The following is a 72,089-nucleotide window of genomic DNA, read 5'->3' as shown; positions in this document are numbered from 1 at the left end:
TTGAATCCCTCTTCCAGACCATTTACTCCTTTTAATGCATTTCTTGTCCTTGGTCACTGCCTTATCTTTTCACCATCCTATACCAGTGTAAAATCCCACTCCAGTCTTCAGGATCCTTCTCTACTGTCCTTCTACCAATAATCTTAGGAATTTATTCTGCCCCTACATCACAGAAAAAAAAAGTCATACTCCTGCACAGACAAAATTATCTATGAGTTTGAAGCAGGTGCTGCAATTACCACTTCACTGATCTCAGGTTTAGTTAAATTCCTTTGATTGGCATGCAGGTGGCCTCTTTCTCTATTCACTCCCCCAGCTCTACCCCTTTCTAAATATAGACACTCAACACAGAAGCTGATCGCCAAGCGCAGAGCAATCATTTACCTGTTAAATGCATTGAAAAAAAGTTGTTCTGTCTTGTTAAAAATTCTAAATATAGGCTGTAATATTCAACAAATATTAAATGTGTGGTATAAACAAAGTATTACCTGAGGCACATTCATAAGTAATATCTTTATCTCTCACAATAGCTCATGTCATTTCTTCCTTACATCTTCCCAATTGTGAAGATGGTGACTTTCTCTTACATAACAGAGAAGGGAAGAATATGTTTGACACTCGTGATAAACTGGAGTGTTTCTTGGTGTTCTGTGATCATTTTACTAACAAATAAACAAATACAGCAGCCAAGATATGAGACAGGCACAGTAACTGAAAACTCAGAGCCTTCAAGAATGGGAGTCTGGGTCGCCCCACCAGGTGAGTCACCTAGAGCAGTAGAGTCACCATTGAGCTAGTAGAATACGTGGCAGAGGAGGTGGAGGGTGAATCAGTTACAGTCTTGAGATCAACTACAACATGAAGAGCTCTAGTTTGTCCTATGATCCCTTTCTTTATAAGTTTACCAGGAAACATTAATCAGAACTCTGGAGGAGCTGTTTCCTGATAGGCAAATTTACTATGAATGGCTTGAGAGGTAACTTGTTAGTGGATACTCGGGCATTATACCTAGATCCTATCTTCAGGAACAACACATCCATCTTGTGACCTTTGGGAAGATGGGCTACTGGCAGATGACAGCAATTTCTTCACTGGTGATTACTTCTGACTTCAAGGTCACATACTTCCTAGGCAGCATCTGGCCAATGACTGGCAAATATCCAGCTTCCCTGATTCCATTTAAGACTATAATAGGCTTTCCTGGCAGAATCTGATGAGGCCTCAGTTTAAACTGCATTGAAGGTAACTTTTCCACCTGCCGGCAGTCTGCCTTCCTTCACTTCCTTACAAAGTTTGTCCCAAGCATTCTTCTCCTGCCTGCAATTTCACTCTGCACTGCATGCGACTCTGTCTCAGACTCTGTTTCCAGAGAACCTAATCTAAGTCAATTTACTATGAGAACATACAGAATTAGAAGACACATATTCATTTTCCCTTTATGTATTTCAAATCAGGTTTTTAAATTCAGATTTTATAAAACCTTAATTTGTGCATGTTGTTCAAAAAGCCAGTTTTTATTGTTCTTCAATTCTTTCTCCACTGAGTAGCTCGTTAATTAGGTTTTCTCTAGAAGTGTCTGGAACCTCTTTATTATTCCAGGGAATCAGTGAAAAATAACCATTTCCAAAATTATCACATCATCGTCCAGTTTGGAAAGTACAGAAAAATAATTAAAAAAAAGATAGTGAATTTCATGGAGTTTGAACATTGGGGAATGTTACAGATTTATTCATAAATGAACATGTTTTATAGCTTATGTCCATTAGTAATTATGAGGCTGGGGATGTTTCTAGTCGCTTTAAATTCTGTTCTATACATGCTCCTACGTAAGTTCACTTCCCTCAAATAAGAATTGCTTTTTCTTCTTTTGCAGTCAGATTTCACCGAAGTTAGTAAGTGAGCATTAGCCTGGAAGTCAGAAAACTTGGTTTCAATCTCAGCTTCATTGATTCATATCTCAGGCAAATGTGTACTTCTTCAAACCTCTAAGTTTGTAAGATTGGCATCGTGATCTCTGCTTTTCAAGTTCACTATTCAGATTAAAAGAGTTTCTAATGTGAAACTGACATATAGCAGGTCCTCAATAAATACTGGTTTACTCTCTGCTTTTCTAAATACTTTCAAAAATGTTATATAAAAGGCTGCCAACAAGAAAAATGCTAGCCACTCAGTTTTTGTGGACATCTGTAACATACATAAATGCTGTTAACAACAGTATATGTGGAGTCTCTTCACTCTATAAATTAATAACAAGTAAAATATTTAGTTTTTATGGCCTAGGGTATTTTACCATTAGGTATGTGACTGGTTTAGCAATTTCGTGAGGTTTAGCAAAGATTTCTTGGTTCTATTTACATAGCAAAAATGAAAAGTATTTTCAGGGAGCCTCCAGCTAAAGAATATCAGAGGTCCACTGAGGCCTGCTTCCAAGATTTGGTTATCTTTGATAGGTTTCCCAAAATATTTGGATTAAACAAGTATTTGTTTCACCCTTTTGAATAATGAGGCAAACTATAAATTCAGTAACATGGGAAGCTAGTAAGTAAAAATGCAAAAAAAGGAGGTTTCTTCTTTCTTCTGAGTCTCAATAGGAAAATTAGATGTATCTTATAAGAAGTGTTTTTGATCTAGTTTTTACATCTCACTGTGTTTACTATGAACTTAGGTTAGGGTAAATTCAGTAACTTCCACTTCCACCCTTCTATTTAGGTTCCTGTACCTGTCACCTGAATTATTACATTTGCTTCCTGAACTAACCCCCACAGCATCTTGTCTCTATCTTATTCAATCTATATTGACGCCATCTACACCATTACAAAATTACTTTTCTTATGGCCATGTTTTTTATATGTTCAAAATCCTTTAATTACTCTACTTTGCCTTTAACAAATGTCTAAATTTTCATCAAGCATACCTGCTATGTATTAAACAAAACCCAAACTTTATCATCTCTACAATGTTTATCTTTTTTTTTTTTTTTTTTTTTTTTTTTTTGAAACGGAGTCTTGCTCTGTCGCCCAGGCTGGAGTGCAGTGGCCGGATCTCAGCTCACTGCAAGCTCCACCTCCCGGGTTCACGCCATTCTCCTGCCTCATTCCCCCGAGTAACTGGGACTACAGGCGCCCGCCACCTCACCTGGCTAGTTTTTTGTATTTTTTTAGTAGAGACGAGGTTTCACCGTGTTAGCCAGGATGGTTTTGATCTCCTGACCTCGTGATCCGCCCATCTCGGCCTCCCAAAGTGCTGGGATTACAGGCTTGAGCCACCGCGCCCGGCCCAATGTTTATCCTTATTCACACTTTTGCTTCTTATTAAGTGATGCTTCACCTTGTACATCCCTTCCTCTTGAAATTCAGTCATCCAAGTGATACTTCATATGCCTTCTCCTTCATCAAGCTTTGTCTGATTTCAATGGAAAAACACAGGCTTTGGTACCTCTGTGAACCTTAACAAGTTACTGTGTAGATGTGGGTTTCAGTTATCTGTTATTCTTAAGACTATTCATTCTTGATGGGAACAATATCACCCCTAAGGGAATGAAATTGGTTCCTAGAAGGCAGAAATCCTAGATACTACAATGATCTCTGGATCTTAAAAACTCTGCAAAATCTGATTCCTTAGAATTTAATTTCTCTCATTAGGAATAATATAAATTTGAGTGTTTTTGTTTCCTCTTCAGCAGGGCAATGCTGAAAAAGATAAAGTTGAGAAGCACTGCCCTACACCATAGACATATTTTGTGCAGATAATTGCACAAATTAATCATGAATCAATATCTCCTCTATGGAGTCCAAACGTTATATTTAGCATATAGTAAATCACTAACAATTGTTAGTAGAATTGAATAGAAACTGTAATATTCAAATTAAAGTGGCAAATTGCATTACATAGCATAATTTTTCTACTTCTTAAAGGCAATAACATTTCTATTCTTTTTTTCAGTATTAATGTTTATTTTTTCTCCTCAGTAGAGTAAATCAAATACTAAAGTATTAGCATATAAAAGAATCTTAATAATGTTCTATAATGAAGGCCAGGCAACTTGCTTATTGCAATGGACTCATCACAATGATCATATGAACCATGGTGAACGATATGCAACTATTGTATAGTAAGCTGGAGTAACCATACATGACCTATAGTTTCACATAATTCACAATATTCTCTTGATGTTTACTTTAGTTTAATCAAAGCTGAGGTATCAGAATTTGGAGTGAAGAGATTTAAATCTCTTTACAGCTCAGTTATTCCAAAACAAGTTTAATTAAAAATTGTTATTGAGAGAAAAACTATAAAGTTTTTTTAACCTATTTTTTAATATTTGGAAGAATCTTTCAAGGTTTGCTGTCCCCTCTACCACCCTTCCCTTATGCTTTATTCATGGTCCCTCTGTCTTGTTAATTATGCTCTTAATTTTCCTTAGTAATGGTTTTGACATTACCATAATGTTAAATATATTGTATAATATTTTTCCAATATGAAGTACTTCAAAGTACAAAAATGATCACATGTATATATTGTTGTACTTCTTTCCAATCCTTTTGTATACATGTAAATGTTAAATAATTTATAAAAGCACATCGTAGTGTGGATTTTGTTGCTAACAGTAGAGAAACTTTCAGCATATCAATACTCAAGTGATTTGGGTTGAACCCAGAACCGTCTTCAGGGAAATGATTACAGAACTCTTCCATGTATACTGAAAGGAGATTGAAGCACATTGTAAAATAAATGTATGTCACAGTCAAGAACTAGAAAAAAACATACTATTTAAGGATAAAATGAGCTGTATATTATGGCTGGGCATGGTGGCTCATGCCTATAATCCCAGCACTTTGGGAGGCCAAGGTGGGCAGATCACCTGAGGTCAGGAGTTCGAGACTAGCCAGGCCAACATGGCGAAACCCCGTCTCCACTACAAATACAAAAATTAGCCAGGGGTGGTGGCAGGTGCCTGCAATCCCAGCTACTTGGGAGGGTGAGGCAGGAGGATCGCTTGAACCCGGGAGGTGGAGGTTGCAGTGAGCCAAGACCACGCCATTGCACTCCAGCCTGGGCAACAAGAGCAAAACTACATCTCACAAAAAAAAAAAAAAAAAAAAAAAAAAAAAAAAAAAAAAAAAAGGAGCTCTATATTGAGATACTGTAAACAAGGAAGGTATTCATGTATTTATTTGAAAAACAGTTTTTGAAATCTTAGTACATGTCTTAAGTTGAAGAAAAAGATAAATAAGAGACAGGATTTATTATCTCAAAGAGCTCAGTGTCAAGTGGAAGAGAAAAGCAGGTAAATGAAGCATTTCAGTTTAATAGAGTAGGAGGTATGACAGAAGTGCAAGGTTTTAGTGACAGAGAGGTAACTATATGGCTTAGTGTAAAGTGAATGGACTTAAAGCCAAGTTACTTGATATCTCTAAACAACACTGGAACATTGAATGTTTAATTTATTTGTGCTAGGAAACTCTTAGACAAAAATCCCTTTTATAAGACTGAAATAAAATTGTCATATATGTAATAATGTTTTCCTCTGTTTTAGGGAAAAATATGTAAATTAAAATGCCTTGTAATATTTCTCAGTAAGGTGAATTTGAACATAACATTAAATACTTGCATAATTTAAAAAAAAAACTAAAATTCAAACATCTTGTCAGCTTGTCATTCAGTATTTGTTTAACATGCCAAGTAAAACTGCATCCAATGAAGACTGAAATTTGGATATTACCACTGCCTGCTCTATATTCTACAGAAATAATAAGAAGGGCCAGTCATCTCATTCTCCTTTTGAAGTAGTTACATATATAATATCTAGTAAAATGCTCTATGCCTATGCTCCTTTCTCCGAAAAATTCATGCCCAGCTATCCTTAGTCCTAGGAAAAAATAATTTAGCTCATAAGCAGAATGGTGGAAGCCTTGTGGTCATTTCTGAGGTTTGTTAACATTGATCTGTGTAGGAAACAAAGGAACAACATAATATTTCTCTTACAACTCTCCTGGTTCCTTGGTGTCCTGAAATTTCACATGTAACTCTTCTTTTAAAAGAACTAAATAATGGACCCTGGCCCAGCCTACAGAAAGGCACTGGTGAATTTTGACAATTAACAAATGAGTTTTTCTGCAGTTTCTTCTATAACACACATGATGTGCTGGATTTAGACAATCACTAAGAATCTTACCAGCTCTAGAATTCCATAATTCTAATAAAACCATCTAGGAGTGGGAGTCGCTCTAAAATATGGAAAATAAAGTAGATTATGCATGTATCTCTATGGATCATCAAATCAATTTTTGTATTCATTGCTATCAAATTTATTATCATGGATAACCCAGAAGAATCACTCAATCTCTGTGTTTGCTTCTAAACTATCCAACGAGATTATTTTTTCTGTGAAACTACTTGTGATTTGTAATTCCCATGGTAATTTTCTTTCTAAAATCTTTCCACACTCCCCTCAGCCACTGTCATTTGTGATTCAATTACTGCACATCTTTCTCACATATATTTTTGGAAAAATTAAAGACGGAAACAATCCTACATTATTATGAGTGAAAAGTGTCAACACATTTTTTCATGTGGATGTCATATCTGTGATACAAGAATATCATGCTTTTCGCTCTAAAAAATGACAGATGGTTGACTGTGAATGATATTAGTGTCAAGTCATTTAAAGAGGAAATGGCCACTTCTGTGAAATTGAAAGAAGAAAACAGTGACCTCTTCATACTCATCACATAGGTATCATTCTCTGTTTAAGCTGCCATTTATTTCAGATCTTTGCTCCTCAAGTCAGGAAGGTGAAGATAGTTATAACTGAGCATAACCCCACCACCTAGTAGCTATAGAATAGAAGTGGGTAAGGTAAATCTGGCTTCCCGGTTCCTATAGGATCTACCTAGGTACCATGAAAATAGCATCCAATAGAAAGGAGTGCTCGGGACCTCAACCCTATCACTATGATCTGAATGCATCAAATCCAAAATTCATGTCTTGCCAATGGGATAGTGATAAGAGGTGGTACCTTCAAGAGGTGATTAAGACGTGAGGGCTACTCCTTCATAAATGGAATTAAGGTCCTTAAAAATTCTCAGTCAGCATTTATCAAGCTTTCTTTTGTGCTTTTATGTCAATGAAGATGCAACAAGAAGGCCCTCACCAGAAGCTGGTGCCTAGATCTTTGACTTCCCAGCCTTCAGGACTATAAGAAAGAAATTTCTGTTATTTATTTATTTATTTATTTATTTATTTATTTATTTATTTACTTTGAAACAGGGTCTTGCTCTGTCACCCACACTGGAGTGTAGTGGCATGATCACAGTTCACTACAAATTTGACTTCCATGGCTCAAGTGATCCTCCCACCTCGGCATCCCAAGTAGTTGGAACCACAGGCACATGCCACCGTGCCCAGCTCATCTTTTATTTTTTCCAGAGACAAGGTCTTTCTATGTTTCCAAGGTCGGCTGCTCTTTGGAAACAGCCCAGTCTCAGGTATTTTGCTATGGCAGCACAACTGAACTAAGACATCTGCCAAGACAAAAGTTCCAAATTATTGGGTTTTCCCTCTTAATAATACCAACTTGTACCTAAAGTTGCTTGTGCTCTGAACATTTTTAGCTTTACATTTCTTTGGCTTCATCTTACATTTGCACAATACTGCTCCTAGTTGCAACCATAGCCTTTCACTTAGGTATGCTTTTGCACTCCAATGCTTTTGGGTCATTGCCTGCCTACTACATTTTTGTCCACTGTCCATCTCAGTCTTTAAAAGGTGGTACCATACTACTATACTCTTATCTTCACTATACAGATATGGTGATGTAAGACGCTTACAACCATTTCTTTCTTTTTGATAAAGACTGTGGCTGCTGGCTCCATCATCTTCCTCCCCACCACATTCTTTTAACAAATTACAGAGATGTCAATCTACAAGTAGGTAACTCATACACCACTTGGCCTCTCAATTCTTTATCTTCCCATTCCTCACGTTATTTTCCTTTATGCCTCCTCAGCCTCTTGCCATCATCACACACCTGGACCTCATATCACTAGAGAGGCTACTGTTGTCATGCCATAGTTACACGACTCCAACTCTATGATCACAGCTTCCCTGTCGCGGGATGTCTATCACAATTCTTCACCGTCATATCATGCAAACACACCAACTCTAGTCTTTTCTTTTTGGTATGAAACAATCCCTCCTATTTTTCATTCCCTCCAGAACCAGCAAAAGTTCTATTGTATTCCATCCCTTGAAAATATCTTCTGTTTCTTTTCCCTGTTGTTCCTTCAGAAATTAAAAGAGCTAACTTTGTTTGGCCAAGACTTCTTACCAGATCGAACTCTTACTATTTTTAAAATTATCATCACAAGGTAAATTGTAAAGAATCTTTGTTCACTGTGTCACCTGGGAGTCAATTTTTAACCCACATAAGCTGCAATCCCTTGCACTAAAAAACTGAGACTCATACTACTTTTTGAAATTTATATAAAAATTAGGTGATTAAACAGAAAATAAATGGTATACTAATATACATATTTATTTTTGACCTAAGTACAAGAAGTACCAACTAAGAAAATCAAATTTTTAGGTGTCTGTGTAACTGTGTTTCTGTATTTTGTTTTGTTTTGATCTTAGTTTTGGTTTATGACTATCTTCCTTTTGTCCTGAAATACTACTGCTTGAGACTTATTGTATAATGAGATGTGTAATTTTATGTGTTAACTTGGTATGCTATGGTGTTCAGTAGTTTGCTCAAACAACAGCCAGAAAATATTGTGATGGCTTTTTCCAATATGCTGAACATTTAAACCAGTAGACTTTTTATAAAAAGCAGTTTACTCTTTATAATGTGGATGAACCTTAGACAATCAGACAGAGGCCTTAAAAGAAAAGACTAAAGTTTCCTAAAGAAGGAATTTAGCCTGAGGAAGACTACAATGTAGAAACCCTGTCTGGGTTTTCAGTATTCCATTCTGCTTCGTGAGATTTGCACTTGCCTATCCCCCAAGTCACATGAGCCAATTTCTTAAAATAATTTTTTCTTCTTTGCTACCTCTTTTTATCTCACTGTCTGCATCTCTCTCTGTATTTCTCTTTTTATTTTTCTCTCTGTTGCTGTAGAGAACCCTGATTAACCCACAAGGGCAAAAAGTAAGATGAGACTCCAAGGCAGTGAAAGCCTGTCTTGTCTGGATACAGACGCTGAGAGAGGGAACAGAGTACACAGACGGTGCCTAACTTAGGATGGTTTGACTTATAATTTTTCTACTTTGTAATGGTGCAAAAGCAGCACACATTTAGTATGCTCCTCGACTTATGATGAGGTTATGCCTAGATAAACATATCATAAGTTAAAGTATCATGAGTTGAAGTGCACTTTTGATTTAACGATATTTTTAACTTTTGATGGGTTTACTGGGATGTAACTCCTTTGTAAATTGAGGAGCATCAGTATTCTGAAGTCATCCTGGTGTAGTTTCAGCCTTCAGATATTCCCAGCTTGGTAATGAGATAGCATTCTGTAAGTGAAGTTAGCCTTGAAAATCTTAGAAACACAAGAATTGGAGAAAGAAGGAAGGGATTGGCAAATAAGTAAGTGTCAAAATGCATAAGTTAGCTAAATAAATACATAAATGGTGTAAAGATTCCTATAAAAATTATAGTGGAGGACCTAGCATTTTTAATAAAGATATTCCTGGAAAGATGGGACTTAATTTGGTCATTTGTATATATCCTATCAGTTGTTTAATCACTCTTGTTTTAAGACAGCACCAAACTATCCAGAAGTCTAATTCGTTTGAAAATTAAGAACAGTGACATAAGTTTTCTTTAGTAATTTATTGTCACAGCTTGTCTATTTGCTTTTCTATAATAGTTCATTAAACATTATATTACATTCTTTGATCTACTAATTTCAGAGTCAAATTTATATATTTATTATGTCAAAGAAAAATTTCACTTCTACTACAGTAAGAAAAGAATGAAAATTTAATTAAGGTTTCAGAAGTTGTTTGATAATTCTTACCAGATGATATTGTACTGTTTCAAGCAATAACAAGGCAAATAATATTGAGTTCTGAATTTAGGGGATTGAGAATACATTGACTAGCATGTGTAAAAAAATATTTTCTCACTGAAAAAAATTGGTCAATATTTTAAATGAATAGACCCTCTCAGTTGCCCTGGAATTGAGATATTTTTCCTACTGAGTAGCAAGTAGAGCAAAGTTTAGAAATAAGAAATTATTTTTAAGAAATAGAATAACCACATGCTAAAATATTAACAATATATAAATATTGCATAGCTTCACTTCTAAATGTATTTCTATGGTATTATACTATAGCTGAAAGTTTACATTGAAATCTTTTCTCTCAAACTCCATTAACAAAAATTGCTGCTGTGACCACTTTATAGAACTCTCGTGAGGATAAAATGAGATTATAGATGTGAAAGCATTATGTAAGTTGTGAAATTTAGATGTTGGCAGTAAAATAAAAAGAGGGAAAAGAAAATATTGACAGATAAATGCATCCCAACAAACATTTTAAAGAAGACATTAGCGGTAAATTTACAGGATAAAAGTGGCAAAATGCTCTCGAGTACATCAAGTGTGGAAGAGGGAATATAGGGAACATGTTACTCATAATCTCAGCTGAAGAGTCTAAGTTAGTACAGCCATGCTGGAGGGCATATGATACCAGTTAGGCTTATGTCATGATTCGGTAATTGCATTGCTTACCACCTATGCAGGGACACAGTCATTCCTCTGCAGAAGGGATCATACACAAATGTGTTCATTTTGGTACTGTTGGTAAGCACATAAAAAGTAGAAACAATTTACCCAAAGGCTGTACATTACTGTCCCTATATTCTAAGCAAATCTCTCAAGAATTTTCACTAATTCAGCATAAAAAATAGATACACCAAATAAAGACAATTCCTTTCCCTTCTCCTTACCAAGTTACAACCACCCTATTAAAGATGATAAATTAAGCATACTAATTACTAATACCAATGGAACTTAAATTAGGATATTTCAGATAAGGCAAAAATCTTTAACCTTTAAATAAAAACATGCAGATGCCTATTTTAAGACTGAGGTTTCAATAATAAATGTAATAGCAAGTAATTCTAATTTGTGGATTCAAAATATCAAGACACAAAACTGCTTGTTGTAAAAATCTGAAAACAAAACATAAAAGAGATTTCATCAATAAACAGCTAAATTAACTGTGGCATATCAAAAGAATATAATAAAGCACTTACAAATGACGAGACAGATCTACACATACGGACATGCTAAATTTCTCAACATGTTTTTGAGAAGAAAATAAAAAACAAAGTTGTCCAATGAAAAATATATGTAATATATAATTTATGTAAAAATTACAAAAACAAAACCATGTACTTTCCTTGTGTGTCTGTGTTTGTGTGCATGCATGTGTCTGAAAAACATGATGTGCTATGGTAGTAGTAGAGGTTATCTTTGAGGTTAGGGACTATATTTTTTATGTGCATCTTGGTCTCTGAAAGAGGTCCACATTCAGATCACTATTGCAGGTTGGGTTCTTTGGAACACACTGAGACCCAGTATCCCCGGACATGTGAGAAAGCTGATGAGAAGGCTCAGATGATCCCTCCTGTGGCACACATAGGAAGTTCAAGCTATACAGGAGAACCTCTATTCCAGTTACACCCGCTAACCACCATAAAACCCTACTCAGCCTGCTTATCTTGCTCTTTTGAGTCATTTTCGATTCTGCTCTGCTCTTTCTAGAAAACTTAATTATCATTAACCTCTTCATAACCTCCAGGTGCATGAGTGCTATCATTGGTCTCAAAATCCAGACCAAATGTGGTGACTGGGGGGCTCCTCCTTCGTCTACAGTGTCACTACAACGATCTAATGAAAACATTGACAAAATATTGAAACAGACACTTCACACACACACACACAAATGGCCAATAAATACATGTAAAAGTTTTCAACATCCTGAGTTATCAAGGAAATGTAAATTTAAAACCACTGTACGATAACCCTACATACCCAACTGAATAGCTAAAATAAAATAAAAAAAGCAAAAATTCAGGAGGCAGTAGGACAACTAAAACATTCATATATTGCTAGTAGGAATTAAAATGTTACTACCACTTTGGATATCTGTTGGGTAATTTCTTATAAAGTTTGTCATACATACGTTCTATGACCAGAAATTTAACTATGAAGTATTTACACGAGATAATTGGAAACATAAGATCACAAAAATATTCATATGTGAATATGTTACAGCTGCTTTATCCACAATAGCCCCAAATTAGAAACAACCCAATTTGTTTGCCTATTGGAAAAAATATAAATTGTTGTATGGTAATGCAATTAAATACTATTCATCAGTAAGTATGAGAAACTGTTAAAACATGCAACAACAGAGATGAATCTGAAAAACATAATGTGAAGTAAAAGAAGTAAGACAAAAACAAGTATGAAAATCCCCTGCTCAGTTTAGCTACCACAGAAAACAGAGCAGCCTCAGCTAATGCCCTTTTGGGTCCACACTATATCTGAACCAAGACAATGAATGCTTCCGTGGACTGTCCCCAGCCCTGACTAAGCATGGTATGGTACTCATGCTGGCCCATTTCTGCAAAACACAGGATCCTCTAACAGGTCACTTTGCCCTGGGGAAATTTAATGTGCTTAGATCTATTTTTCTTGGAATATTTGCAAACGTACTATAGTAGGAGACTCTTTCTACCCAACATTTCTTATTTTGTCTTCCTCTTCACATTCATCATACCTGCATTACAGTCTGAAGGCTTTCCATGTGTTCTCTGCATCATTCTCAATAAATAGTTGCCATGTGTTAGAATGGCTTTTATCAAAAAGATGGAAGTGTTAGAGAGGATGTGAAGAAGTGGAAACACATGAAAACTGTTGGTGGAAATACAAATTAGCACAGCCATTATGGGAAACGGAACGGAGCTTCCCCTAAAAATTAGAAATGGGGCTGGCATATGATCCAGTAATCCCACTACTGGGTATAGATCCAAAGGAAATAAAGTCAGGATGTTGAGGAGATATCTGCACTCTCATGCTCATAGCAGCACTATGCACAATGACCAACATATGGAATCAACCCAACTGTATATTGACAGATGAATGGACTAAAAAAATAAGGTGCATACACACAATTGGTACTATTCAGCCGGAAAAAAGAAAATTCTGTCATTTGTGACAACATGAATCATGAATAAGTCTGGAGAGCATTTTGGATTTCCTAGAACACAAAGTACCAACTAGCTATCACATCTGTCTATCTACTACTTTGGACTTTATCAAAAGTAAAAACTTCTGCTCATAAACAACTCTGTGAAAAAATGAAAAGATAAATAAAAGAGTAGGAGAATGTACACAAAATACCTATATCTAATAAAAAAACCTCATACCCCAAATATATAAAGGATGCCTATAGATAATCATACAAACATAAACAAACCATTTAAATAAAGGTAAAAATGAAACATTACAAAGTTCAAAAAAGAAAAACATGAAAGTTACTTAACAAATGAAAATTAACTCATCATTAATCTTCAGGAAATTGCAATTTAAAACTGCAATGAGATATCACTCTACACACATCGAATCATTAAAATTTAAAGAGCCAGAAACACCAAATGTGGAAAGGATGTGGAATAACTGGAATTCATACATTGCTGATAGGTGTTAAAAAGATTATAGCCATTTTGGGAAATGGTGTGGCAGTTTCTTTCTACATAATTTATATGTCGAGCCTATAATCCAGCAATTTCACCTCAAGTTATTTACTTCTATCACCCCACAAAATACAAACATATATCTTAGATAAGACTTAAACAAGAAGGTTCATGGAAAGTGTATTAGTCCTTTTTCACACTGCTATAAAGATACTACCTGACACTGGGTAATTTATTACCAAAAGAGGTTTGATTGATTTAAAGTTCCACATGGCTGGAGAGGCCTCAGGAACCTTAAAATTATGGTGGAAGGCAAAGAGCAAGTAAGGGACATCTTAATATGGTGGCAGGAGAGAAAGAGAGAGCACAGGGGAAACTGCCAGTTTTAAAACCATCAGATCTCTGGAGAACTCACTCTAATGAGAACAGCGTGGGGGAAACCTTCCCCATGATTCAATCATCTTCCATTCGGTCCCCTTCCTTGACACCTGGGGATTACAGCTCGAGATGAGATTTGAGTGGGGACACACAGTCAAACCATATCAGAAGAATTATTCATAAATAGCCCAGAATGAAAGCAACCTAAATGCTTATTAACAGAATACATAAACTAGTTTTAATACACGTAAATAATGATATGTTACTTAGCAATTCTAAAGAGTAAACTGTTGAGGAAAGCAACAAAATAAATGATCTCAAAAATATTGCTAAAATTTAAAAGTCAGGCCAAAAAAAAAATACATATATATATATACTGAATGATCACACTCATATATAATTCAAGAATAGGTTAAACTAGTCTACGATGATCAAAATCCAGACAATAATTGCCTTGGGATAAGGAGGAAACACTCTGCGATTAGAGTTATATTCTTTATCTTAACTAGTGTGGTGGTTACATGAACGTATGCATTTGTCAAGATTCATCAAAGGGTATGCTTAAGATCTGTGTATTTTCTTACACGTAAATTATACTTCAGTTATTGTCTCCAAACTAAGTATCCAAACAAAAGCTAGAAAACTGCATGTGTAAAATACGATTAAATTAACAGAAGGAAGAAGAAGGAGAAAAATAAAGAATGTAAAGATTTAAGATAAAGGAGAAAACAAAATGAAAACCAAGAGGTTTGATGGAAAGTGGAGGGAATTATGGAGTAAGAATCACATTATAATAAAATTGAAAAGGATATTAGAAAAGAGAAATTGAAAAAAAAATTTAGATGAGAAAGGATAAATGAAAGTTTCAACATAAGGGTTTGAAAAAATGATAATTTTATTTACTCTCAAGAGAGAACCATGAAAGCTAGGAGAAAATTAATTCCCTGCTGAGTGACCATTTTATTCCATCTATTGATCACAGCATGTATATTATTCTTTCCTCCCGGGACTTTTAAAAACCTGTTTGCCTTCTACTTCTTACATAATCTGAATCCTAAAGCACAAATACAAATGCATTACAGTGTAATTTAAACTACAGTTCTGTAAAGACTCCCAACACAGATGAAACGTTTTTCCAACCTTTAACCCTTGTATAGATCTTAAATCTATTAAATAGAGGCAAGAAATACCTTAAGTAGAAATGAAGAATAAAAAGGGTATTGGTGTTTATAGGAAATTTATTCTGCAAAAAATAAAACTCCGTTAGGCAATTTACATGAGCTAACTCAGTTAACCCTTTTGATGTTCTTAGAGTTTCTTGATAGAAAAAAACCTCTGTGTTGAACATGCATTACTGATTGGAATCACTGACTCAGAAAAACAGATTATAAAATAGACATTTTATAAGCTGGTTTATAGCTTGAAATTGGCCACGAGGGAAGTATTTACACCAGAAGAATCAGCACACACTACAAATTGTGAATTTTTGTTTTCTCCTCAGAGAGCTGGTCTACCAGCACAGCACTGTTTATATTCTTGTTCTTTGTAACAAATTAATTTTATTAAATTATTATGTGTCTTCCCCCATTAATATGTTCTCTCCATGATAAATACCGCCTACATTTTATTTTATTTTGCATTTTATTTCGAGACACAGTGCATAGCAATGAAAGCACAGGCTTGAATAGTACATTTTTGTAGTTTACTGATAAAGATATTAAAGCACATGGGTTACATAACTTATCAAAATTCACAGAGCGAGGAAGTAACACAACCATAAGGCAAATTTATCTTACTAGAAAACTCTATTCTACCCACTGACTACATGATCCTTCCAAAAAGGTAGCTGTCACAAATAGTTTAAACAAAGAAACAGATTCAAACATATTATTTGATATAAGCATTTAAAGCAAATAATATGCCATCTGAATAGTTTTAATCAATCCAGATGTAATATTGATATCATTTTTATCATGAAGGTATAAAATGGCTATTTTATATACCAATCAATAGTTATAAAGAACTCCCGGACATATCGAATGATAACGAGATTTTATTTTTTAATAGTATAATGCCTAAAAAGTTGGACTCTGGTCTCTAATAAAATTCCAATCCCAAGTGTGACTACTTCCTGACTTACCAGTCTATCTCACGTTGAAAAAGTTACTCATTTTCTCTAAGCCTCAGTTTTCTCTTCTTGAAATCTCTAGTAACTAAATAAGAAAATTTCATAAAGTACTTAGCCTGAACTAGATAACGTAGAGTGAATAAATAGTAGAAGTTATTTTGAAATAGTAAATACATTTTAATTATGAATTCTTGTTTTAAAGTAATATGCATCCACATAACTTGCAAAAATTAGCTTTTATGTCCTCAATTAGAGGTAAAGTGAATTATGTCTGTGGAAATAACTTAAAATGTTGCCATCTGATATAGTGGAGATGAATTTGGGGTGCACTTTAATTAGCATGATGAAAGTGTCACCAGAAAGGCATTTTCTCTGGAAAATGATGTATAAAAAGATGAAATGATATAGAAAAAGAGAAGGTCTTCTTGGACCTTGATGAACAGGGATGTGCACATAAGTGTTTAGTACTTTGGTTTAGGTAGAATCTGCTGGACCCAAACATCACACCAACCTCCGGGAGGGGGTGGAGGGGCAGCTGCAATTGTTTATCAAGACAAAATATCCCTTGAGACCATCACTTTGCACTAATTGTATAATCAATAAATAGCTCTCTGATGATCCATTCTGCTTCCAAGATATCTCTTAGTAGGAAAACCTAATAGCTCTCCTTATAATGTTAGAATTTATCATAAATTAAATTTTCTTATATCAGTTTATTTATCAGTCTCTTCTGAATATGCATAGTTCCTGACGGAATATATATTGACAAAAGAGCAAATTTTCCTACAAAGCAGAAAAGTAGATTTACACAATAGATATTCATTCTAAGCAGTGCTTGTTTGAGGGCCCCTTGCCCCAGGAACCAGCAAGATTTCCTCCCAGAAATTTCTGTGTAGCCATATCGATATGCACAAAGACTTAGAAATGTGAAAGGTGTAGATATTTATAGACAACAATCATCATTATGTCCTTTGGGTCCCCCATCAAAAGTGTGAAGAAAATAGAAAACGCACACTATTCCAAATTTACATTTGAAAAAACTAAGGACCACAAAAAGGCAATGAGTTGCTCAAAGAACACAGCTAGTAGGAGTTAAAGCCTTGACAGAAAATAAGGACTTTCTCTCTTGAGTTAAAGCTAAGCCCACAGCAGATTCTACCTCTATAGATAACAATTAAGAAGTAAAACAAAATAATGAATCTTCAATTGCTAATGAAGTTTTCTAAGTAGAGACCTAGAGAGATAAATATCACAGTCCACTTTTTTAATGGACTGAGATATACCCAATATGGGTGATATGGTTTGGATCTCTGTCCTCACCCAAAGCTCAAGTCCAATTATAACCCCCAATGTTGGAGGTGGGAACTGGTGGGAGGGGATTAAATCATGGGGCAGTTTTTCGTGGTTTAGCACTCCCCCACCTTGGTAATGTATACTGACTGAGTTCCTGTGAGACTGGTTGTTTAAAAGTGTGTAGCATCTTTCTACTCTCTCTGTTCCTCTTGCTCCAGTCATGTGAAGTGCTGGCTCCCCCTTTGCCTTCTGCCATAATTGTAAGCTTCCTGCAGCCTCCCCCAAAGCCAAGCAGATGCTGCCACGCTTTCTGTACAACCTGTGGAACCATGAACTAATTCAACCTCTTTTCTATATAAATTACCCAGTCTCAAGCATTTCCTTATAGCAGTGTGACAATGGATTAACACAAGGGCGATAAAAGCAAACACACATTTTTCTCCTTTCTTAACATATCATTTTTATATAACTTTTATATTGCATTATATATCTATAAAATACTTAATCATCATTACATAGTTAATAATTAATGACTTGGTTATTGAAAATTTCAAGTGGATATCTTAGTTGCATTGCATCACTCAATAAAATTATTTTTTCCTAAAGTGAGCCTATCTAGGACTAGTAAAATAAATAGGAAGATATTTGTTAAAACTTGCGCCATAAACAGACTGCATTAAAGGAATGTTTTTAGGCTAAATGATATGATGCCAGTACGTATTTATTTTTTAAATCACCGCAGTTATATTCTCTAGTACATATAAATGCATTTAAACAGAATCAAGTAAAAAAAAATGCATGAGAACTTCCCAAGTGTGAATTCATTTATGTAACTCCAAATGCAGTTTTTTTATTGAGCCTTTTTCTTTCACAGAAACCTCATTAATTATAGTCACCAATAGTATATTTTTTATTTATCATTTTTATTTTTATTTGAGACTGAGTCTAGCTCCGTAGCTGGGCTGGAGTACAAAGGCACGATTTCAACTCACTGCAACCTCCGCCTCCTGGGTTCAAGCAATTCTCCTGCCTCAGCCTCTAGAGTAGCTGGGATTACAAGTGCACAGCACCGCGCTCAGCTAATTTTTGTATTTTTGGTAGAGATGGGGTTTCACCATGTTGGCCAGGATGGTCTCGATCTCCTGACCTCATGATCCACCCGCCTCGGCCTTCCCAAGTGCTAGGATTACAGGCGTGAGCTATCGTGCCTGCCAGTATTTCTTTTTTTAAAAAAGAATTTAAAATTATGTATATGCATTTATTAAATCTTCACATTTTTAGCAAGATTATTTTGGCTAAAACTTTTAATTATCCCTGGGAAAGTGAATTTGACTCCAATCTAACAGCATTAAATACAGATGACAATACTGCCCTTACAGTCACAATGGCTGTACAGAAAAGATATGCTCATCACTGCTTGACTGATTTTGACTTGACATTTTGACAGCCACAGTGGCTCCGTAGTTGATTGTCATATGAATAAAATGGCCTTAAGATAATCACATAATTTTAAAATGTAGAGATGTATTTGAGACATTTTGGAATAAGCACCTTTTTGCTTTTTTTTTTAATGAGCGCACACATAAAGAACTGGAGGTGAATTATGAAATTCCAGAATTGTAGCAATTTTAAACGGCATGTGATCTTATCCGTTTCCTTGCTTACAAAATAGAGATAGAAATGGAAATGCACTTCAAAGCCTTTTAGGAGTCTCAAAGGGGATTGTAAGCAGGAATAAGCCTAGTCCCATACCTAACCCAGTCATGCATTTGTTCATAAAGCACACATGATAGTGTTGGGAAAACGCCAATGAAGGAACCTGAAGCCATTTTCAAGGAGCATGAAATACTGTTATGTATCTATTCTCCTGAGCTATACTTCCTTACCTCCCCTAAAATCATACATCACATATCGCTTAAGTGCTAATGATGCTCAAATTTGTGCTCTATTCTAGACATTGCTTTGGGCTCTAACATCAATTATTCATCTTTTTGCTGCCCACACCTCCACCTTCATCTGCAAACATCTTCCATCTATGGGCACCAAGCATTACTTGTTTGCAAACCGTTAAATAAATTCTTTCCTATCTGTCTTCTCTCTCTGTCACACCAAAGGGATGACAGAGTCACATATGAATGCTTACACCAATAACCATTCATTTTTCAAAGAAGACAGTTCAGTTATTCTGAACACCCCCAAGTTCTTTAATGTTAATAAACCGAGCACAAATACCCTCCAAAATGCCTCAAATGCGTCCCTTTGCTATTATTATTTTTAGTTCCATTGTTATAGTCATCTCATTTCTTCACAGGATTATCGATATAATCAGTGAATTTACATTCCCAGGTTTTCCCGCTACAATCTATTAGATGGGCCTCAAAATTACTTAAACGGAAAAGGAATTTATCCATTCATTTAACTGAAAAAGTGTCCTAGGAATAGGCGGAGCCTGCAGTGAGCCGAGATTGCGCCACTGCACTCCAGCCTGGGCGGCAGAGCGAGACTCAGTCTCAAAAAAATAAATAAATAAAATAAAATAAAATAAAAATAAAAGTGTCTCAGGAATAGCTAGATCCACAATGATCTAACAGGGTCTAGTGTATGTAAACTTCCTTCAGACAGACAACTTGGGATCCAACCCCTGGCAGTTCCAGCTTCCCATAGTCCTAACTTTGCAGCTGTTGTGAAGAGAGCTTTGTTCTGTTGGTAGCTACAAGATATACAAGAAATAGATACTAATTGTCTCTTATTTGATCACTGGGCCCAGTGAGTTAGTGCATTACAGATATTTCAACCTGAGTCAGTTATTTATCACTCAGAATAAGGTGAGGAAATACATGGTGATCAATAGCTCCAGCATAACCGGTAAGAATGGAGCATGGCTTCCCTGAAATTAAGAATGCTGAAACAACAAAAATAACTTACGTATTCTAGGAGACAATACTGTTGTTCTCACTGGTAGCTCTAACATAGTACTATGGTTTATATGCCTTCTGTTTCCCTGTTGTGCCTGTAGATGAAAGGGCAAACTTATTTGTATGGCAGAAATTCTACAACCTCATCTCATTGTTCTTTCAAGTGTTTTTTTTTTTTCTATAGCCACTGCTTTTCTCCTACTATACTTTTAAAATCTCAGATGATGAGTTCTTCCCCAGAAAAAAAAAAAAAAATCACACACACACACACACACAGACACACAACCATTTTACAATGCGTTTCTCTTCATCGAGGTTTTGCTTATTGTATCTGCTGATTTCTCTGTTTGGAATGCCACTTCTTTCTGACATTTCTGTCACTGTGGAGAACTCATAACTATTTGTCAGGGTTCAAGGATAATCTTACTCTTTTTGTATTAGTTTAGGAAAATTAATGAATTCCCTTATTAGCATTGCATACTGTTATTAGTCAGGGTTCTCTAGAGGGACACAACTAATAGGATATATGTGTATACGAAGGGCAGTTTATTAAGGAGAATTGACACACAATCACAAGGTGATGTCTCACAATAGGCCATATCTGAGGAGCAAGGAAGCCAGTGTGAGTCCCAAACCCTCAAAAGTAGGGAAGCCAATAGTGTGGCATTCAGCCACGAGATCCCCTGGCATACCACTGGTGTGTGAGTCCAAGAGTCCAAAAGCTGAAGAACTTGGAGTCTGATGTTCAAGGGCCAGAGGTACCCAGCATGGGAGAGAGAGGAAGGCTGGAAAACTCAGCAAGTCAGCTCCTCCTACCTTCTTCTACCTCCTTTATTCTAGCCCTACTGGCAGTTGATTAGATGGTGCCCACATTGAGGGTGGGTCTGCCTCTCTCACTCCACTGATTCAAATGTTACTCTCCTTTAGCAACACCTTCACAGACACACCCAGGAACAATACGTTGCATTCTTCAATCCAGTCAAGTTGACACTGAATACTAACCAACACACATATGCTGTATGTACACCTTGATTAGAGCATGATTACTAGTACTGCTTGTATAGTTAATAAGAAGGCTGACAAATAAAAGTATAGTCTAAAACCCACCAACATCGATGGGAATCATCTCTCTACTATCTGTGACACTGGGCAAGTTATTCACCACTTGGAGCCTTTCTTTCCTTATTTATTTAATTTTAGTGTTAATAATAATACCTACATATCTATCTGTCAAGGTGACTCAATACAAACGGTATATACTCTGTTTTTGGTTTCTGATCTCTCTGCTTCCTTGGAATTCCTCTGACTTCAGTATCCAATTTTTTCTTTAGTTTCCTTTGCAGTTTTCCCACTCTTTGATTCAACCTCAAGGTGCTTTAAAGCCCTCAAAGTTTGGCCCTAAATATTCTTTCTCCTATCTACATTTGCTCACTATAAGATTTAACTAGAGGTCATGATTTTCAAGACCACTATATAATGATGACACACAATTATTTCACTTCTCATTGAGCTCCAGATTTGTGTATACAAGGAGATTTTAGATATGCATGCCAAATTCATAAATTCCAAACCAAAACCCCCTTACTCTTCATAACCAACCCATCAGTAAGTTCTATAGTCTAAACATTCTAACGGATTCTACATCAACAAATTTTTACTATCTCCAACACTACCAATTTGTCCAAACCATCATCATTTTCCATTAGGGACTCCCAGAAATAAAATCTTAATTGCTTTTCCTAGTTCCTCACTATCTCTTTCAGAATCCTTCCCCCTACATAATAGTCAGATTGAATTTATAAAGCATAATTATATTTTCCTCACTCTCTTGCTTAAAACCTTCTAATAACCTCCTATTATACTCTGAATAGCACCCAATTGCTTGCCATGCATGATCGGCAGCTGTCTAGTTTTCTATCTCCCTGTGCAGCAAAACACTCAAGCTGAATTCCTTATCATGTTTAAAGAAATAGTAGAAAATGACAGTGTTTAAAAAACAATCTGCTCAGTTTTGAATCCCAGCTCTGCCACATACTAATGTTGGCAGTTTACTTGATACTTCTCCGCCTCAGTTTCCTTACATGTGAAATGAGAATGAAAATGATGTTACCTACTGCATAGGGTTATCATGATGATTAAATTAGTTAGTGTACATTAGATGTCAATATCAGTTCCTGGCACATGGTAAATGGCACAAAAAATTAGTATTATTATTTGTCAGTTTTCTAGCTCATTGTCTTTTGCACTAGAATGTAAACTCTCCCAAATAGGGAATTTTTTTGTTTGGTGCTATTTTCTCAATATGTAGATATGGGTCTATCCCATAGAAAAAGTTCAAGACACGTTTGTGGATATATTAGCAGAAGAATAATACATGCAACTTGCCTGAAATATATGCAGTATATATTCAGTACATTAACTATTTTTTCTTTTAACTTCAGTTTCTCCACCAGTGTGAATTTATTAGTCCAGGAGAGAAGCAAATTACCTTAAAAGGCACATATATTATGATCTAGAATCTGTGCTAAGCATGTTATACAAATTATTCTGCTTATTTCTCGTTAACAACCATTTGAGGTAAATGTATGCCCATTGTTTATAGATTAGGAAACCAATACTGGGTGAGATTACAGGACTCTTATTAGGTTATGGGATTAGCAAGTGGTACAAGCAAGTCTTTAGGGTTTCAAAGCTATTTTTCTCTTTTCTCATCATGCTACAATTTCAGTTTATTCATCCTTATATATTTATTCTGAATACAATGAATATCATAAAGTAAACTCATCATGAATGTTGGTAGAATTATTTGCACATAGAAAGCCCTGAACAGATAGATGTTGCTGAAAGAAACATTCTAGAATTAAAGTTGCAGAGATAGTTTTGTATATGAAATAATCATTTCATGAGTTTGATTATTATTCTTATCTATGCAAGTGATAAAACTTCTTTTAGGCATTCTGAGATAAATATCAAATGTATTTTTGTACCATGGAGATATCACAAGCTCATATCAAAGTTATTCTAATACCGTGCTGCCCTGCTTTTATCTTCATGGCTCAATTATTGAAATTATTATTACAAATTTAAGACAATTCCATTTTAACTGATCTGGGAGTTTGTGGGTCTGTTTTTGTTGTTGTTGTTGTTTTGTTTTTTTTGTTATATCTAAATACCTAAATCTTAGTCACTGGAATTCATTTTCTCTGCCCAATGTGATTAAAGCATCGTCAAAGGTACTTCAATTCTGATATACTTTTCTTTTGATTATACTTATCTTTGCCGATCTTCTCTTATAAAGCTGCTTCTCTTATAAAGTAGCAAAGATTTCTTTTTACTTACTATAAGATTTTGGGAAAAGAATAATGAGGCTTACATGAATCCCACAAAATAGATCTTTATTTAATTTACAAATTATTTGAAAATCTTCTTAAAATACATTCTCTGTATTTTTTTGAATTTCAAAAATCAAAATGCATACATTTAATAGGAAATGTGACAAAAACAGAATAATACTTAAATGGAAAAATATTTTAACTGCCTTTTTGCCAGAAATTTCAGACAACATGATGACTATTTTAATGCATGTGCGATAATTGCTGCTATATATGGCATAATTGCACGGTTATAAGAATTGTTAATATTTCTGTTGATGGGAATTTTCATGCATAGTTGAAAAAAGACGATTCATATCTGACACCTCAAAATGAAAAGCAAATTTTATTTAAATGTCAAAATTGAGCAATGAGGAGGCAGAGGGGCATGAGTTTGGAAACAATTGCATTTTTAAATTCAGCGGTAAAAGGGACAGCTTCTCTCTAAGCTTTCTTCAGAACATCTTTCAACTTTTGGAGTCTCAGAATGTCCCTGTTTCTCAGCTTCCATAAGTGAAAACAATTCCTAATATATTATGGCGTTCATGAGGACTTAATGAGGAGCATTCTCTATATTAATGGTATTTCATATTTCTTTCATGTTTTAAAAGTTGCGGTAAAACACATACAATTTTCCACTTTTTACACTTTAAGTGTATAGTCGTTGTCACTGACTGCAATTACAGTGTCGCGCAAACATCTCCACTATCATTTTCCAAAACTTCTTAAAAATAGACATCAGGACATTTCACACTCTGCTTGATAGTCTCCAATATATTCCTAATGTATCTAAAATACAATAGAATCTCTTTAACTTGGCCTGTGATGGCCTTCTAATAGGTTCCTACCTGCCTTCTGGAATGATTTCTTTTTTATTACTCCACCCTTCTTCCCCATACTCACTGGGCTCCAGCCACCACGGCCCTGCTGTCTTTACATTCTCCAGTCTTGGAATCTGCAATATGTTTCACCCACTCTACTTATGCCCGCTTTTTCTCTGCCTTCAACTCTCAACTCTCATTCCCCAGAGAGCTCACTAAAAGCTTTACCTGTCCCAGGTTTTAGATAAGGAAACTAAGGTTTAAACAAGCCGAATAATTTCCCCAAGCCATCCCTACTTTCGGCACAGCAACTTTCAATGAAGAATATATATAATGTTCAAAAAATCTACATCTTCATCATTCTTGACTAATTATTTCTGGTCTCAACAAATGATGCACACCCTTTCCTATATAAACGAGTCACTGTCCCCCACCTGTACTCTGCTTTCTCTATTCTACTGTCTTCCAGGAGAGGCTTCAGTATCAATGAACCCTAATTTAAAATTTATTTTTGATTTTTTTCCTTGAGTTTGGTTCTTTTATTTCTATCCCTCTGAAAATTTCTCCTCTCTCATGATATTTTGTCCAGCATACCTACATCTATGCATGTTTAACTTCCTTCTGGCACTGAGCACATTGAACCATTTTCAGTGGTTTATGAACCAAGGCACCTCAAACACCTTCCCTACCTCAGCCCAGCACACCAACACATGAATGTCCTACAGCAAGCAAAGGATCATAAACTGCTGATCTGCCTCTTGAATCTGTTCCCCCATTAGTGAGAACAATATTTCATGCATATTGTTATTTAATTTGTGCTGTTGTCTTTACCATTAGTATTTTGTATCTTTAAATGAAATCGAAATGCCTTATGGAAGCTTTGCCCTCTGAGGTTACCTCTGGTCATACCACTCTCTGCTATTTTTAAGTCAAGTTTTTAAACTTGCATGTTAGCAGTTTGTTGTCTGAAGCCGTTAGAGAAAGCCTCTTGGGAACAGTGATTATGTCATCTCATTCAGTGTTGCCTGGGAAACTCCTCAGGTTTACTTAGTTAGATTTAGGGCTTATTCAGCTGCTAACTGACCGTAAGGATTGTCAAGACAATAGAATACTTTCAGACAAAATGCTGAATAGGCACAAGGCTGACCTTATTCTCTTAGTGCCCCACCTCCAAGAATACCCAGCCTTGACCTGAAAATCACTGGACTGTCTGACAAACAAGCAATCAAAGATATAATGCCTGGCATGGCAGTGGCCTCCAGGACCTAGTTCCATCCTACAACTTGAGTACACTCTGATGTGTTGATTCACCCCACTGGCTTATGGACTATTAAACATAAAATTTTACTCTAATTAGTATATGTCTAAGATTTTATATCTGTAAATGAAGGTATGGATGTAACACAAGCACAGAACATGCACACACACACACAATTAGTGTCAAAATGTTGCCTCAACTTGAGAACTAATTTAAACTCAGTTTCTACTTTAATTTTTTATTTTCTTTATACTCTCTTGCCTACCTTCATTTCACCTTTTGTCATCCATGTAAATCTCTGTCTTGCAAGCATACTTTCCTGTGATTTAAAGAGACTCTCACACGCTGTTGAAATTACAGACAATACGCAGAGCACGTGTATGTAAAATTGCAGTGTAAAATACCCAGTCCTTAGACCCCCAGATATATACTATCTCATGAAGAGTATGTGGCAGGCATTATGCTAGACTTTTTGCATAGCTTATTTTAAAATCTTGCAACAGTGCTGCAAGATAAGAGATGCAAAGTCACGTTGAACTTAAGAAAGTTAAGTGCTGGGGAAGAATTCAAATCTGGCTCTTTATGATTTCAAAAGCATGTACTTTAATCACTCTGCTGACTAGTTCTCAAGGCAGAACATTTGTAAGCAGGAAATATAGAATCATCCATCATCATCATCATCATCATCATCATCATCCCATCTACAGTGTCCTTGGCCCAAGGGCATGAATGTCATTATCATTTTAAGTATGCCCTGGCTGAAACATATATAATTTTTACACATATTTATTATATATATTTATTATTCACATCTTAATAGGCTATGGGAACTATGCCATGTCTTTCTCTTATATTTCCTACTGACTTTAAGTGACTCAAATAGTTCTCACTTCCATATGTCCAGGTGTTTGAGTCAGAGAAGGTGATAATTCCCTAATCCTGGTAGCCATTAGTAAGCACTCATAGTGTTTGTTTTCCACTGTATTCATCCATTTGCATCACTGTAAAGGAATGTCTGAGACTGGGTAATTTATAAAAAATGAGATTTACTTTGGCTCACGGTTCTGCAGGCTGTACAGGCAGCATGACACCAGCATCTGCTCCTGGTTGGTCTCAGGAAGCTTCAATCACATCATAAGGTGAAGGGGACCAAACCTGGTCACATGGCAAGAGACAGAGCAAGAGAGAGTAAGAGAGGAGGTGCCAGGATCTTTAAACAAACAGATTTCCCAAGAACTCAGAGGGAGGGTTTGCTCATTATCATGGGAAAGGCACCAAGCATTCATGAGGAACCCATCTCCATAAGCAAAACATCTCCCACCAGGCCCCATCTCCAACACTGGGGATCACATTTCAGCACGAGATTTGGAAAGGACAGATATGCAAACCGTACCACCCATTCAATTTAAATGTATTTCAGATGTATTATCCAGGTAGCTGTATCAAAATCTCTAGGCTGGAAGATTAGAGGAACTCCTTTTCCCACACATAAAATGAGATTTCCATGGATTTGTAAGACTATGACCCTTACTGCAACTTTTTGTAACTGGCAATTAGATAACTCCCCTTTTGCAAGTGGTTCTACAGAGGTATAAGGCAGCGAGCAAGTCATTTAGTTTGGAATTCTGAAGTATAGGAAGCTCAAAATTGAGTTGAAATCAAGATTGGATGAGATTTGAAAGTTATCCTAAAGAGTATGGTTTTCATCTCTGTCATGAGGACTTTAATTCCATGCAAATAATAGAAAACCAGCAGAGGGTGGCATTTCCAGAATGATGAGGCAATGAGCTTTGACATTCATTTTTTTTCATAAAATAATTTATAACACTGGCAAGAACTCATGAAAATCAACTTCTCTAAAGCTATTAATATTAATAAAGTCTTTAAACAAGCTAGAAGCATTTATGAAGACAAACAGTTTAATCTGGGCAAGAATAGTAAGTTTTATTGTGTTGAAACTTATGCTATTCCTATCTTTTTCCCCTTATCTCTGAAGTAACCTTGAAAACCAGCAGTCTCACGGCCATAATGCCTATGAAATCAGGAGACTAGTAACTACTAGAGGGGATAAGAGATTTCTAACTTCCAAAAGATCTCTCTCACCAGATAATTATTACTACTTAACTTGTCTGACAACTTAATGAAAAAAAAAACAAACACAAACACAAAAACAAAACAAACAAACAAAGAAGGAAAAATTTGCAGGGCTTGTCATTATTTGACCTGACAAAGTGCTTACTCAGTGGGAAATGTCCTATACCCAGGATGTCTGTTAAAATCACTCAGTGACAACTGTTTAATAATGCAGCTACCTGAAGTGCCAATGTCAGCTGTGATAACAAGAGGCTGTACAAAAAATTATCTATGTATCTATGTATCTATGTATGTATCTATGTATGTATGTATCTATCTATCTATCTATCTATCTATGTATCTCCATCAGGAGGCTTTGAAAGTCTCCATTATATTTCTGAAGATCCAGAAGACCATACACATGGGAAAAAAAAAACTAATTTATGAGATTTTCTAAACTTGAAGCCTTATGGAGACAAAATAAAGGCTCGGGAAAAGTTGTAAACTTCTAGAATGCTAATAGCATGCCACAACACACAGAAAATCACTGCAAAAGAATAGAAGATTTGTTCAAAACATTTAATGAAATATATGCATAATTATCAACAGATGAATAAGGCAATAAAACAGAGATTACTATGGCTGCACATAAAAGGGAATTCAAACTTTACAGAAATAGTTTAGAAAAGACACTAAAGGAATAAACAACATCAACAACAACAAAACAGTAACAACAACAAAAGATCTGAGTATGTTTGTCAGATTGCTGTATTTGTCACATTTATTATTTTAAATGTACAGTTTACAACAAAAGAAAGAAACATGAAAAAAGTTAGTAATATTACTCAGTTTGACATTATCTGACATTATCCAGAAAGAAAAATGAATGGAGACAAAATGAACAAAGTCTCAAATACTTGTGAAACAACATGAAACATATCACTATACAAATAAGTCCAAGATGTAGTGGAAAGAGAAAGAGACAAGAGCAAAAATAATATTTGAAGAAGTAATGAGCAACAATTTTCCAATTTAATGACATATATAAACATTAACCTTCGCATGCAAGAAGTTCCATGAATCAAAGCCAATGAATTCAAAGAGATCCACACTTAGACATGCCACACTCAAAATGTTGAAACCCAAAAACTCAGAGAGGAACTTGAAGGCAGCAAGAGAAAAATGACATCACATATAAGCATCTTTAAATAAAATTAACAACTGACTTCTCATCAAAACCCATGAAGGCCAGAAGACAGTGCTAAACAAAAAAGAATGTCAACCTAGAATTCTCTATTCAGTAAAACAATTTTTCAAATACGGGGGAGAAATTAGGTTAGTATCTGAAAAAGAAAAGCAGAGTTTGTTGCTAAGAGACTTGACTTGCAAGAAACAGTAAAAATCCTTCATGCCAAATGAAAGAACACTAGACTGAAATTGAAATCCCTACTAAGAAAATAAGACCATGGGTAATGTTAACTATATGAAAAAATATAAAAGACAATCTAAATATATATTTGGTTATACAGTTTTTTTCTGTTGTAATTTAAAAGATAACTACATAAACTAATAATTAAAACAATTCTTAATAAAGTTACAATGACAAATGTGTAATTTCTGTGGCAATAAGAGCACAGGAAAGGAAAAGAAGCTAAACTGGAACAAAGTTTTTTTGTATCCTATTGAAATTAAATTTATATTAATCCAAACTAGTTTATTTCAGTCAAGATGTTGGTATAATCCCCAGGGCAACAATACTAGCAAAATAACAAAAGAATAGAGTAAAAGAAACAAAAAGACAAGAACAGTGGTTTTGTTTTATTTAATAAAAAAGATGACATCAATGGAAAATTAAAGGAACAGAAAATTTATGTAAGACATACAGAAAACAGAAAAAAGAACAGATATAATTCCTCCCTGGTGTTATTTTTAATTATTAATATTATATAAACATAAATAAATTAAACACTACAATCCAAAAGCAAAGATTGGCAGAATATTAAAATAAAAATGATCCAACTCTATATTTTAACAAGAATAACACTTCAAAGATAAAAAGTGATTGAAGATAAAGAGATAAAAAATATTGACCATACTAAGAGTAACCAAGATAGAATGAAGGTGACTGAACAAATGTAAGACAAAATAAAATACATTTAAGCTCAAATTATTATTACAGATTTAAAAAGGATATTTTATAATAGAAAGGTCAAACCATCATAAAAAAATTTATATACTCACCTAGCAACAGAACTATAAAATGGAGAGCAACAATACTGAAAAAATTAAATGAAAAAACAATAATGCAATAACATTTTAAAAATTGAATACTCAGTTTTTAATAATATATAGAATTGTACAGAAAATTAACAAACTAATAGAAAGTTGAACAACATTATAAACCACATAGGTCCCACAGACATCTGTAAACGCTTCACGAAACAACAACAGAGCCCACATTCTTCTAAAGTATACATGGTAAATGTTCCAGGATATCCCATAGTCAAAGCCATAAAGTAAACCTCAGTACATTTATAAACAGATTGGAATTACACAAAGCATGCTTTAGTATCATAACGGAATTAAATTAGAAAATATTAACCAAAGGAAATTTTGGGAATTCAAAAATATGTGAAAATGTAAAAGCCTATTCAGAATTAACATCAGAAAATAAATTACAAAGGAAATAAAATAATTCGTGAGATGAATGACAGCAAAGTACACCATACTGAATCTATAGGATATAGCTAATGAAGAGTTTTAAAATAATTTCTTAGCCCTAAACACGTAAGTATAAAATAAGAAGAAAGATCACAAGTAAATAACCTAACCTTTCACAATTGAAAACTAGAAATAGAAGAACAAACTAAATCTAAATCAAGGGGAAGGCTGAAAATTACAAATATTAGAACAATAATAAATTATGCAGAAAACAAAAAAATAATAGCAATAGCAAAACCAAATTTGACTCTATAAAAAGATTTCAAATACATTAGTAAACATTTGTGTGGTACCAGAATATAAATAGATACATATATCAATAAAATAGAATTGGCATTCCAAAAATAAGCCTTTATATTTATGGTCAGTTGACTTCAACTGTGGAGTAACAACATTTCTATGAAAAAAATATTATTTTCAATAAATGGTCCTGTCTATTAATTATCCACATGAAAAAGCATAAATTTGGACCCTATGTTATACTATATGTAAAAATTATCACAAAATGTATCAAAGGCCTACATGTAAGAGCAAAAACTATAAAAGTTTTAGAAGAAAACATATAAATATGTGTTACTTTTGTTGGACAACAGTTTTTGAGATAAAGCATCAAAAGGACAAGTGACAAAATAAAACTTAAATAAATGGAGTTTCATCAAAATTAAGATAACACCCCTTATATATCAAAGAACATCATCAAAACCTCAAATGACAACTCACAGAATAAGGCAAAATATTTACAAGACATATCTTGGATAAGAGACTTGTATCCAAAATAGCATTGTTTTAAAAAATATTTTACGATCAGAATAAAAAGAGAACTAATGTAATTTAAAAATGGGCAAATTTACAGGGAAAAAACCAAAAGACCTCATTAAAAAGTTGGCAAAGGACATGAACAGATACGTCTCAAACAAACAAACAAAACACACATTTGGTCAAAAAACATGAAAAAAAAGCTCTACATCACTGATCATTAGAGTAATGCAAATCAAAACCACAATCAGATACCATCTGACACCAGTCAGAATGGCAATTATTAAAAAGTCAAGAAACAACAGATGCTGGCAGTTGAGAATAAATAGGAACGCTTTTACACTGTTGGTGGGAACATAAATTAGTTCAATCATTGTGGAAGACAGTGTGGTGATTCCGAAAAGATTTAGAACCAGAAACACCATTTGACCCAGCAATCCCATTGCTGGGTATATACGCCCCCCCAAAATATAAATCATCCTATTATAAAGATACATGCATTTGTATGTTCATTACAGCACTATTCACAATAGCAAAACAGGAAATCAGCCCAAATGTCCATCAGTGATAGACTGGATAAACAAAATATGGTACATATACACCAGGGAATATTATACAACCATAGAAAGGAAAGAGATCATGTCCTTTGCAGGGACATAGATGAAGCAGGAAGCCATTATCATCAGCAAACTAATGCAGAAACAGAAAACCAAACACCACATGCTCTCACTTGTAAGTGGAAGTTGAACAATGAGAACACATGGACACAACGGGTGGGGAACAGCACACACTGGGGCTTGTCAGGGGATACCAGTCAGGGGAGAGCATTAGCAAAAAGATGTATATTAGGCTTAATACCTAGGTGATGGGTTGATAGGTGTGACAAACCACCATGGCACATGTTTACTTATTGTATTAGTCAGGGTTCTCTAGAGGGACAGAGCTAATAGGATATATATATATATATATATATATATATTCTATCATATATATATTCTATTTTATATATTAGGGTTTTTTAGAGGGACAGAATAGGATATATATATATTCTATATATAGAGAGAGAAAGAACAGATATATCTTATTCTATATATAGAATATATATAGATATATAGAGAGAAGACATATAGATATATGGAATATATATAGATATATAGAATATCTTATTCGATATCTAGAATATATATATCCTATATATATATCCTATCCTAATAGGATATTCTAGATATACATCCTAATAGGATATATATATTCTATATATAGTATATTCTCTCTTTATATAAGTATCATATATATGATATATATATGATACTTATATCATATATATATAAAGGGGAGTTTATTAAGTATTAAGTCACATGATCCCAAGGTCCTACAACAGGCTGTCTGCAAGCTGAGGAGTAAGGAGGACCAGTCCAAGTCCTAGAACTGAAGAACTTAGAGTCCAATGTTTGAGGGCAGGAAGCATCCACATGGGTGAAAGATGTAGGCTGAGCAGTTAGGCCAGTCTTGTCAATTCACATTTTTCCTGCCTGCTTGTATTCTAGCCACACTGGCAGTTGGAAGCACAATCGAATAATGTCTCTCCAAATAAGATTATGACACAAAGCCAGAGAGTTGAAATAACCCTAAGGTAGGACCATAAAGGTATATTGTTGGCCTTACCAGCTGAAGGTAAATTGCTTCTGGTAGGCCTTATGGACAGGAATAGAGAAAAAGGCATTTGCCAAGTCAATGTCTGCATACCAGGTCCCAGGAGATGTGTTAATTTGCTCAGGCAATGAAACCACATTTGGTACACCAGCTGCAACTGGAGTAATGACTTGGTTAAGCTTACGATAATCCACTGTCATTCTCCAAGATCCATCTGTCTTCTGCACAGTCCAAATGGGAGAGCTGAACAAGGATGTGGTAGAAATCACCACTCCTCGGTCTTTCAAGTCCTTGATGGTGGCACTTATCTCCACAATCCCTCCAGGGATGTGATATTGTTTTTGATGGACTATTTTTCTAGGTAGACGCAGCTCTAATGACTTCCATTTGGCCTTTCCCACCATACTAGCCCTCACCCTACCAGTCAGTGAGCCAATGTAGGGGTTCTGCCAGCTGCAAAGTATGTCTATGCCAATCATGCATTCTGGCACTGGGGACATGACCACAGGATGAGTCCAGGGACCCACTAGACCCACTGTAAGTCAGACCAGAGCTAAAACTTCATTAATTACCTGACCTCCATAAGCCCGTACTTTAACTGGAGGACCACAATCATGCTTTGGGTCCCCTGGATCAAAGTCAGCTCAGAGCCAAGGTCCAGTAGTCCCTGAAATATCTGATAATTTCACTTTCCCAATGCACAGTTACCCTGATAAAAGACTGGAGGTCTCCTTGGGGAATGACGGAAGAAAGATTAACAGCATAAATTTTTCGTAATGTAGTGGGGTCCTTCCTGAAGGAGACCTCGCCTCCTCTTTATTCAAGGGGTTCTGGGTCTGTAAACTGGTTCAAGTCTGGAAATTGATTGAGGGGCCATGATTCTCTGTTTTTATAATTCAAATTAGCCTTTTGTCCATTAGACCTAAAAGTTTTCTGCTTGTATAAATTAAGCAGGAATGCAGTAGTTTTCCTATCAATTTCACTTCTAGGAATACTGATTAGCCAATGTCAGAGCTCTACATGAGTCAGACTATTCTGATTGCTGCTTTGCCTCTGCTATCCATTATGGTAGCTACACCCACCTTGCCTTTGATGGTTAAGTGCCTCCTCTTGGCCCCTGCCACCTTGGGATCCAATTATTTCCACTGCATTTCAATTTGGTATTTGAGTGACTGTGGCTCCCACTGTTAGATCTGACATATAAAGAAGAGCAATTACAGGGCTCTTCAAAGATACAGGTGCTGCCCTCACAAATCTATTTTGCAAGGCATCGGTCAAGGGTCTATCTTCTGAACCCTCCCAGCTGGGATGAGTAGGTCTAAAGTGACTAATCCACCCCACCATCCCAATCTCCCTAAGCCTTTGGATCTCTTCCTCTGCATTAAACCCAGGGAGATCAGGCATATCCAGCTCACTCACAGTGGGCCATCTTTTATAGTCCATATTTCAGTTAACCAAACAAACAAATAATTAGCTCCTTTTTTAACTCCCTGAACTGCAACATTAAATGCAGAGTCCCTGCTTAGCAGACCCAAATCCATAAATTCAGGTCCGATCCAACTCTATATTCCTTCCACCATTATCCCACACCATTAATATCCATTCCCGTGCCATTCTCCAGATTTCTATGTATATAAATTAGAAAACTTAAGCAATTATTTTTGAGTGTAGCACACCTCTTCATGGGTCTCACTCTCAACCTCACCTCTAGGGGCCTACTGGGACTTTAGTCTAGTTATAGGTCTAGAAACAAACAGGGTGTTAGGGGTAGTTCCTGAGGGTAATCAACATTATCTTGCCTGGCATCTGCCTCAGGGGAGGCCACAACTGTTGCCTCAGGCAGCACAGGATTTATCTCCTCAGACAAAGGTGGAAAGGCTGATGGCAGCATGGGTTGAGGAGGGGATGTTGCCACTATTAGAGTAGGGGAGGCTGTTTCCTCTGGCAAAAAGTTTCATCAGAGTTTAAAAACTTAGTGTCCTCAGCTTCATCAGGGTCCTCCCACACGTCTGCATTTCAAGTTGCAGGGTCCTATTATTTTCCAATCAATGCCCTCACTTTAACAGCAGACACTTGTCAAAGCTGTGCATGCACCTTTCGTTGTAGTCAGCCACTCGCATGATAAGAGCTTGTGTCTGTTTTTCCACAATTTCAGCTCTTTTTCTATAGGAGATAAGACTCCCACTGAGGGCAATCTTAGCAGATGTGAAGCTCAGTGTCTCTCCTGAAGCCAGGAGATATAATCCCTAAGTGTATTATTTTCTTTCATCAATATGTTCACTGAACTTAGGAGCCACCAACCAGCTTCATTATGTTCCTTGGTTCTCCATACATGGTCAACGGTATTATGTGTAGAGTCACTGAACTCCTTGCCTCTCACGAGTGGTAAATCAGGAGTGTCAAAAGCATTTATTTTGCATAACTCTCTAAACAGTTCTGGCCAAGGACTATCAGTGTTCTCCATATTATTGGAAGTAGAGTCCTTAGAAATTTTAGGTCTAATCATATTAAGCATCCAACTCTGAGAACCCCAAAACCAACGAAAGAACTCCATCTTTACTCTCATGGTCACAAGGTCCCACAATAGGCTGTGTGCAAGCTGAAGAGTAAGGAGAGCCAGTCTGAGTTCCAAAACTGAAGAACTTGGAGTCTGATGTTCAAGGGCAGGAAGCATCCAGCATGGGAGAAAGATGTAGGCTGAGAGGCTACGCCAGTCATGTCAGTTAACATTTTTCCTGCCTGTTTATATTATAGGCATGCTGGCGGCTGATTAGATTGTACCCACCCAGGTTAAGGGTACCTTTCCCAGCTCATTGACTCAAATGTTAATCTCCTTTGGCAACACCTTCAATCAACACTTTTTCAGTACATCAAGTTCACACTCACTATTAACCATGTAATAAACCTGCACATCCTGCACATGTATCCCAGAATGTAAAAAAATAATAATTTAAAAATGGACAAAGAGCTTGAATAGACATCTCTACAAAGATAACAAAGGCTTAATAAGCACACAAAAAAAGACACTCAAAATCATAACTCATTAGGGAAATTCAAATCAAAACACAATGAGATACACTTTCACATCCACTAGGATGGTAAATTTTTAAAAAGCAGACCATGACAAGCATTCATGAGAATGTGGAGAAAATGAAATGTAAAAGGATGCAATCACTTTGGCAGTTCTCAAAATCTTAGATGTAAGAATTATCATGTGACCTAGTAATTCCACTCCTAGATACATACCCAAAATAATAGAAGATATATATCAAACAAAAACTTGTACCTTAATTTTTACAATGGCATTATTCATAATAACCAAAAAGTAGAAGCAATCCAAATGTCTATCACCTGATAAATGGCAAAGGATGTGTTCTATATCCATACAGTGGAATATTATTTAGCCATAAAAGAGAATGTGGTATTGATTTATGCTGCAACATGGATGAATTCTGCAAACAGAACACTAAGGAAAAGAAGCAAGATACATAGGGACACACATCATGTGATTCCATTTAATGAGATGACTAGAACATACAAATTCAATGAAGCAGAAATATACTAGTGGTTGACAGGGTCTTGGGAAAGTGAAGGATAGTCAACGAATGCTATGGATATGGTTTTCTTTTTGATGTTATGAAAATGTTCTCGAATTATATAGTAGGGATGGTTGCATAACTATGAATATAATGAAAACACTGAATAATACACTTTGAAATGATGAATACTCTGATATGTAAATTATATCTCAATTAATACTAATACATGGCGCTACAATGTTGAATAGCTGAGATTCAACCACAGGCTTCCTGTAATCATGTATCCAAAATATACAAAGATACAATTTGATGCTCTGCATCAAGGGCATTGTATTGATATTAGAGTAAATGTAGAATTAGCTGGTACATATTATATTTTTACAGTAATAATATTGGCCACTTACTACATGCCAGGCAATTTGTTAAGTGTTTTATGTGCTTTACCTACAGAAACTAGATTAGTGGTTGCAGGCAAGGCTGATGACAGTGTTAGTGAGATGGGAATGGGAAATCAACACTAACAGATATGGTTTTTTTGGTGAGAAAAGCTATTGAAATATTCTTGAATTAGAAAACATTCATTCACAACTCTGTGAATATATTACAAATCACTAGATTGTATACTTTCAATGGTAAAATTGTATAATATATGGATATTTCTATAAAACTTTTTTTAAAAAAAGAGTAAAAATGGAAGCTTTTGGTGAAAGAAATAGTCATTTTGACAGTCATTAATAGTAATTGTAATAACATTAAGAATAGTTCATGTTTAATAAGGTTTCAATATGTCCCAGACATTATGCTAAGGGCTTTATCATACTTGCCATTGTGCGACCTCATGGAACTAGGTATCGTCATTAACATTTTTGGTATCTTTAGTGTACAGATGACACAAATTTCATGTTTGAATCATTCATCTCTTTCTGATAACAACTAGACAGTGCTAGTGCCATAATCCATATTCCAGTGAAAACTACAGAACTAGAGCTTTCAATCTTCTACTACATGCCTCTATACTACTGAGATTACCTTGCTATGTTACTGCTATTCCATCCCAACGCACTTGTCACCCAGTAAGATTAAACGCTGAGTAGCATTTTTCTGCATTACCACCTTCCATTTCTTCCCATCAACAAACACAACTTCCAGTGTTTTTCCTGGGAACTCTCTCATTGGCTCAGTTTTCTGTGGTTTCTCATCAATTGCCGATGATTTTGATATGCATCTTCCTTATGATTTGATGGAAGTACCTTGACCAGAAAAATCAAACAGCTAATTGAGTGAATGCCAAGCAGAGAAAGCCTGTGGTGGAGCTTGCATCAGTGGGAGAGCTCTTACTTGGCTCCTCATTTGGAACTAAACTGTTAACATCTAAAATGTGGGGGATAGACATGTGTCCTGGAGAAGGAGACACTCCTCTTGTTTCATATTTCCATGTAAATGTACATCATTTAATGTAACATTTTTGTCTGGTTTTGCCTATTCACTCATTCTTTTCCAGAAGATTAGATCCCATATGACCTAGTTATCTAGATGACATGGGAGCTCCAATTGAGATTGCACAGGTTTTCTATTTTTCATCTCCTTCTCTCTCTGGTATCTACTAGCTAGGAAAGTACACGCTTCTACTGTAAAACATGGGGCAAACTTATTGTTAAAAGCTGTTTCCCTTTTGCAGTGTGAGGGACTGGTGTTAATGAGATTGGGAGTGAGAAACAGTGCTGAGATTATCTAGCTTTGTCTGTGGCTCGGTGTGAAAGTCTTTCTAAATGTGAATGTCGCAAGGCTGGTTAACATACCTACGCCCTCTTCTCCATCACCATCTCTGTCAGCAACAAGCTGCCATATTGATTACTGTCTGCCTGACTCCCTCTTTTCAACAACTGGTTTTTAACTCACTCAAAGGAAAATGTTTGTTTTTTATTGGTCCTCCAAACAGGATCTAAAGGAAGGAGAGTACAGGGCAGATGTCATATCAGTAGATTCAAATCTAGGCATTAAATTAAAGAGGGTAGATATTTTCCAGGATGATATATAACCCTGTCTGCTCACCAGAGATGGATTCAGGACTAATATTTTAACTAAGCTGTACAGGGCCACTAAGTTCTATTGGAGCTGAAATTGAGTTTTGATTATTAGTTGCAATATTCCAGATGCCTAGCACATTACCTGGCCCATAGTAGATATCTAAATATGTTATAAAATTAATAAATGAAGGCTTCTTAGGTGTTACATATGTGATATACATGTGTATACACATATGTGTGCAATATATGTATGTATATACATATTATTTTATAAATATTTTATTTTTAGAAATATAAACATTATGCAAATTGCATGTTATGTATTACATGTAAGAAATTACATGTAAGTTACATAATTTACATTTTATATTGAATTTATATATTATTATATCTTTATATATGTTATTAACTATATGTATGCATAGTCCTGAAGGACCCAGCAGGGGTGGATGCTACACAAATGGATAGCTATATGCCATGTCAAAATTTGATGATTTTTGATTCTGTTCATACCTTTTTAAAAATTACATTCCACTGAAACATGTATGTGTTTATATGTTAAGCATAATTTCATTGTTTCATTACACAAACATGATTTGTAATACGGTCCTAGTTTTATACATGAAGCTAGAGTTTTGTGGTTTTAATTTTAAAGGAACACCTTAATTCCACTCCTCAGGAAAGAAGGATATTGAGAAAATTAATTTTCAGAACTTAAATTTAAAAAAAACCAAGAATTTTGGTGAAGAATTTAGCCCACTAATGAGATCAGTCAAGAAGCTATTTGATTTGTGTAATGGTTGTGAAATGGAAAAGTGAAAAATTTTGAAATTTGAAACTTTAATCAAGAATTCAACTGAGACAATTTTTTTTCATTAGAAGTTACATGACTGTTTCTAGAGGAAATTTAGAAGAAGAATTTTAGAAGGGAAAGGCTGCATCTGTGAAGTCAGTTGGAATGCAGAGGTGAAACCTTTTTATTTCTCATAGACCTAATGTCTAACACTGTATGTTCCCTTAGGCTAATCATAAAAGCTAAGACATTTATTTAAGCTCACTTTACTGATTCTCAGTCCAGCATATTTCAAAGGGTGACTGTATCAATAGAATTTTGTTGAATATACTTAAAGATAATTTACCTACACTGAACTGATTTTATTCCTAATGTGTGAAAATGAAACTGGTCTGACTCATTCTCAGGCTATTCTCTGCTTAGACAGAGCAAGTAAACACACTCAAACATAAATCTGATCATATAATTTTCTATCCTAGAGTCTTTCAACGACTCCTTATGACCTATAAAATGAAACACATACTTTGAAATAAGGCAAAAAAAAAAAGAAAAAAAAAAAAGAACTTCCACTGTCTTTCCTTGCCTGTTCTCCAATATGATCCATTGCACTGTTTCCCAGCTATCTCAAACACATCACACTTAGCATGTGCCTTAGTGTCTTGGCAAAGGCTATCTTCTCTTCCAGGAATGGCCTACTATTTTTTTCCATGACATACCTGTTGATTCTTGGCACTCTTCTACACATTTATAAAGACCCAGAAAAACATCTTTCTTTCAAGACTTCTCTGACCACCAAAATTTTTCATCTCTTCCCCTTTTCTGCCAAGACTGAAGCTATTCTGAGTTTATTAAAAGTTCTTTCCCTTCATTTACTAGCACTATGGCCTTAGGTGAATTACTTGACTTCCGTAAGGTTCAGTTCCATTAACTATGAACTAATAAGGTTAATAGTAATACTTATCCTTAGAGTGTGTTGGGACCATTTATTGATATGATGAAGATAAATTTCTTAGCACTCACTGTCCCTGGGACATGGAAAACTCAATGAATGTTTACGTTATTATCATTACTATCATTATTGTTCTACTCCTATTTTCTCTTCCTCTATTCCTAGAAGAACTTAAGGTCCTAAGTCAAGAGAAACATTTAAGCCAGTGACTGCAACTTTGCAGTGAGTTTATCATACTCAGATAACTGAGAGAATAGGCTTTTATACAGACTCAGCCCCGGGCTATTTTCAGACAGCTTTGCTGTTAAATGGTACAGAAAACACCGCGTGTTTGGCAGTTGCGTATGTTAACATCAGCATGGATTTTAACTCAATGTCAAGAGAAAAACACGCTCTATCTATGCCATACTCAGAAGCTCTTGGACTTTGACTCACTTTTCCCATTTTATACTAAACTCAAATTCTGGTCCTCCAGGCCTTATTCTTTTCTGTGTCAAAAACTTTTTTTACATACCTTCTTTCAATGTGGAGCTCTTGAATTTGGTTGCCGCTCCTTCTCCACTTACCATTTATTTATTTTCCATGTGACTTTTTGTTTCATAAAGAAATGCCTGAGTAATCAGGTGCTGTTCTTATGCTAACACTTCTGGGCAGAGTGCATATGCAGTTCAGTCATTACTTAAACTTCACTCTCCTTAGTGAAACACCCACCATATTCTTGGCTCATCTCTCTTGTGGTTACAACAAGGAAAATGTTTCACAATTGTAAAGCTTTTGTTTTTGGTCCAACTCTGCATACCATTGTACATGGTTTTATATCAAGAAACTTTCACAACATTGCTGTGCATTACAAATAACCACAAGAAATTAGTAGCATAACAAAATCAAGCATTTATTGCTCAAGTATCTGGATGGTCATCCAGGTGATGCCTCCACTGGGGCTGGGATTATCCACATGTCTGACAGTAAACTGTTTTCAAAGTCATATGGCAAAGAACACAATTACAGCACAAGATGAAGAATTTGGCCCACTAATAAGATCTCAATCTGTCATGAAACTTGTTTACATATAAAATCTTCCCTTAATTTAACCCTTACTTTTTTCATTTCAATAACATGTTGATCCTATGTATGTCTCTGCATGTGAGATAGGTCTCCTGAATACAGCAGACTGATGGGTCTTGACTCTTTATCCAGTTTGCCAGTCTGTGTCTTTTAATTGGAGCATTTAGTCCATTTACATTTAAGGTTAAGATTGTTATGTGTGAACTTGATCCTGCCATTATGATATTAACTGGTTATTTTGCTCGTTAGTTGATGCAGTTTCTTCCTAGCCTTGATGGTCTTTACATTTTGGCATGTTTTTGCAATGGCTGGTACCGGTTGTTCCTTTCCTTGTTTAGTGCTTCCTTCAGGGTCTCTTGTAAGGCAGGCCTAGTGGTGACAAAATCTCTAAGCATTTGCTTATCTGTAAAGGATTTTATTTCTCCTTCACTTATGAAACTTAGTTTGGCTGGATATAAAATTCTGGGTTTAAAATTCTTTTCTTTAAGAATGTTGAATATTGGCCCCCACTCTCTTCTGGCTTGAAGAGTTTCTGCCAAGAGATCTGCTGTTAGTCTGATGGGCTTCCCTTTGTGGGTAACCCGACCTTTCTCTCTGGCTGCCCTTAAGATTTTTTCCTTCATTTCAACTTTGGTGAATCTGGCAATTATGTGTCTTGGAGTTGCTCTTCTCGAGGAGTATCTTTGTGGCGTTCTCTGTATTTCCTGGATCTGAATGTTGGCCTGCCCTACTAGGTTGGGGAAGTTCTCCTGGATGATATCCTGAAGAGTGTTTTCCAACTTGGTTCCATTTTCCCCCTCACTTTCAGGCACCCCAATCAGACGTAGATTTGGTCTTTTTACATAATCCCATACTTCTTGCAGGTTTTGTTCATTTCTTTTTCTTCTTTTTTCTTTTGGTTTCTCTTCTCGCTTCATTTCATTCATTTGATCCTCAATCGCTGACATTCTTTCTTCCAGTTGATCGAGTCGGTTACTGAAGCTTGTGCATTTGTCACGTATTTCTCGTGTCATGGTTTTCGTCTCTTTCATTTCGTTTATGAGCTTCTCTGCATTAATTACTCTAGCCATCAATTCTTCCACTTTTTTTTCAAGATTTTTAGTTTCTTTGCGCTGGGTACGTAATTCCTCCTTTAGCTCTGAGAAATTTGATGGACTGAAGCCTTCTTCTCTCATCTCGTCGAAGTCATTCTCCGTCCACCTTTGATCCGTTGCTGGCGATGAGCTGCGCTCCTTTGCCGGGGGAGATGCGCTCTTATTTTTTGAATTACCAGCTTTTCTGCCCTGCTTTTTCCCCATCTTTGTGGTTTTATCTGCCTCTGGTCTTTGATGATGGTGATGTACTGATGGGGTTTTGGTGTAGGTGTCCTTCCTGTTTGATAGTTTTCCTTCTAACAGTCAGGACCCTCAGCTGTAGGTCTGTTGGAGATTGCTTGAGGTCCACTCCAGACCCTGTTTGCCTGGGTATCAGCAGCAGAGGTTGCAGAAGATAGAATATTTCTGAACAGCGAGTGTACCTGTCTGATTCTTGCTTTGGAAGCTTCCTCTCAGGGGTGTACTCCACCCTGTGAGGTGTGGGGTGTCAGACTGCCCCTAGTGGGGGATGTCTCCCAGTTAGGCTACTCAGGGGTCAGGGACCCACTTGAGCAGGGAGTCTGTCCCTTCTCAGATCTCAACCTCCATGTTGGGAGATCCACTGCTCTCTTCAAAGCTGTCAGACAGAGTCGTTTGCGTCTGCAGAGCTTTCTAAAACACCAAAAGCAACGGCAGCAAAAGCCAAAATTGACAAATGGGATCTCATTAAACTAAAGAGCTTCTGCACAGCAAAAGAAACTACCATCAGAGTGAACAGGCAACCTACAGAATGGGAGAAAATTTTTGCAATCTACTCATCTGACAAAGGGCTAATATCCAGAACCTACAAAGAACTCAAACAAATTTACAAGAAAAAAACAAACAACCCCATCCAAAAGTGGGCAAAGGATATGAACAGACATTTCTCAAAAGAAGACATTCATACAGCCAACAGACACATGAAAAAATGCTCATCATCACTGGCCATCAGAGAAATGCAAATCAAAACCACAATGAGATACCATCTCACACCAGTTAGAATGGCGATCATTCAAAAGTCAGGAAACAACAGGTGCTGGAGAGGATGTGGAGAAATAGGAACACTTTTACACTGTTGGTGGGACTGTAAACTAGTTCAACCATTATGGAAAACAGTATGGCGATTGCTCAAGGATCTAGAACTAGATGTACCATATGACCCAGCCATCCCATTACTGGGTATATACCCAAAGGATTATAAATTATGCTGCTATAAAGACACATGCACACGTATGTTTATTGCAGCACTATTCACAATAGCAAAGACTTGGAATCAACCCAAATGTCCATCAGTGACAGATTGGATTAAGAAAATGTGGCACATATACACCATGGAATACTATGCAGCCATAAAAAAGGATGAGTTTGTGTCCTTTGTAGGGACACGGATGCAGGTGGAAACCATCATTCTTAGCAAACTATCACAAGAACAGAAAACCAAACACCGCATGTTCTCACTCGTAGGTGGGAACTGAACAATGAGATCACTTGGACTCGGGAAGGGGAACATCACACACCGGGGCCTATCATGGGGAGGGGGGAGGGGGGAGGGATTGCATCGGGAGTTATACCTGATGTAAATGACGAGTTGATGGGTGCAGCACACCAACATGGCACAAGTATACATATGTAACAAACCTGCACGTTGTGCACATGTACCCTACAACTTAAAGTATAATAATAATAAATAAATTAAAAAATAAAAATAAAAAAATAATAACATGTTGATATCTTTTCTACCTGTAAATATGCACTATGATAAACGCTACAATATTACTTACTGCCTGTTGAATGGCAAGTGGTAATCAGAATGAAATACACACACATACTAACACATATATGTCTAGTCATACACATGGACAGAAAAGTCATTAAGGAACTAATTCAATTAAACAGAAAGCATGTAAGGCAAGCTAAGCCCTGAAGATGATATGGTTATACATTATGGAGAAAGATTTAGGGAAAGATAGAGATCCATAACTAGAAGAGAGTCAAAGAGCTGAAACATATTGTAGTTCCCGAAAAGAATGAAATGCTCAAAACCTGATGAGGACAATTCAAAAGTGCACAAAAGGTAACTTGAGAGGGTTTCCAATCGTCAGTAAGGTACAAGTTGAGCCAAATGATGATGATGATGATGATGATGATGATGGGATATAGCCCTAGAAAATATTACAATCCTTGAGTCTATGCTATGATACATGAATAATTGAAAAAACAAATATATGGAGGATAGGGAAAGCTCTTCTTCATTGGATAATTCCAAACAATAAATATAAAAGAATTGAGGAAAATAGGAAAACACTACTTGGAAAATTTTAAAGTAATACACTTTTAGGCAAAAATCATTAATGAATACTAAATTTAATGGATGAATGCATGATGGTGCATGGGAAATTTACATGTCTAAAAGTAATGCCCATAAAACATTTACTAATTACAAAAGGGAAAACAATAACATTATAGTCGAAAAGTCTGAAAACACCACTGTAATTAAGTGATCAAAGTTAATATCACCACAACCTAACATTGTCTGTTCATTAAGATTGACACGTAATTTATGAGGTGTTGCTATCAAAAACATATAATCTGAATTTTAAAATAAGGAGATATTCCATGAATTGAGAGAAATTCTACCAAATGTCTTGCCAGTAGACTTTAAAAGTGTTGAAGTAATAAAAAACAAAGAAATACTGAGAACTATTGGAATTTAAGGGGTTTAAGGGTGTAGTTGAACTAGCTGCAGGATCCTGTGTTGGATCCAGACCAGAAATAGAGTATCAGTGGGATTGTTGGCAAGATTTGCACAAAATTTATAGAGTAGATTATAGTAATGCAGCAATGTTAATTTTTCATTATTTAAAAAAGTCACTACGCTATGCATATGTAAGAACATTTGAAAAATTTGAATGCCAGGGTTTCTCAATGGCAGCACTGTAAAGATTTTGACTGTGTAACTATCTTGGTTGTGAAGCGATGCTACGTGTGTTTCAGGATGTTTAGCAGCATCCCAGACCTCTACCCAGTTATATATCAATAGTAACAACATTTCTAAGTTAAGTTGTGACAACCAAAGATGAATTCACACATTACCTTAAGGGGTTGAAGGCACAAAATCATCCTCAGTTGAGAATCATTGGAATAAGAAATTCTGTGTATTATTTTTGTAACTCTTTTATAAGACTGAAATTATCTTAAAGTGAAAATTTCCAAAATTTGTAAAAATGACTAGCACAGTACCAGAAGGTTACTGAGCACTAACTATGTAATAGCTCTTTTAAAATCCAATGAATAAACCTCTGTGAAAATTTATACATATTTGGAAAGCCCATATTTCTATTATTTATTTTTATTTATTTATTTTGGAGACATGTCTCACTCTGTTGCCCAGACTGGAGGGCAGTGCTGTGCTCAGAGCTCCTTGCAGCCTCAAACTCCCAGGCTCAGGTGATCCTCCTGCCTCAGCCCTCTGAATAGCTGGGACCACAGGTGTATGCCACAACAACAGGCTCAGGCTAATTTTTTTTTTTTTTTTTTTTTTTTTTGTAGAGATGGGGTTTCACTATGTCACCCAGGCTGGTCTCGAACTTCTGGGCTCAAGTAATATACCCACTTCCACTTCCCAAAGTGCTGGGATTCCAGGCATGATCTTACATATCCAGCTGGAAAACCTACATTTCAGTGAGAACTTCAACAGCTCTAGCCAATTAATCAAAAATTTATTGCAATACTCTTTAAGTTCAAAAATCTGCTGGGTTTTGACATCTTCAACTCTAAATTTGTCCTCTCAGCATCCAAACAATGCTACTGTATGTGGCAGGTCAATTCTGCCTTATTCTTTTGGGCTTTTTCAGAATACAAACTTTTTCTATTTGGGTTAATTTCATACTTAGAATCTCACCAAAACCTCATTATTTGTTTGCTTTCTTTTTGTTTTTTTTTGTTTGTTTGTTTGTTTTCAGGGATCAGCTCTGCTGAATGCTAGATATGATGATAATGGGAAAATCTGTAATATAGTTTCACAGAATTTTAAAATTCAATGTGACTAAAAGAAAATGGAAACAAAATACAGATAAACACAAGGCCTGTTCTTCTTAGATGTGACATTTCCTTGACAGTTCAGATTCCAACTTTGAGTCTCCCCTTGCTATTCATGTTGTTCAGAACTGACGGTTAGTCAATGACAATGAAGAAAATCTACAATGAAAGACAACTCTAGCAATTTAAATTTTAATTTAAAGACAAACAGAAGAGAGGGAAATCAGAGGACAGGACAGCAAATGTAAATGAGAACAGAGCAAGGAATCGATCTGCAGCACAAGAGAAAGATAGAGAAACAGAACAGCAGTGATAGAGATTAAGTTCAATAACATGACAGGTTAAGAGAGTAAGAACAAAACAGAGAAAGGGAACACGAGAGGGACAAAGAAAGAGAGAAAGAGATACGGAGTGAAAAACAGACAGAAAAGCAAGAGGTAAAATCTACAATGAAAGACAACTCTAGCAATTTAAATTTTAATTTGCTTTGAAATTCTGAGCTTTAAATGGCGACTAATGTGCATCCAGGAGAGTGTGTCCAGCATAATAAGAAATTAGGAAACAACAAATTATGAAAACAATTAGAGGAGCTAGAAAATCTTAAGTAAAATTGAGAAAACCTAACAGGGATATATAGTATTTTTCAAATATTCACAGGGTTCTATTTTAAGGGCATGGCAAATGAAGTCAGTCTTTCCTTGCTGTTATAGTTCTAGGTAATAATGGGTGGCTGATGGATGATTATGAGGATACACATAAGGTTTTCTAGTATTTGGATTGTTCAGTGATAGACTAAGCCATGCCATGACTTCCTGAGCTTTCCATTACTTGGCAACATTCATGCTGCCAAATTCTAGAAAAAGGCTTTTTAAAAATTTTGTAATAGCAATAGGACTAGGATCTCATATAATTTATTATCCAAGCCATTACACCTTTGAATGTAAAAAAAAAAAACAGTGTCATTTATTTATGATTACTTCTACATAATACACTTAAGTTCATATTCTTCTGGGCAAACTGGAATAGGTAGACATCCTGAAGAGGACGAGTTGACTTCTGAAAATACTCCCATTACTCCAATCTTATGGCCCCCCTGATTTTGCCTTCCTTGACTGGTCATTTTACTGGAACCTTTCTCAGCCCTTAGATACTAGAGCAGTAATCAATTCTCCCTATTTATTACTATGAATAAAAATTAGTACAACAATTAGAGGATAGTGTAAATGAATTGTTTTCTGAATTTTTTTCTTCATTCATTGATTCAAGAAATAATGGCTGAATATGTCTTATGTTCCAGCCCTTATGCTCAATACTGGGGAGTGAATGGTGAAAATGAGAGAAGAGATTCTTATTATATTGATGTCTACATTCAAGGAAATGATAATCATGACTAATACTTATGATCTTGACTGAAGTAATGATGTCCTCTAAAGACCATTAGTTTTATTCTGTCTTAGCTAAACACTCAATTGAAACAAATTTATTGATCTTTCAGTATATTTTATCTCTTGCATTAGGCTCTCCAACATCTTTGTTCAAATAAAATCCACATACACAATATTACTCCATGGAAAATAAGTATTATTAACTCAATTTTAGAGATGAGTAAACTTAATTTTCTAGAGACTGAATGACTGCTTAGGAGCTCAAAAGTGGTTTGAAACAGAAGGGATTTCATAAATCGGTTTTTCTCTTTCTCCTCCAGTGTGACCTCTGTTAAACTACAATTGTATCTTATAAAAACAAGTGTGCCTATTTAGGAACCTTTACTCCTCAAATTATAAAAGCGATATACAATTTGGATTTTAGCAAATTCTCTTTCATTTTGAAAAAAACACTACAATTTTCTTTATCTCTAGAGCAATATACTTGGCTATTTATATAAACACATTTCTGGAGCAATACAGAGGAAGATCACTGTGTTAGTCCATTCTCACACTGCTATAAAGAACTATCTAAGAATGGGTAATTTATTAAGAAAAGAGGTTTAATTGATTCACAGCTCCAAAGCCTGGAGAAGATGCATGTCTGGGGAGGCCTCAGGAAACTTACAATCATGACAGAAGGGTGAAGGGGAAGAAAGCACGTTTCCACAAGGCAGCAGGAGAGACAGAAAGTGAAGGGAGAAGTCCTACACACTTTCAAACAACCAGATCTTGTGAAAACTCTATCACGAGAACAGACCTCCCCATGATTCATGAGTGGTTCGTGGGGAAACTCTGCCCCCATGATTCAGTCACCTTCCCCGAGGCCCCTCCTTTAAGATTTCACATGAGATTTAGGTGGGGACACACAGCCAAACTATGTCAATCACACAGCTAAAGCAGTGGCAAATTTGGGATTTGAGCCAGTGTTTTGTTTACATTGACTGTTACATGCAGATAATCACAACCATTCAATTTTACCAATTATGGCAGGGTTGCAGTCATTTGCAGGTTAGAGTTGATTGATCCTGGAGGTTGGGAAACAAAAACAATGATACAAGCAATGGCAACTCAACTGAAGATTTCCCAGGAGAGGATGTTAACTAATTAATGTTAATCAGTTATACAAGGCAAAAAGTATCCATGAACCAGCATCATTTAAAAGAAGTACTTTTAGCTACCTATAAAATTCAAGGGTGTTCCTGAAACCACTCTTTGCTATATTTAAGAGCTTGAAGAAATTTGAATAATTGAAATTCTATTCTCCCCGCTCAAGCTCTGTTTCTTTATATGATGTATTAGTCATTTTCACACTGCTGATAGAGACATACCTGAAACTAGCAACAAAAAGAGGTTTAATTCGACTTACTGTTCCACGTGGCTGGGGAGGTCTCAGAATCATGGTGGGAAGTGAAAGGCGCTTCTTACATGGCAGTGGCGACAGAAAATGAAGAGGAAGCAAAAGTGGAAATCCCTGATAAACCCATCAGATCTCGTGAGACTTAGTCACTATCAGGAGAATAGCATGGGAAAGACTTGCCCCCATGATTCAATTACCTCCCACTGGGTCCCTCCCACAACACGTGGAAATTCTGGGAGATACAATTCAAGTTGAGATTTGGGTGGGGGCACAGTCAAACCATATTATATAATAATTCATTTTAGAATAGTTTCATATTTCCATATTCTAGTTATCCTAGCTGATATTTCTGGAAGTTCCAGGCTTATATTCTCAAAATATTGACTCCAGTAAAGGAAGGACAGGAGGAAGAGGAGGAAAACAGAAGCAGAAGGAGAAGTAGTTGGGGGTGGAAAGGTAGGGGAGGGGCAGAAGGAAGGGAGATTAAAGGAAGGAAAAAGGAAGGAAGGAGAAAATAAGGAAAAGAAAAGGAAACCTTAAATCTGACACTGCCCCAAACTGGATAGTAAGCCCATTCTTTTGACCCATATGATGACACAGCCACAGGGAGGCACAAATTAAATCTATTATATACAATTATGACTGACCCTAGAATAGTGAGGGATCAAAATCATCCAAATCACATTGGTGGCATCTAGGGGAAGGAAGAATTACCTTACCAAGGAAATTTGGAGATGCTGGTAACAGAAGAAAAGGGAAGAGAAGCTGGGCAACCATACCCAGCAATTGTTCACCACATTTCTTATCTACGGTCAACATAAGACTAAGTGCTTGGCAAGATGGAGAAACAAAAAATAAATTTGACAGCTTCATATCTACATTGTGTTCTGTGACTCTTTGGGACAATCACACAGTTTTGCACTTTTGCAGTGCAAAAGTGACTAGCAAAAATAATGCATACTGAATGCACTGTAATATTCAGCAAATTCTCAACACAAGACCTCTGAGTAAATTACTAAAAGCTTGGAGGTTACATGTTCAAATTCTTTGGGCACAGGAGGTGCTTACTATGCTTATGAGATATTATCTGTCTTACTCATGCTGTCCTTTTTTCTCCCTGCCTCCTCATCCTTTCCTGATTAATCCATAGCCTTAGCTCTGCCCTTTGGGGTCACAAAGAATTAGTCTCCCTTCTTCTATATAACATTCAACTCACCCATATCCTCTTCTTCAATTTAAATGTCTAAAATTTATTCATTTTTTTCCACAGCTAGTTTCCAGACCTCTCAAATTTCCTATTGTACCCATCTAGATGCATACTAATTCATCAATAACATAATAGAATAAGCTCAATTGATAATATTTAATCATGTATAATATTCAATTATTGTTTGTTTCCAGCCATTCCTGAATGTCTAAGTCCTCAGATTATCTATTGCAACTCTCTGAGACATAGAAAGTTGGCTTTTCCTTTCTAAATGTGTCCTGGATTTTTCTTAATGTTTTTTATATCAGTTCCTTGACAATGAATCCAGTTATTTGTGAAGAAAGGTTATTAAATCAAAGAAGAGGAGCATGGCGCAATGGAAAAGGAACAGGCTCCAAGACCAGAAAACCTATGTTTAATGTTCTTTTGTTTATTTGCAAAGGAAAATGATAAATAATGTAGCCATTTGGAGCTTCAATTTCACGATCCGTGATGATGGTGATAATAATACTGCATGTTTCACAATACAGTGGATGACTTTATAATCATCCTTCAATATGTGGAGGCTGGGTCTCTTCTTTCATTATGTGGTAGCATAGAAGAGTTGATTATCTTTTTCTGATTGGCTATTAGAATACGGCTTTAAACCTATATTGGAAATTGCTTGTGATTGTTTTCTCAAATATGAAGTTCCCTTGAGAATAAAAATAGAGAGAAATAATTTTGCTGTTTTGTAGGCAATTGTAACATTCAAAAATGTAATGTCTCAAATATGTTCAAGTGAATCAATATCCCCTGAGTGTGCCTTGAGTATAAATTAAAACGTATGGTCCACATGTGGCATACTGTGACGAAACTGAATGAATATGAGAAAGTGGTATAAGAGAAATAAACTTTTATATGGGAGAATGGCTGGCCATTAATTTTTATAAAAGCACTGAAAAAAGCAGAATGAGAGACATTTTTGCATGTAAATCATAACTCGCTCTACTCTAAAAATTCAATATGGCAGATTGAATTTACAGTAAATTTTGTTCATAGTAACTAACGGTACAATAATGGCAAGAACATACATTTAAAAAACTGCACTCATAGTTACACATTATCTTAAAATAGAAAATGCTAAAGAAATTCAATTAATACCAACCCTAAATTACACAAGTATGAGACGAGGTTAACTTGGCCAGGTTCGGAGAGCTGGTAGCAGCACGGCTTCCATCATCAACTCTATGGACATTATCATCTACTTTATATTTTACATCCATGTCTCTTTCTCCAAATTTTATAATTCTATAGCAACTGTAAACTTGTAGAGTTGTCATATTTAGCAAAAAAGAATCTAGGATGTCCAGCTAAATGGAATTTCAGATGAAACAACAACAGCAAGAATAATTGTCTAATATAAGCATATCCCATAAAATGTTTTGGACACATTGATAATATAATTATTTATTTATATGAAATTCAAATTTTCTTAGGTGCCTTGTATTTTACCTGTCAACGTTATACACTAGTGAATACCACCTGAAAGAACCATGAATCCCCTTATGTCAGCAAATTTAAAATCAAACTTGGTATCTTGATCTGCAAACTTGCCCTCCCTCCATCTCCATCTCCCTATTCTTCATTAGTCACTTCCTCATCTACTCAGTTAAGCAAGCCATAATTCTGACATCTTCTTTGTTTTCTTTTTCATCATCTACCTCCATACTCATCAATCACTTCTTAAAAAATCCCCTAAACATATCCCCATCTCTCAGCTCTCATTGTTACTACTTAATTTAGCTCATTCTTATTTGACCTGGTGACTGTAACTCCTGTCTAATTATTTTATCTGCTCTTAGTCTCGCCTCTTTCTTCTACTCATGACATTACAACCAGAAAGAGAAAGATGACATTACATATCTGATGATCTTGACTTGCTTGTAGCCTTCAATGATTTCTCATTAATGAGAAAGGAGGACCCAAAAAGTTCCCATTCAAGACCATTTATAGTCAGTCTCCTGGTTGCTGATACAGCCCCAAATCTTTTGAAATTCCTTTGCCCTCTACATTTTTTTTTTTTTTTTTTTTTTTTTTTTTTTTTTTTTTTTTTTAGACAAAGTCTCACTCTGTCGCCCAGGCTGGAGTGCAATGGCATGGTCTCGGCTTACTGCAACCTCTGCCTCCCAGGTTCAAGTGATTCTCCTGCCTCATCCTCTCAAGTAGCTGGGGTTATAGGCACCCACCATCATGTCCAGCTAATTTTCGTATTTTTAGTAGAGCTGGATTTCACCGTGTTGGCCAGGCTGGTCTCAAACTACTGACCTCGTGATCTGCCCACCTCAGCCTCCCAAAGTGCTGGGATTACAGTCATAAGCCACTGTGCCCGGCTGCCCTCTACATTATAAATTCAGAGTTTGCAAATTCCTGCCCACTGCCTGGTTTTGTAAATAATGTTATATTAGTGCATTGCCATCTGTATTTGTCTACATCTTGTCTATGCCTGCCTCTCTGCTACAACTAAAGCAGTTGCAACAGATTGGTAAGCTGCAAAGCCTGAAATATTTACTACTTGGTTTTTTAAAGTAGTTTGATTATCCCTGCTTTAAATACACTGAATTATATGTAATGCTGTTGAATTTACCATGCTTTATCTCATCATTAGGTCAAAATGAATAATCTCTGCCCAGAATGTTCTTCCTTTTCACATATGCCACTAAATTATTTTGAGAAACCGAACCTTGGCTCCAGAAAACCTGCTGGTGTGACACAGCTGGTATAAGGTACCCATCTCTGTGTTTCTGTGGCCAATTCCTTTCTAGGTATTTGTTGTACTTATCACATATTTCCATTAGCTTTACTTTCATTTTCAAGTATATATTTGTGCCTTTTTCCCCATTTTCGTGTTAGCACAAAGATAGCAAGACCTAGGTGCTCATTTTAGACTTCAAGATTAATTTTAACACATGGAGGGACCTCCATCTCTACAAAATATACGAAAATTAGCCAGGCTTGATGGGGTATGCCTGTAGCCCCAGCTACTTGGGAGGCTGAAGTGGGATGATTGCTTGAACCCAGGAGGCTGAGGTTGCAGTGAGTAGTGACCGTGCAATTGATCCCAGCCTGGGTGAAAGAGCAAGAACCCTTCTCTTAAAAAAAAAAAATAATTTTAGTAAAATAGCAAGAGTCTGAGTACAGTTATCCAGAATCACAATCCAGAGCTGGTCACATCCTTTTAAGACTCTTCTTTTCTCAAGTATCAATAGCTTTATTTTAGATTTTTGAGCGTGTATCTACCACATATTCACTGTTGTCACTCTCACTTGAAAGTCAATGTTTGAAGTTATGAATTCTGTCCAATACATTAGAATAATCCTCTGCTAGTTAATATCCAACAGTAAGAGTCAAAGAAAAGAGTATTAGTACTGAAGGATCTACATAGAAAACATTAAAATCTTTGAACACAAGGCACAAAGTCAAGCAAAGGATTAAAAAATAACACCTCACAGCTGCCTGAGAATATTTGCTAGTAACGAAACAAATGTTTTTTTATTTTTTCTTTTGCTGCTGTTTGTTGTGTTTATTATTTTTATTGTCGTTGTTGTCTTTTTTGTTTGCTTTTCTACTGATTCACGTGATGTTATATAGAATGAGAGACTGGTTTGTCAACATGCAAACCAAGTAATCCTGTAAGTCCAATTGTGTTAGTGAAAGACTTGAATTAAACAGCTTTTCTCTGAGTGAAAGGTAAGACCATTACTATTCTCATCCCAAGATAGGCTATCTAAAATTTATATAATATGATTAGCTGTTTAAATGTATTTTATATTGCAAAAGATACTACATATAAGAAGTAAACAATACTTATATTATCAAACATGGGGTAGAAGAAGAATAGAAGATGGCAGATGATGGAATATAAATAGTTCATACTAAAGCATTACTTGTAAGGATAATATGCATTTATGTAAATAACTCCCATAAGAACTGAATACAGCCAGGTGAGGTGGCTCAACCTGTAATCCCAGCACTTTGGGAGGCCAAGGCAGGCGGATCACCTGAGACAATCAGTTCCAGACCAGCCTGGCCAACATGGTGTAACCCCATCTCTACTAAAAATACAAAAATTAGCCAGGTATGGTGGCAGGCGACTGTAATCCCAGCTACTCAGGAGGCTGAGTCAGGAGAATCACTTGGACCCAGAAGGCAGCAGAGGCTGCAGTGAGCCAAGATTGCACCACTGTACTCTAGCAGCCAGGGGCAGCAGAGCAAGACTCTATCTCAAAAAAAAAAAAAAAAAAAAAAAAAGAAGAACTAAATACCAAAATTGTCGATAGCAGACAATTCTGAAGTGTAAGATGAGTAATGGGGAGGGGTAGAACTAGAAAGTGACACTTGTCATCATAAGGCCTTCTATATTATATGTTTTATAATGTCATGTACTAATTAATATTTAAAAGTAATATTTCTAAAAATACATATATTTTCACCCTGGATCTTATCTCTGGAATAGCAATTATGAGTATTTTAATCCCTTATTCATAGGCACACATTTCAGTTATACTTATTAAATGCGAAGGCTTTGATTTCTCCCTGAAGGATTGGGCATTATCTTTTCTGTTTTGTTTACATTCTGCTCAATGTTTGCCACATAGTACGTGTCTAACTCTGAAGCATTTTTATGCAGTCTTTCCGAGGTTTCCAGTGGTACTGATTCCCAGTTTGCCACAGTAATAACCATTCATTAGCACACACTGTATCGAGACTCCTTTCTTCCTAGTTTTAATTTCCCTAATAGAGCAACTTGTAATCCCCTCAAAATACACTATTTGCACTCAAAGTTGTGTATCAGGATCTGCTTGAGGTAAACAGCCTGTGGTAATTGCGAGTATGATTACAAGCCATAGGAACTGGTTTCTGGGATCAGATTGCTAAATGAGCAGGTAATAACACGGCACCGAAGTGGGTGGTAAATCAGGTGAATAAGACTGTCAACCATGGTGGATTTTGATGGGGTATAGGTGTGAGAAGATGTACTGGCTTATGGGGCAATGGAAAATTCAATAATTCTGGCTGTTAACAATTGTCATAGAGCTCTAAAAGAAGAAAATTCTAGTCTCGATTTTGATAACTTTTAAATTCAGGAACATTTTAAAACCGAGTAAGCCTCAATAACACTGTTTAAAAAGATTTCATCAACACCTGAAAGACAGATGTTGCTGGATATCAAATCCAAGGTTTAATTACCAGGGTTTTGGAGTTGGGATGAAGGCTGAATTCAGAACTCCAACAAGTCTTCTGCATTAAAGTGAGGTTCATGATAAGAAGATAGAACACTAAGACCCAAGACAGCAACACTGGACATATATGAATGAGAAACGTGAATCTTAAGACTTTTCTAAACCCTATAGGTGGGCACTGTAGCCTGCCAATATTTACCAGAGAAGAGCAGTCTCACACTGCATGAAGACTATACATGGACTTTGCCCAAGGTGAATACCAACAAATGTGATACTTGCCCTTCTCAAGATCTGCCCTGACTCCCTTTATTGTTCGAAATCAATACTGAGCATGAACGTGGTCCAAGAATTAAAGGGAGTATCATGAACAGAGGTAGATAATACATACCATCATGGAGATGGTATGTTTAGGGGTAGCCTTGGAGACTCCTGAAGAATATGCTGGCTATGGGGGAATGTATTGATATGGGGACACTCTGCAGTGTTTCAGAATTCAACACCCTTGCAAGAATGCCTTACATCAACCCTAACATGCTTTTGGAATAGGCCCTTGAGGTTTGGAAAGAATGACTGTCTACAAGTAAATGAAGTAGACGTCAAAATGGCTTTAACAGATAGGGATGGAGAATTTCAGAATCACTGAGGTGAAGTGGTGCATACAATTACTAAAGATAAGTTGGACACATACAATATTACAGGCAGCAAGTCCGAGAAGCCAACAAGAGAGTTTGGTGATGGCATTTCAAGGGACAAAATAGGCAGACAGCTAATGAGAATAATGTTTTACTTACATAATTAAAAATAAGAGCATGACAAGGCTATGTCAGCTGCTCTAAGAGAAAATCACTATCCTCTGGTTCCTAGACTTAAATCACTTGTTGGCCCCAGAGTCTATTGATTGAAATAAATGACTCTGTAATATCACAGCAATAAAGAACAACAACTATGTCTTCTTAAAGCAACATACAGCCATTTATAATTGTAGGTGTTCACTGGAGAAGAAGGACTATCTACCTGTTTGGAAAATTGTTGAACATAGGTTCTGAACTACTACCGGTAATAGAGGAATATACAGCCCATGTTTTAGATTGTAGATGTATAAACCATATGTAGTAATTAGCCTCCTAATCCAAATATATCTCACCTCAGCTTTCCAGTGCATAGTGATGGGGTCATTCTTCAAGCCTCTAAGAGCAAAATAGTCATGGATATCTTTAGCAGCTTGCAGTACTATCACCTCGTTCCCTCATCTGTGGATGAAGAGTTATTACGCTATAAAGGGCAAAGTGGAAGCGTGTGAAACTGTCCCATTTCCCCTTTACAGTAAATCACAAGACTACTGAAAAGTGGCAGAGATTAATGCTACCCTTAAAAGCTTAAAGGACATGAATCGGGTGTGACTCATTATATTACCACTTAATTCAATGATATGGTATCACAAATAAAATAAAATTAAAAAGATGGATATTGACAGATAATGGTAATCTTTTATAAATGTAGCAAAGAATGTCACAAAGTAGTAGCCCCAATAATATTTTCCGTGTTGGAATTATGTCGAAGAAACCATCCTATCTTGCTGGTTATTGATATGTTGCTATTGATCTGAAAAAAAAAATGACATTTTTCAATCCAGGAAGGGTGAAATCAGGAAGGATGGCATCATTAGCATTCACTTGGAAAGACAGTAGTACACTTGCACACTCTTGTCTGAGGGCTATGTTAACCTTTCGGCTCTCTGTCACAAGGTAAACAAAAGGGACCTTGATCATCTAAACATGTTACCATGTACTACAGTATTACACTATAACAGGGTTCAAAAAACTTTGAGAGAGACAAGTAGGAAGTGTATTACACTTTTCAGGCCATAGACTATTTGTTAAGACTATTAAACTTTGCCATTAAGCTTACATAGATATTATATAAATTAATGGATGTGGCTGTTTCCTGATAAATTGTTTTGTTTTGTTTTGTTTTGTTTTTTGAGATGGAGTTTCACTCTTGTAGCCGAGGCTGGAGGGCAATGGTGTGATACCAGCTCACCACAGCCTCTGCCTCCCAGGTTAAAGTGATTCTCCTGCCTCAGTCTCCTCAGTAGCTGCGATTACAGGTGCCTGCCACCATGCCCGGCTACATTTTTTTGTACTTTTAGTAGAGATGTGGTTTCACCATCTTAGCCAGGCTGTTCTCAAACTCCTGACCTCAGGTGATCCACCTGTCTTGGCCTCTCTAAGTGCTGGGATTGCAAGTGTGAGCCACTGTACCTGGTCCTAATAAAATGTAATATGCTAATTCAGATGGGAGACTGCATTTGGCCCAGGGATTACAGTTCTTATGACTCTGCAATATACAGATGACATCATGTTGATTTTACCTGGGAACCACAAAATGGCAAGTTCTCTGAAAGTGCTGAAAAGGCACATACACATCAGAGGGAGGGATACTAAACCTTATAAACTTTGGGAGGCCTGACATGTCTGTGAAATTTTTAGGGGTCTAAGAGTTTCAGAAATACTAGGACATTTATTTCAAAGTTCAGGATATTTTACTTTGTACTTCCTACAACTAGGAAACTGGGACAGTGCTTGGACGGGTGTTTTGGATTTAGAAAACAGTATGTACCACTTTTAGCAATATAGCTCTGACTCATTTATCATCTGACTCATTAGACTTCCAGTTTTGAGTGAGGTAGGAGCAACAGAGCCCTCTACAGTAAGTTAAGAAAGTGCTTCCAATGGGTACCTTCAATGAGATAAACGTATTAATGTTTTATCTGTGGTGGTTTACTACAGGATGACTCTCTGAAAAGTCTCAAAAGGAGAGTTGCATTGAAAATCCCTAAGTTTCTGAAGCAAGCCTGGGCTCTCTGCACCAGTTCACTATTTACTTTCGAAAAGCAGCTCTTGAAAAACTGCACTCAAGTATGAAACATCTAGAGTCTATACAATAGAATGTAGCTATTATGAGCTGAACATTGTCAGGACGGCACTAAAGCAACCCATCATATGATGGAAATTGTAGTTTGAGAAGTGGGCAGGACACGAGGGGATAATTTCTACAAATGTGTAGTCCAGATTCCTACATCACTGCAGTCTTCTTTAGCAATGCCTCTCCTTAGCTCATGCCTATGGCCTTGTTGGGTATTTCCGAGGACTATCTGACATTGGAATAACCTGGGATGATTTAGGAATAGGTCAACCCAATATATTGATGTGAGCAGAAAATACACAGTTGCCGCAGTACAACCCTAATTATGGATATCCATAAAAATTCAGTGGTGATGGCTACTCCTCCCTAGTGGGCCGATATGGTTTGCCTGTGTCCCCACCCAAATCTCATCTTGAATTGTAGCTCTCATAATTCCCATGTGTTCTGGGAGTGACTCCGTGGGAGATAACTGAATCATGGGAGTAGTTTCCCCATACTGTTCCTGTGGTAGTGAATAAGTATCATGAGATCTGATAGTTTTATAAAGGGTTTCCCTTTTGCTTGCCTCTCATTTTTCTCTCTTGTCTGCCACCATGGGAAACGTGCTTTTCACCTTCCACCATGATCGTGAGGCCACCCCAGCCACATGGAACTGTGAGTCCATTAAACCTCCTTTTCTTTATAAATGACCTAGTGTCAGGTATGTCTTTATCAACAGTGCGAAAATAGGCTAACACATGGGCAAATCTTGAGCAGTACTTCTGTTCATCTACTTAGTGGTAAAGTGGTCACCGATAAGAATACAAATAGTGACACCTAATGGCCTGGAAGAAACTGGATGTGGAGTACAATGAAATTAAAAAGTCACTGGGAAGATGCTTGGGGATGGACCGACTGAATCATGATCAAAAGGTAATGATATTTTTCTGTTAGGTCAACCCCGTCCAAAAAGAGCATTCACCTGAACAGAAACCCTGAACCACCAGATAAACAGGATGAACTTATTCCACGGATGCCAGCCAGCCTCTTGTCTTGTCCATTCCAGTGGTTGCACAACATGCCCATAAATTGAGTAGCCACGGTAGTAGAAATGAAAGCTATCTGTGAGTCCAACATTATGGGCTTCCTTCACCAATTATGTAGTAAATACTGTATTGCTGATGTCATATATACCATCAGCAGTCAGAAACTGAGCCTTTACTCTGGTACTATTGAAGAAGATCAGTGAGCCACTTATGGACAAGTTGATTACATAAGAACTCTATCACCTGCACAGGATCAGTAACTTTTTTTCTATAAAAATGGCTATGTTTTCTGCAGCTGGAGTTTGACTTCTCTGAAAATGCTGTTGAGATGCCAAACACATCTCCTTCGCATTTAATGCTCCTGTGTACTTCTGACTTGGTAGCTTCCTACAAGAACCTGGAAATTCTTTCCTGAGCATTTTATCTGGCCACTAAAACAGGCTTGGCCTCAACAGCAGACAGACTATAAATACCAGTGATACAGCACGGCAGAAGCAGCACTCAATCAATGATTAATAGGAGTTGGGTGCTTAGAATTTCAGCTTCCTTGCTTCTTGGATGGGAGAATTCTGTGGTTTATTCTTTGCAGTTTTCCAGAGGTCTCTAGCAAGATGGATGCCTTGTGACCCAAAATAGTAACCAATTAATTAACACACATTTTTATTGACTTCATTCCCTTTCTTTTCACACTTCTCCACACTCCTTCCATGATTACTGGGACTATTTTCAAAAATAAAGCACCTGAATTCAAATCTTTGTCTCAGTTTCTTCTCAACAACTTCAACACTGACCGGGTGTGGTGGCTCATGCCTGTAATCCCAGCACTTTGGGAAGCTGAGGCGGGTGGATCACCTGAGGTCAGGAATTCAAAATCAGTCTGGCAAACATGGAGAAACGCCATCTCTACTAAAAATACAAAAATTAGCTAGGTGCGGTGGTGGACGCCTGTAAATCCCAGCTACTCGGGAGGCTGAGGCAGGAGAATTGCTGGAACCCGGGAGGCAGAGGTCGCAGTGAGCCGAGATTGCGCCATTGCACTCCAACCCGGGTGACAACAATGAAACTCCGTCTCAAAAAAAAAAAAAAAAAAAAAAAAAAAAAAAAAATCAACTCTAATACATTGTGGATTTATAACATTGTTCCTAAAGATGAACTACTTAATCTATAAAATTTCTTTCAAAATATTCATCCATTTAACAAAGAACTATTGGATACCTAATACGTGTATAATACATATCTTTTGTCTTGAACAATCCAGGAAATACTGATTTGAGAAACAAATATATTAAAATTAGAATACAGCGTGATGAATCTTTAACAAAAAACTCTAGAAGATACAATGATGGGACGGGGAGAGAAGAAAAAAAGAAAGGAGACAGAGAGGGAGAGACAGACCACACTTTACTTAGCTCAAGGGTCAGGAAAAATACCATATTTGAGGCTGTGAGAGATTTGTATCAATGAGTGAGAAGGCTGCTTTTGCTTTGAGGACTTACAGGCTGACAAGATAAGGAAGAACATTTTATACTAAAGAAGGAATATATAGGGAAAAAATGCATAGAGGTGTTGTCTGGAGAAATAGAGGGAAATCATGCTATTGTTCTCTTATTTATTTAGGAACAGAGAGGAGGCATTGAAGGATTTATTATTTTAATATGTAATTTTATGCCTTGGAGTCATGTTCAGTCAACACTTCTACTAGAAGATAAATGAGTTCTTAAAGTGGAACCAATGAATATACTTTTGAACATGTTAGATTTTTTTAATAATAAAAATTTTATGAGGTAGGAAGGAGAGCAGAAGATTAATGCTTCAAGTGGCAAATGTATATCTATAACTCCTAAATCTCAATGACATCTTTTGATTCTAGATTGTAAAGAACAACACATTTTTTAAATAATTTTTGTTAAAAACAACCTCAATTGTGTACTCTTTTGAATAGTTCTTAGGTGTATGTGTTTGTTCAGGATGGTGTCAGGGGAGGGTTTTCTCCACCTTTTGCCCTTTTTTTGCCTGAAATAGAAATTCCTCTCAATTATTTTACCTTTCCAGCAAATATTGGGTTGGATCTTTTCTCTCTTCTTGCTACCTATCACTCACTACTTTCTGCAGCAAGGGTAAACATATTGGTCTGTATGAAAGATAGACATTTATTGGTTATACTACTGATCAGAGTTAGAAGTAGCATATGTCCCTGCCTTTGGCTTTCTCTAAAGGAGTCTACACACAAGCTGAACACATTTCCCAATCTACTGCTGCTATGGAGTAATAAACTTCCCACAGTCCTCTTGACTTTCCACCTGTAATGAGACTCAATTTACAGGAGAAGCGGTAAGAATCCCTACTCTTATTTCATGTCAAGGCTGCGTTTTCGAATTGAGATAGAAAAGAAATAAAGTGGATTTTGTATTTTTATCTTTACTTAGTTCCTCTGTGCTAAATGTCCCATAATCTGGTGGGTAGGGAAGAGAGATTATTAGGTTTCTCCAAACTTCAACAGTTTTCATCTTTAATTGGATGGACATAAGAACAGTGCTACATGTAGCACAGTGCATCTTATAGCATGTTAGAGCTGAAAGAAACCGTGGGAGCACACAATCACAGCCATGGTTCATAGCTAGAGAACTCAAGCCTGGAAATGTTCAATGACTTGCCTAGATCGACTCAGGGGAAGAACTGGTATGAGAGTCTAGGTCTATTGATATTCATCTCAGGATATTTTTTTTTCACACGATCTGACTTCTTTCATTAAATACTTAATAATAAATTAATATGGTGTGAAATTATAGCAACATCGCATTGGCGGATTTAAAGGATACTATAGTGTGAACCCATAGACCTTAAGAGGATACAGCATCTTAGCAATTATTTCAGATAAGACTTTCTGACACTCAATTTCAGCAATATTATACCTCATGACTGTAAGATTGAGAGTATTAGTGATAAAGGGAAGTAATGTAGCTTTACAAAGAAGGATAAAAATGGTTCATCAAGGACCTCACACTACTTTGGGGGAAACAGGTGTGCAAACAAATCAGTACACTGCCTATAATGTATCCCTTGCTACTGTAGAGTTTTGGGAACAGCTTCAGGCCAATGGAAGTGAGTAGGCAGTGGGATCTCTCTCGAGAATCTGAGGAGGCATTGCAGAGCGCGGAGCTGAGCTGTAAAGGTTGTGAGATGGCTAAGGATATTCTTGGTGGATGGCATAGAAAGAAACAGAAGAACAAGAGTGGGAAGAAAAGTGGGAAGAGGGAAAGGCAAGGAATCTTGTGTGCAGGGGAATGCAGGGGAAGGAAAGGAGTAGGAGACACCGGGGCTCTTTCTTCACAGAGGAAGGCTGTCACGACAGGCTGATTCCTATTTGAGAGTCACCAACAGCTCCAAAGGTTATACTAGAACTTGGATAAAAACAGGACATCTTGTTAAAGCACAATTCTGATGTCACACCCCGGCTTTAATATTTATAGAAGCTCTCCCGTGTCTTCTGGATAAAGTCCAGCTTCCTGGGCCTATCTATTTTTAAACCTACTCAATTTTCCAATAATATATATGATTCTAGTCTAATAAAAATTTTTCTTTATCCTATATGTTCCCTTTCCCCTTTCAGTCGGCACCCTCCAACACTTTCGTCATAATTTTCTGAATACTTTTCTGTTTGTCTTTCTGCCGTTGTCACAAGATTCAATCCAATTGATATTTACCTCACAGTTCAAATGTCGTGAGACCTTTCTACCATATACTGACATTTTCCTCTTCTCTGAGCCCCTCTAACAACTAACTGCAACTTTCTTCTAGCTAGGTGCATACCTTATTGAAGATGATGTTATAGAGAGGAAGAGAGAGACACAGCATGTGTGTGTATGTGTGTGTGTGTGTGTGTGTGTGTGTGTGTGTAGACTTATTTTTCCCTCTACATTCTTCAATCCTTGAAGAAAGGATCCACGTAGGTCTCTAGGCTGTGACCTCCACAGCAGTTAAGAGACAGATTTGTAGACTCCTACTACCTCCTGAATTATGATTTGTCTTTCAGTAAGCAATAGGATTGAGCCTTTAAGTCCATTTCATTAGAAAAAAAGCAGCATTTCAAATTAAGTGTCTGGAAAGGTAAGAATAATATCTGCACTTTTTTCCTAGAAACAAATAAAAATGAGACAAATGAAAATGTTTTTCTCTTAGTAAATGTGATACAACTAACATTAAAATACCCCTTTGCCATTCTAAAAAGCAGTAAAGTTACACAAACTACCTCATTTGGAGTTCCACAGTGACCCTGATAAATGAAAGTTATTGTTGTAATTTTCAGAGCATCTCAACTGGGCCAAATAGTTTGTTCAGAGATAAATCAATTTCTTTCTATTTTTTGGTCTGGATTCAAACTCAATTTCTCTGAATTCAATACACTAAACCAAACTCCTCCCCAAAAAGACAAAACAATTTTACCAAAACACTTCAGGCTTCTTTCCCTTTTTTTGATTAGATGCAACAGCAACTAGGTAAGCTTAGAAGCAGAGACAATCTCCAACTTTTAGTAGCTCAACTTACAATTTTTCAACTTTACAATAATGTAAAAATAATGTACATTTGGTAGAAACCATACGTCAAGTATCTGTAAAACCATTTTGTTTTTCACTTTCCGTGTAGTATTTAATATATTATATAAGACATTCAACAACGTACTGTAATACGGGCTTTGTCTTAGGTTATTTTCCCCAACTGTAGGCTAATGTAAGTGTCCCAAGTACATTTAAGATAGGTGAGGCTAAGCTACGATGTTCAGTAGGTTAGGTGTATTAAATGCATTTTCGATATATAATATTTTCAATTTACAATAAGCTTATTGTGATGTAATGCCACCATAAGTCATGGAGCATCCTTATATATTTTCCTATTTTTTAAGAGAGTCTCTGATTCAGACAAATAAAGAGGCTTAATGATACGTGACTTCTCAAGAGGGCTTATTCTGTATCATTTTTTAAGCACTGCTCATAGGTACTGTTCCTCTTGCCATTTTATACATAAAAATGCGGAGACACAGAGAGGCCAACTAACTTTCCCATAGCTTCAAAGCTAATGAATCCTAGATCTGGAATCCCAATCAAGTTTTCTGACTTTAAACCTGTACTATTTTCACAATGCTATACTGTCCGAAAAAAAATAGATAAAGAAAACAAACAAAACGAAAAGAAGGAAGAAAGAGAAAAAAAGGAAAGGATGATATGAACCATTTATAGAAAGCAGGCAGGACACTTATGACAGATATTAAATCCTTCTCAAATTTCTAAGAGCTAAAGCTTCTCAATGACTAAATCTTTTCCTGGAGGTAACATATGTACTGAGAGCACCTCATACATTTTGTTAGGACACAGGAGAACTATTTAGAACAACACTTAGTTGACGGAACATTTATGACTTCTCCATCTAGAAAAAAAAATGATTCTGCAGGAAACAGCAACTGAAACATCAATGTCAACACCAAAGTTACAAATGCTCCCCTGTGTAGATCCTTGTATTATTTCTATTTCATTCATCTTCTTGGAACCTATTGGGTTATTCCCAAAGTCATTACCTTTCAATAACAAACTGTACAGTTATACAAATACTTTAGTAAATGTCTTTCGGGATCATGTAATTCCTTTAGGGAATATGTGAGGAAACCCTCTGTCTACTTGATTTACAATATGCAGATGGTTAGTAATTCTTGAATTGTTATTGATGCCTCCTAACATCTTTTTCAGCACCCTTAAAGAGAGTGGCATAATTCTTTAAGACATAATATTACACTTAGGAATTGCTCTAAAAGATCATCAATCTTTTGTGCAAGACTCTAAGCACTCAGCTAGTGTTAAATAAACCATGACAAGAAATGAAATTCAAAATACTTTGAGTGATTTCTGCAAAATGCTCTCCATTTGCCAATTATGTCCTACCATATTTCATTTTATCAGTTATTCATTATTCTTGGCTAAAAATACAGTTATGACAAATAGTGTATCTCAGAGGAAGTTTCATGATTTTCCAAAGAAATATGATCAATATGTTTCGGCCAAGCCATTGCTTATATTTTTCACTTGGTGAAAATAATATTGTGAATGATGATGATGGTGATTTTATTTGTAGCTGTTGATAAATTTGGATTTTAGGAATATAAATATAACTAAAAAGAATATAAAAACCAAATGGCACAGTTATCAAAAAGATGTCTGCTTAATACAGAATGGACTTTCACCAAGAAGAAAGGGAATCAGTGAAGAAAAATTATGTTCTTATTACATAATTTAGAATAACAAAAATAATAAATTCAATAAGCAAGAAAGGGAGCTCCACCCTCCACCTCCCCCCTTCCAGGAATAGACTGACAAACATCAAAGCTTTAAACTTTAAATCATCCACTTTCTTCTTATAAAAGAAATATTGTGACCTATAGAGAGGGAATGGAACTGCTTATCAGATATTCTGATCTTGGGCCTTGGATACTGTGCAGCTTAAGAAAAACCACTTAACCTCTCTGAACCTCAATTTTTTCACTACCTTAAGTGTTTCTAAGCAGTTCTTCAAGTATCAAATAAGATAATAAACTTAAAAAAATGAATACATATAAAGGGCTTTTAAAATATAAAGAATCACTCTTATTATGGTATATTCCCTAGATAAAAAGTATATTCATAGTATTAAAAGAGATTTAAATTAAAATCATGTATTATTCATGTCTACAAGCTGTAAAACCACATAAACACAAATGTACTAATAGTTTATATGTTAAAAACATACATATGAATCAATAGATTTATGAAATTAATTAACAGAAATTTATATATCACTATGCATCACCTTTGTAAGCAATACACTGTAACAGCAGCACTTTGAGGTATTCAACAACATAATAAAATTTGTCTATACATCTTCTAACCTGCTGTTTCTTTAATGCTTCCAGCATTTTTCCTTTTTTTGGCATTCAAACCTATAAGCCGCTTGAAGTCAAAGATTCTCTGTATCTCCTATCTATTGACATATCCACATTTATGGGATCCTAGTTCCTTTTTTATTTTCACAGAGAAGAACTAGGAGGGCTTTTTGATTAAAATCTAAACTTTTGAAGCTTGCAGAAAAGGGGCATAGGTTCAAAGGGTGGTGGTGAGGGCAGAAAGATGTCACAAGTAAAAGCCTTAGCAAAAAAGAGAATATAGTCAAATGTCACATGCTGGGATATGTTGGAGGACCAGTCATGCCAAGAGAAGGGATTTGGGTCTGAGACTAAGGAGTTAATGCTGGGATGGGTATGTGATAACACCAGAGTGAGGGGATACTGAATGCTACTCGAATAAATGCTGAATTTCCTTGTGAGTAGCAGGGAAATTTTAGAGCAAGATGGTGAGATGACCAGGACCTTGTTTGAGAAAGTTTGCTCAGGCCTCAGGTATAGGTTAGAATACAGCAGGAAGAGAGGAAAGAGAACTCAGGAAAGAAAGATCCGTAAGAAAGCATGTGGTTCTTTAATGTCTTCCTTTGCTTTGTACTGGTTTTCTTCTCCTAAGTGTTAAGCTAAGTAATATATCCTCTTCTATCCTGTTCCCTCATTCTGAGATTCCTATATTCACAGTAATGTGGTCTAAAAAAAGATCGTAAATTTTGAGATGTGATACAACTACGTGCAAATCTCAGCTCTCCAAAACACTAGCTGTGCAAACCTAGACATTTTCCTGACTTTTCTGAGTCTTTCTCATGTATAAAAAGGGAATCATGGCAGCTACCTTTCAGGAAAAATATGAAACTTACATGATATTTAGTAGGCCCTTAGGAAAGTCTGGTTGCTATCTTCATTTGTGCTGTGCTCTTTAATCTAATGTGATCTCCTTTTCCTACAGATAAGCAAGTGGGTACATTGAGGGACACACTAGGACTTGCCCAAAATGCCTTAGCAAGTTAAAGAAGTGGTTCTCAAGGCTCCTGATCATTAGGCTGAGGTCTGCATCTTCACCGTTTCATATATTTTTCCTTTCTTCTCAGTGTGCTGATATGCAAATGCTCAAGTAAGCCACTCTCTGCTGCTTCTCTTCTGCTAGTGCTGTCAGCAAAGCCTCCAGGTCACGTAGCTTTATTCCTGCCATCACCTGCAGCTTGTATATGCCATGCTTATATGTGTGGAAGATATGTCTGCCCTTTGTTAGCATCAAGCTACATATTAAATCTTATCTTCTGTTTTGTTGACTTAACTGCAAAGGGAAACTAGACTTGTATATTATTTATAAGTGTTTATAGATATAATTTTTAATACAATCTTGTCATGTATATTGTTCATTCTAACACTGGTCAGTTGGATTTTTATTTACTATCTAATTTTATAAACAACATAGTAATAGTTATCTTTGGGTATAAAGAAATACTGTGTATAGACAAGACAATTTCCCATATGATGATGGCAATAACACAAATTGCCATCATTCATTGGTTTTTTAATTCTAAGTTCCTACTGAGCACTTCACATGCTCACTGAATACAAAGAAAATTCACACCCACTCACTGAATATGCATGACAATTCTGCTAGATTGTGCTATTGTTCTTCCCATTTTTAACAGATTAGAAAAGTGATATTCAGAGATACTAAGGGCCCTGTCAAGGTCACTCAGCTAGTAAGTGGAAGTACCAGAATGAGGGCCAGGTCTGCCAGAGTTCAGGGTCCATGAATATACCTTATTACATCAGTGCAGCCTGTATATGTTTTAAAAGACATGAAAATATAAAAGGCTTACAAAATGAAAACACACACACACACACACACAACAAGAAGTGAACAAATTATCTGAAACTTACTCTTGCTGTCATCATGGTCTCAATGGGATTTCCTCCCAGAACTCTTGCAAAGTGGGAAGTACCTTTTAGGTTTCATTTGTAACTGGAAGAATCTAATGACGAGGACGCAAGACACTAACAGACCTTACTGTGAGATTCTTTGAGATATAAGAATGCTACCATTTCCCTAGTAATTGTTAAATGTTTAAACAAATCACTGTATGGGTGTCACTACAAGCGAGAGAGTCCTAAGATTCTGTAAGTACTCTGAGGACAAAAGCAGATTAAAAAAAAAAAACAATTTAAGGATGACAGAAAATAATGCAGCTGAAACCAATTATCAGAGTGCTGCTGACAATATTCAATTGAAAATGACCTTAATAAAAAAAAACATATACAACCGTTTATATCTGGTCAACAAAGCCAATATCTAGGCCTTCAAAAGACAAAACCCCTGTCCATTTAGAGGAAGATATAGGAATCACACTAACACAGCAATAGTGAATGACTGAATAAAATACAGAATTGAGTGTTAGACAATGAACCATGCACTGTTTTTTAGGCTGAGGACTGAGTCATCAATGGAGCCTCAATAGCAGGAAAGTTTTATAGAAGAAGCAGAGATTACTCATGTGATTCTGTAGAATTTAGGTGTAAGAAAGGTAATTTAGGTTTACCTGGTCCAACTCACTCTCTGAGCCACATCAAACTGCTCTGACTCTGTGACTTAAAGATGTGAAAGGAAAAGAAATCTCAGGACCCCAAAATCATCAAGCCAAAGGGAAAAGTCAGCCTGGGAACTGCCTTGGGCAAACCTGCCTCCCATTCTATTCCTAAATAAGATAGCTACAAAGATTTAAGAAAAAAAAAAGAAAGAAGAAGAAGAAGAAAGAAAGAAAGAAAAAGAAAGAAAGAAAGAAAAAAACTACATATCTCCCTCACAATTTGCCCACAAGGAAATTCCTTGTGGATAAAGGACTGACAGAACTCAAAGTCATTCCTCTGCTCAAGTGAGACAAATGCATATCCGATTGCTTCCTTTACCCCATTGTTTCACTAAATTAGACTATGACACAAATGGCTATTCCTGTACATTGTGTATGCAGCTAAAGGCTAATCAGAAACTCAAAAGAATGCAACCATTTATCTATTTTCTGCCTATGATTTGAAGCTCCCTCCCTGATTCAACTTGTCCCTCCATTCCAGACAGAACCAATGGACAACTTCTATATATTGATTGATGTCTCATGTCTCCCTAAAATATAAGTAAAGCAAGCTGTGCCCTTCCCACTGTTAAATATAGTGAACTCCAAGTTTATCTTCAAAGAATCAGTATGTCAGTATGTTCAGCTCTCTTATTCTTTGTTTTCCATTTTAAAGTTTAACTTCCTAGTTCTCTTCGTCCTTTAGTTTCAGTAAACTACTTTTGCACCAATTCTAATCAGTAATTCACATCTGTTTCCCTGGTCACCTGCTTTGACCTGAGTCACCCCTGGTCACCTGCTCCATCCTGACTCATCCTGAGTCACCCGTTCTGTAACTGTGCTTCCTGCCAAACTACTCACCCTGCCACTCCAACTCGTACCCCTGCGCTCTTTAAAATAACCAACTGTAATTAGCTTAGACTGTGCGGTCCAACCCTAGCCAGTATGGGAACAACACAGCAGTAGGGTCTACCTGTGTGGGGAATAAGAACCCCCTCCCTTCCCTTGTTCAGGAATTCTCTTGCCATTGTTCCATCCACAAGTCACATCTCCTATAGAAGTAAAATTGCCTTGCTGAGAAAATTCTTTGAGCGCTAGTTCTTCTTTTTGGCACCGAGAAACAAGCATTTATTTCTAACACCACCTTAACCTTGGCAAAATAAAATTTCTAAATTGACTGAGACTTGTTTCACAAATTTTGGGTTCACAAATTGGTGACAAATGGAAGGGACTCTGAGTGGAGGTGGCCCTAACCTTTGGCAAGTCTCCTATCAGTGCTTGGTACCAGTTGGAGCTATCTTTATGACTCAAATCAATAGGACAAATTGCTGAAGCTTGGGAGCCCCCTCCCCCTTTCCTCCAGAGAATCTTTAATCTCCCCAATGTAGTTGAGATCAAAAGTTTATTTTGCTATACAACTCCTTTTCTGAAGTCAAGAGACTGCATACTTATCTCTACCAAATACTATAAGTGGTCAAAATTTGAAATAAGAGTTATTAAAATATAAACCCAGACCAAAACAGAATGACCTTTGCTTGTGTAATATTTGATAAATAAGACATTAATATGGGTTTAATGAAAATAGCCAAATCTTGAATTATTTCATAAAATAATCACATATCTAATCTTAAGGTTCTCACTTAGGTAAACACCTGAAATTCACAAGATATAAAATAGTTGACAGGAAAGTAGCATTAAATGATAACTATTGCCATTTTCATAAATAATCTAAGTAAACTATTAAAATAAAATAATTAGGGAAATGTAATGAAATAAATATTTCTAGATAAACTTGTCATAATTTAGGATCTAAACTTATATTCAATTAAATAATAGACATTTCGGCCAGGCGCGGTGGCTCAAGCCTGTAATCCCAGCACTTTGGGAGGCCGAGACGGGTGGATCACGAGGTCAGGAGATTGAGACCATCCTGGCTAATATGGTGAAACCCCGTCTCTACTAAAAAATACAAAAAACTAGCCGGGCGAGGTGGCGGGCACCTGTAGTCCCAGCTACTCAGAAGGCTGAGGCAGGAGAATGGCGTAAACCTGGGAGTCAGAGCTTGCAGTGAGCTGAGATCCGGCCACTGCACTCCAGCCTGGGCAACAGAGCGAGACTCCGTCTCAAAAAATTAAAAAATAAATAAATAATAGACATTTCATTAAATGGGTATTTTTCAATTAAAAATGTATACATGTAGGAAAACATTCTTTAAAAATATGTGGACTTGTTAAAAGGTGAATATTGTTTGCCTATTTCAAAGCTTATTTAAACGTTATATATAAAACAAGATAAAAAGAACCAGGAAACAACAGAGATGTAAAGAACGTTATAAAAATAAACAGGTATTTTTTGTTAAGAAAGTGTAAAGAAAAATAATTTATATGAGAAAGAATCTCATAAGGTAAATGTTTGTCCTAGAATAAAATGACTGGTTGTTTAAGAAAGAGGGATGTTCAGGACAAACCAGAAAGTCCAAGCATGTAATAAATGGTTTGTATAAATCATAATAAGAGAACTTACAGGGAAAAAAACCTTACATAATCAAGTTGTCTATAATTAAAGAGAAATTATAATGGTCTTTCTAGAAATTGGGTTTGCTATTAAAAGAACATGTATACAATAAATAATTGGCTAGAACAAAATAATTTTCTTAAGGTATTGGTTTATTCTTAAAAAAATTACTGGGTATTACTTTTTAATGCAAAGTTCAAATTTATCTGTTTCAGCTTTCTCTCCCCTTACAAAATGTCTGAAATAATTCTATCCTTCAACTCATTTTCAGCTCCTGTAAGTATTTTTCTCCACTTTGGGTTCTAACTGTTCGC

The sequence above is a fragment of the Chlorocebus sabaeus genome, chromosome 27 (assembly GCF_047675955.1).
Source record: "Chlorocebus sabaeus isolate Y175 chromosome 27, mChlSab1.0.hap1, whole genome shotgun sequence".
Lineage (NCBI taxonomy): Eukaryota > Metazoa > Chordata > Mammalia > Primates > Cercopithecidae > Chlorocebus > Chlorocebus sabaeus.
Note: the sequence above shows the minus strand (reverse complement) of the source record.